The 72089-nt window shown below is 44.0% G+C and overlaps 1 protein-coding gene and 2 long non-coding RNA genes across 4 annotated transcripts; all 3 read left to right on the top strand.

Annotated features, from left to right (window-relative positions):
- Positions 1-9803: 9803 nt before the first annotated feature.
- Positions 9804-11074, top strand: LOC127909252 (uncharacterized). Its single transcript, XR_008070509.1, has 2 exons — positions 9804-10251; positions 10283-11074. It is a non-coding gene; the product is annotated as an uncharacterized LOC127909252 (long non-coding RNA).
- A 24637-nt stretch (positions 11075-35711) lies between these two features.
- LOC118361407 (uncharacterized) lies at positions 35712-45963 on the top strand. The gene is made up of 3 exons (XR_008070508.1): positions 35712-35818; positions 43218-43278; positions 44092-45963. It is a non-coding gene; the product is annotated as an uncharacterized LOC118361407 (long non-coding RNA).
- Positions 45964-46260: 297 nt separating this feature from the next.
- Positions 46261-68237, top strand: LOC118396706 (transmembrane protein 87A-like). Of its 2 annotated transcripts, XM_052470834.1 has the most exons (19): positions 46265-46477; positions 47568-47628; positions 47781-47872; positions 48246-48380; positions 48599-48652; positions 48897-49074; positions 51636-51697; positions 52139-52322; positions 52667-52766; positions 52892-52985; positions 53524-53599; positions 54140-54244; positions 54449-54507; positions 58016-58119; positions 58991-59064; positions 59163-59239; positions 60332-60384; positions 60706-60736; positions 61669-68237. In XM_052470834.1, exons 1-19 carry the CDS (start codon positions 46322-46324, stop codon positions 61708-61710), a joined length of 1737 nt encoding a protein of 578 aa, XP_052326794.1. In that variant the 5' UTR covers positions 46265-46321; the 3' UTR covers positions 61711-68237. The 2 variants fall into 2 exon arrangements, with proteins under 2 accessions (XP_052326790.1, XP_052326794.1); XM_052470830.1 differs by lacking the exons at positions 60332-60384; positions 60706-60736; positions 61669-68237 and adding an exon at positions 59405-60274 and having other exon boundaries at positions 46261-46477.
- The last annotated feature ends 3852 nt before the right edge of the window (positions 68238-72089 follow it).

Below are 72089 nucleotides of genomic sequence, written 5' to 3'. Positions count from 1 at the left end.
TGGTGTCCTTTAGTAGGGGTTTCTTTGCAGCAATTTGACCATGAAGGCCTGATTCACACACTCTCCTCTGAACAGTTGATGTTGAGATGTGTCTGTTACTTGAACTCTGTGAAGCATTTATTTAGGCTCCAATTTCTGAGGCTGGTAACGCTAATGAATGTATCCTCTGCAGCAGAGGTAACTCTGGGTCTTCCATTCCTGTGTCGGTCCTCATGACAGCTAGTTTCATCATAGCGCTTGATGGTTTTTGCGACTGCACTTGAATAAACTTTCAAAGTTCTTGACATTTTCCGTATTGACTGCCTTCGTGTCTTAAAGTAATGATGGACTGTCCTTTCTCTTTGCTTATTTGAGCTGTTCTTTCCATACTATGGACTTGGTCTTTTTCCAAATAGGGCTTCTGTATACCACACCTACCTTGTCACAACGCAACTGATTGTCTCAAACACATTAAGAAGTAAAGAAATTCCACAAATTACTTTTAAGAAGACACACCTGTTAATTTAAATGCATTCCAGGTGACTACCCCATGAAACTGGTTGAGAGAATGCCGATAGTGTGCAATGCTGTCATCAAGGCAAAAGGTGGCTACTTTGAATAAAATATATTTTGATTTGTTTAACACTTTTTTGTTTAGTACATGATTCCATGTGTTATTTCATAGTTTTGATGTCTTCATTATTATTCTACAATGTAGATAATAGTACAAATAAAGAAAAACCCTTTAATGAGTAGGTGTGTTCAAACTTTGACTGGTACTGTAAATATATATAAAATAACATGTAAATGTATGCATTGATAGTAGTGATAAGCATAGGCTTTATGAGGAAAAAGGTGGTGAAGGAACTTTGATGTGCGTTTGTGTGTTAGTGATGCGCAGATTGACTCATACATAACCCGCAGTCCGCCCTATTATTTCCCTGGGGCAGGCGGGTTTAGGGCAGACACGTGCACAGATCGGGCTCTACCTGTAAAGAGCACAGGCTCCTTTGCCCTTCCAGTCTCCAAAGTGCCCTTTTGGGTGGTGGTATAATTTCCCCAAAATGGTTCATTGCTGTTCAGTCGTCGCCAGGTTTTCCACCCCATTCATTGTTTGCACCTGTTGATCTGCGCTGTACGGAGCTCACGCACCCAGTTGCGCCTTTTTCCCAGTCTATCTGAATGGAGATTGCTCGCGCCGGCCAGACCCTGGCGACAGGACTAAGTGACTAAGTGGGCAGTTGAAATCGGCTAGAGGGCACCATTTTTTGGGATCTTGCATTGGAATTATATTGAATGCTTATATAATCACACTATACCCCAATAAACATAATGTTCAAATGCCAAGATCATTGAGTGTTTTTGAAGTGACAGGTAGGCTACAGATTTCGTGCCAATCTCCGCTGTGCTGTTTTGGTAACGAATATAGGCTTCAAGATAGATAGGGTAATTCACCAATTACAAACAGCCTATATGAATGCAGCTGTCTTGCAAACTCAATGCTTGAAGTAGTAGACTAGTTGTTCATGCATGCAAACAAAAATACTGAAGAGCAGTTTGGCCTAGAATACTGACACAACTGCGAATGTGAAGGCATGAACCCGAGCAGGACGAAACAAAACATCAGATATATAAAGGCATGACACCATCTATATGTACGATAGTTACATTAACAGTAAACAAACGCAGCAAACAAAAGGCGAATGGAGATCCAAATAGACTACAGCCTACTAATGTGAGTGAGATGCAGCCATTCACAGCTGTATTGCCAAATAACTATATAGGCCAGCTTCAAACATGGAAAACCATGCCGCTTATGAGTTCAGCAGCACGTTGTGATATGCCGCAATACACTTCTGTGAATCAAAGTATTCTCATTTTTGTCCCCTCAACATTATTCTCATATTTGTCCAGGAAGATGGTTGTGTCCAGCAGCATTGGATAATGTAGTTTTATAAGTTGAATATTTTTGGGGAAACAAAATGGATGGAGGTCGACAAGAGGTTGTTTTTGGACAGCGTCAGTTGGGAACAATGTTGGACGGAATAGAGACACTAGCTAGCTACAACGAGAGGACGAGAAGGATAAAGGTTTTCGGAGTAGAGGAATATGGAATGTGGATGAACTTGAATCTGGCCTGGTGGTGGCAGGTTGTGTAATGACAAAAGGGGATGCAATGTTTGATTCTGTTGGAATGAGTGAAGTTGGTAAGAATGACTGGATGATGGTTATATAGAAGAATGGAGCAAAAATATCCAAAGTTGGAAATCAACAGCAGTTTATGGTTGGAGTACGTTTTATGAATAAGGATGTTTATTTGGGAGACCAGTTTGGTGTTACAAAGGTGGTGAAGGACAAATTGGGAAAAAAAAGGTGGAGTAGGTCAGAGTGACCAGGAGCATATCATGGTCTGTTAAACAGCAACACAGAGATGCTGCTGCCTACATACAAACTTGAAATTGGCCACTCTAAGAAATGGATCACTAGTCATTTTATTAACACAACTTTAATAATGATGTTTACTTATCTAGCATTACTCATCCCATATGTATATACTGTATTTTATACCATCTATTTCATCTTGCCTATGCCGGTCGGTCATTGCTCATCCAGGTACTTATAAGTACATATTCTTATTCCATTCCTTTACTTAGATTTGTGTGTATTAGGTAGTTGTTGTGGAATTGTTAGATTACTTGTGTCACGACGTGGCCCTTTTGGGTGCTCCCTCCTCTCTCACTCTCGCTCCCACCACAGGTTTTACAACCCTTGAATGAGTAGGTGTTCTAAAACGACACACACATCATAAACTCTGTCATGCTGAGTAAATCTTTGCCCAAGGTCAGTAGGTTACCGGGTAAGGGGGGGCTTTGGGACCGACTTTGGGAAACCCTGGTTTAGCAGAAGCTCTTATCCAGAGCAATTTACAGGTGCAGGTAGGGGTAAGTGCCTTGCTCAAGGGCATATCAACAGATTTTTCACCTAGTCGGAAAAGGGATTCGAACCAGAAACTTTTTAGGTTATTGGCCCAACATTCTTAATCACTAGGCTATCTGCTGTACATCACACATAACTTGTAAAAACAGCACATATTTTGTGTTCCCTGTTGACTGAGTCAGTGCTTTATCGTCATGACATGGTGACAAGACATAGAATCACCTCTGTTCCCCTATTGGTGGAGGGAGCGACTGATGATATACAGTATTTAGCTCTATGCATTTGTTTTGTCTTAACCAAGGTCAGTTGGCACCAGCCCTCCGCTGAAGAGATTACAACACCATCATAGACATGTTGTACAGGGACACTTTTAGGACCTGCCATAAGACAACGTTATGGTCAAATTTAGCTTGTAATGATGTTAAACCGGTGTGGAAAAACGATTTGAGGGAATGTTTTTTTCAACAAACTTTAAACCTAAATCCTATGACATACATGGTTGAAGATTTTTTTTGGTTTAACTTTGAATTACCCTCTGTGCCCAGTCGGTAAGCATGGTATCAATCTCACCAAAACATAATATGCGACAATACCATTCCCAACTGCACCTTATCATAAAAACTGATAAATACAGTTGCAGGGTTTACATTGGTGTTTATAGACTAAACAAGATCTATTTCAAGCCTATTTTTAATTCAGATATGCTTCTATATCCCCAGACCTGCAGGCTACTGGAGCAGCGGCTAATCAAGGACCCCATCCAAACGGCTGCTCAGAAGTTCATCCATTCAAACTCATTGTACCTTTGTAGATAGGGGCAGAAAGACAAGGGCAATGCAACAAAATCACAAGAGGTTGTCATGGCCATACCTTGCACAATAGTTTGGAGGGCAATTAATACAGTCAAATGTGGCCTCCCGAGTGGCACAGCGGTCTGAGGTGCGGCATCACTACAGCCTGGGTTCGATTATGCAGGCTGACTTGAGTGTTTTAATGAGTAACTCGTGGATATGAACATGTATGATGATATGAGTGTTTTAATGAGTTACTCATAGTTATGAACATGTACTATGACATGATTGACCAAAGAAAAAACATACCTGACAGTTATTCAATGGAAGTGACACTTCACATTATTTATGCTATATAGCCTACATAGTTTATCTTCATGTAACAGTTTTAACACAATTTGAAATAGTGAGATTGGCATATCGGTTGTTGCCAAATAGTCAGGTTATGACTGCACCATTATTTATTCGACCTATTATTATTATTATTATTATTATTATTATTATTATTATTATTATTAGCTAGTAGACTTATATATAGACAATGATGTGAAGTGTTAAACATCGCCTCTGATAGGACCATCCATATTATATAGTAGCCTTGTCCAAATGACTCATCGTAAGTTCTATGATATACTTGAAAGCACCAAGCTGAAGGCTAGAGCTGCCGCTTTCAAGATGAGGTACACTTATCCGGACGCTTATAAGAAATCTCAAAACCATCAAACAGGCAAAGCATCAATACAGAACTAAGATTGAATCCTACTACACCATCTCTGACACTTGTCGGATGTGGCAGGGTTTGAAAAATGACATACTACAAAGGGAAAACCAGCCGCGAGCTGCCCTGACACTTGTCCGATGTGGCAGGGCTTGAAAAATATTAGACTACAAAGGGAAACACAGCCGTGAGCTGCCCAGTGATGCTAGCCTACCAGATGAGTGAAATGACTTTTATCCTGCTTTGAGGTAAACAACAATGAAGCAAGCATGGGAGCACCAGCTGTTCCGGATGACTGTGTGATTACACTCTCCGTCACTGATGTGAGCAAGATTTTAAACAGGTCAACATTCACAAGGCTGCGGGGCCAGACAGATTACCAGCACGTGTACACAAAGCATGCACGGACCAACTGGCAAGTGACGTCACTTACATTTTCAACCTCTCTCTGACCAAGTCTGTAATACCAACATGTTTCAAACAGACCACCATAGACCCTGTGTCGAAGAAAGTGAAAGTAACCTGCCTAAATGATTACCGCCCCGTAGCACTCACGTCGGTAGCCATGAAGTGCTTTGAAAGGCTGGTCATGGCTCACATCAACACCATCATGCCGGTAACCCTACACCCACTTAAATTTGCTTACTGCCTCAATAGATCCACAGATGATGCAATCTCAATTGCACTCCCCACTGCCTTTTCCCACCTGTACAAAAGGAACACCTATGTGAGAATGCTATTAATTGACTACAGCTCAGCCTTCAACACCATAGTTCCCACGAAGCTCATCACTAAGGTAAGGACCCTGGGACTAAACACCTCCCTCTGCAACTGGATACTGGGATTCCTGACGGCCGCCCCCAGGTGGTAAGTATAGGTAACAACACATCTGCAACGCTGATTCTCAATACGTGGGCCCCTCAGTGTCCTGACCGGTTGCTTCACACCTGGTATGGCAACTGCCTGGCATCTGACCGTAAGGCTCTACAGAGGGTAGTGTGTACGGCCCAGTACGTCACTGGGGCCATGCTTCCTGACATCCAGGACCTATATACTAGGCGCTGTCAGTGGAAGGCCCAAAAAATTGTCAAAGACTCCAGTCACCCAAGTCATAAACTGTTCTCTCTGCTACCGCACGGAAAGCAATACCAGAGCACCAAGTCTAGGACCAAAAGGCTCCGTAACATCTTCCATCCCCAAGCCATAAGACTGCTGAACAGTTAATCAAATGACCTTTGTTTTTACACTGCTGCTACTCACTCTTTATTATTTATACAGTCACTTTACAAATGACCTTTGTTAACCTGTACCCCCACACATTGACTCCCTAGCCTCTTTATTGTTATGTAATTTTATTGTGTTACTTTTTGTATATATATATACATACATATATATTTTACTTTAGTTTATTTAGTAGATATTTTCTTGAACTGCTTTGTTGGTTAAGGGCTTGTGAGTAAACATTTCACAGTTAAGGTCTGATGACAAATACAATTTGATTCGATTTATTTTTGTGGCAGTTTTCGTTTTGTATTAAAATGGCATATATGCGTTAAGGACCTCTCTTCATGTACTTTTTTTTTTACCGTATGACCTCGTGCATATCAAACTGGAGTAAATCAGCTCAGCTCTTCCTGGCAAACGCAAGTGGGTATCACAAATGGAAGCACATAGCTGAGCCGTTTTGTCACCCGCCGCCCGGTAAATCTGACTACACATTTGGCAGGTGTAACGGATGTGAAACGGCTAGCTTAGTTAGCGGTGTGCGCTAAATAGCGTTTCAATCGGTTACGTCACTTGCTCTGAGACCTTGAAGTACTAGTTCCCCTTGCTCTGCAAGGGCCGCGGCTCTTGTGGAGCGATGGGTAACGATGCTTCGTGGATGACTGTTGTTGATGTGTGCAGAGGGTCCCTGGTTCGCACCCGTGTATGGGCGAGTGGACGGTTTAAAATTATACTGTTACATTGATGCTGTTGACCCGGATTACTAGTTGCTGCGGAAAAAGGAGGGTGAGTGGTCCTAGCTGTTAGTGTGCGTGCATTTCAATCGGTTACGTCATTGCTCTGAGACCTTGAAGTACTAGTGCTCTGACGGGCTTTAGCGAATGACTGTTGTTGATGTGTGCAGAGGGTCCCTGGTTATGGGCACACACAGGCATTATGCGATCTCGCCTTATATATGAGGAGAGTGCGAATGATTGAAGGTGTCCAGCAGTTTAGGAATTATTTTCTTACACGCCGCCAATTTTAATTTTTAATTTTACCTTTATTTAACCAGGCAAGTCAGTTAAGAACACATTCTTATTTTCAATGACGGCCTGGGAACAGTGGGTTAACTGCCTGTTCAGGGGCAGAACGACAGATTTGTACCTTGTCAGCTCGGGGGTTTGAACTCGCAACCTTCCGGTTACTAGTCCAACGCTCTAACCACTAGGCTATGCTGAATAGCGTTTCAATCGGCTTTTCAATGGTGACATCAGCGCATGCCAGGCTGGACGATTGACGAGACACCTTGGGTCGTCACTAGTTACCATAGCCACAAAGTAAAAAAAATAAAAAAAAATCTTTCTGCATTTCACTTCTTAAAATCTTATTTTAACCCTAACCTCAACCACATTCCTAACCTTATGCCAAACCCTGGTCTTAAATTAAGACCAAAAAGCTCATTTTCGTTTTCATACATTTTCCCCCAATATAGTGTAGCGACCCGCACAGACAGCTGTGTGTTATGTGTTAGGCTAGGAGGTGGTTGTGTTGTACTGACCAGTACCCGGTGTTCGCGGGGTCCGACATGTCAATCAACCTGCTATCTGCCAATCACGGGAATGCCTGGAATGTTCTGATGCCGGGCATCCTGGTGGTTGGCGGAGTGGCGTGGAGGGGGGTTGGGCAGGGGGGTGGAGCATTGGAAGTTAAGACCAGGTTCAGCCTTTGTTCTCTCTCTCTTACGTCTGGGCTTCACAAGAGAAGGTCACGATTGGCTTGTGGGTTATCTGTCATCTATTTGGCGTGTGCTACGGCCCAAACAGTAGCCTGTGTAAAGTTGGTTTAATAAACCGTCAATTCGCAAACTCAAGCCTCTGTCTGTACAATTGTTCATTTATGATCTAGTCAGGTCATTACAATAGCCTATTTTTACGTTGTTGCTGTGGTAACTAGTGGAAACCGACACCATGTCCCTGGCTGGTAAGGGGCATGCCACTTGAATAGCGGTAAACATGACCTCACTTCTGTTTTTAGAGGTACCAAAATCTCTACCCCCCCCTCTGGGTTCTCTCAGCTGCACAGTATATGGATGCTTTGTGGTCTGACTCTCTACCCCCTCTCTCTGGGTTCTCTCAGCTGCACAGTATATGGATGCTTTGTGGTCTGACTCTCTACCCCCCCTCTCTGGGTTCTCTCAGCTGCACAGTATATGGATGCTTTGTGGTCTGACTCTCTACCCCCTCTCTCTGGGTTCTCTCAGCTGCACAGTATATGGATGCTTTGTGGTCTGACTCTCTACCCCCTCTCTCTGGGTTCTCTCAGCTGCACAGTATATGGATGCTTTGTGGTCTGACTCTCTACCCCCCTCTCTGGGTTCTCTCAGCTGCACAGTATATGGATGCTTTGTGGTCTGACTCTCTACCCCCCTCTCTCTGGGTTCTCTCAGCTGCACAGTATATGGATGCTTTGTGGTCTGACTCTCTACCCCCCCCTCTCTCTGGGTTCTCTCAGCTGCACAGTATATGGATGCTTTGTGGTCTGACTCTCTACCCCCTCTCTCTGGGTTCTCTCAGCTGCACAGTATATGGATGCTTTGTGGTCTGACTCTCTACCCCCTCTCTCTGGGTTCTCTCAGCTGCACAGTATATGGATGCCTTGTGGTCTGACTCCCCCCTCTCTGGTGTCTCTCAGCTGCGGATGCTTTGTGGTCTCTACCCCCCACGTGGCAGTGAGGAGCTGCACAGTATATGGATGCTTTGTGGTCTGACCTCATCCATTGTGGGTTCTGTCAGCTGACAGAGTAAGGATGCAAACCCTGGTCTGACTCTCTACCCCCATCTCTCTGGGTTCTCCCACCATTGCACTTCTTGTAATATGGATGCTTTGTGGTAACTGACTTTTAACCCCCTCTGGGTTCACACCTGCACAGTAATATGGATGTGTTGCTATTAACTATTTTTAACCAGGATGGAGACACACCCATGTAATATGGTTGTGGTTGCTATTAACTATTTTTATCCAGCTGGAGACACACCCATGTAATATGGTTGTGTTGCTCATGCTATTAACCCCTTTCTGGGTTCTCTCAGGATGGAGACACCCCATGTAATATGGTTTTGTTGCTATTAACTATTTTTAACCAGGATGGAGACACTCTCACCCATGTAATATGGTTTTGTGGTCTGCTATTAACTATTTTCCAGGATGGGTTCTCTCAGACTGCACCCATGTAATATGGTTGTGTTGCTATTAACTATTTTTAACCAGGATGGAGACACACCCATGTAATATGGTTGTGTTGCTATTAACTATTTTTAACCAGGATGGAGACACACCCATGTAATATGGTTGTGTTGCTATTAACTATTTTTAACCAGGATGGAGACACACCCATGTAATATGGTTGTGTTGCTATTAACTATTTTTAACCAGGATGGAGACACACCCATGTAATATGGTTGTGTTGCTATTAACTATTTTTAACCAGGATGGAGACACACCCATGTAATATGGTTGTGTTGCTATTAACTATTTTTAACCAGGATGGAGACACACCCATGTAATATGGTTTTGTTGCTATTAACTATTTTTAACCAGGATGGAGACACACCCATGTAATATGGTTTGTTGCTATTAACTATTTTTAACTGGGATGGAGACACACCCATGTAATATGGTTGTGTTGCTATTAACTATTTTTAACCAGGATGGAGACACACCCATGTAATATGGTTGTGTTGCTATTAACTATTTTTAACCAGGATGGAGACACACCCATGTAATATGGTTGTGTTGCTATTAACTATTTTTAACCAGGATGGAGACACACCCATGTAATATGGTTGTGTTGCTATTAACTATTTTTAACCAGGATGGAGACACACCCATGCACGATGCTGTGAGGATAAACCGATTCAAAATTATCAGGCTGCTGATGATGTATGGAGCCAGTCTTAAAACGAAGAACAGCGTTAGTACTTCCTAATCATCCAATTCTCATCTTTTCACATTCATTCAGTATATTCCGGATTGGTTTGATTATTAGTGGCTATTGTATGAGCATACCACCCCCTACAGTGCATTTGAATATTTATGTTTGATACGGTAAGGTGATCTATTTTACAAATGCTTAGTTAATTTGAATGTTTGTGTTTTTTCCCATGCAGGAAGGCAAGTCCCCTAGTGAGAATCTTCTGGCTTGGCAGAGTGGTGCTAAAAACATCCTGTGTAACGTCAACAATGACAAATCTGTCAAGTAGAGCAATGACTGAGGTCTTGGGGAAATCCACCCAATGACTGAGGTCTTGGGGAAATCCACCCAATGACTGAGGTCTTGGGGAAATCCACCCAATGACTGAGGTCTTGGGGAAATCCACCCAATGACTGAGGTCTTGGGGAAATCCACCCAATGACTGAGGTCTTGGGGAAATCCACCCAATGACTGAGGTCTTGGGGAAATCCACCCAATGACTGAGGTCTTGGGGAAATCCACCCAATGACTGAGGTCTTGGGGAAATCCACCCAATGACTGAGGTCTTGGGGAAATCCACCCAATGACTGAGGTCTTGGGGAAATCCACCCAATGACTGAGGTCTTGGGGAAATCCACCCAATGACTGAGGTCTTGGGGATGGATCCACCCAATGACTGAGGTCTTGGGGAAATCCACCCAATGACTGAGGTCTTGGGGAAATCCACCCAATGACTGAGGTCTTGGGGAAATCCACCCAATGACTGAGGTCTTGGGGAAATCCACCCAATGACTGAGGTCTTGGGGAAATCCACCCAATGACTGAGGTCTTGGGGAAATCCACCCAATGACTGAGGTCTTGGGGAAATCCACCCAATGACTGAGGTCTTGGGGAAATCCACCCAATGACTGAGGTCTTGGGGAAATCCACCCAATGACTGAGGTCTTGGGGAAATCCACCCAATGACTGAGGTCTTGGGGAAATCCACCCAATGACTGAGGTCTTGGGGAAATCCACCTAATGACTGAGGTTTTGGGATAATCCACCCAATGACAGGTCTTGGGAATATCCACCCATTCATTCAGATGATCATTAATATGTGATACTGATCGATTTGTTGAATGCTGATATTGCTGGCCAGTATTAGGGCTGTAGCCTCCATCCATTTTGATTTTGTTTACAGTGCTACAGTATATTTAGTTTTAACAATAAACGAGTTTTAACAAAAACTAGTTTCTGGTTACATTCACCTGTTTAAACACACAGACAGAAGTGATAACAGTGAGCTGGTAAGGAAAGTTGTTTTGAACAGGAAATCGTTTGAGTAATATATTTTATGTTTTTTAGAAGAGATTCTAGAATGCAATGCATCAAGAGACCTCACTGAGTTTTGTATGTATTGTAAAGTTCATCGGTATATTTTGCTTGTTATTTATTGTTCAAGTCAATAAAACAATCTTATGTTTTAAAATAGTTTTTTTGTGATCCATTGTAAATATTTTTGTTGTTTGAGTCTCAGTAAATTAATAATGAAGCCTATAACTTACTTCAAAATATTAAACTGGGTGGTCCTTGCATTCATAGCGCCTCTCAGTGGCGACCCGTCAATCAGGGAATGTTGGGCAGAGCCCCATCTGCTTGGAGCCTGTCACGTATACTCCCTCTCCGGCCTCTAGGTCATCAGAATGCTGATTATCCCGCACACCTGTCACCATCGTCAAGCACAGCAGCGCCTTATGACACTCACCTTGACTCTATCACCTACTTGATTATCTGCCACTCGCCTTGGTTCTTTCCCCAGGTGTTATTGACTCTTTTCCATGTCGGTGCGTTGTTTGTGTTTATTTATAATATAATATATGCCATTTAGCAGACGCTTTTATCCAAAGCGACTTACAGTCATGTGTGCATACATTCTACGTATGGGTGGTCCCGGGAATCGAACCCACTACCCTGGCGTTACAAGCGCCATGCTCTACCAACTGAGCAACAGAAGGACCATTATTAAAACACTCCCTGTACTTTCTATCTGACTCTCAGGGCACGCGTTACAGAATAACACCTCACATAAGGGAAGCATCAGTGTTTTTTTTGTGACAGTGTAAATGACGTCGGATCCGGGAGCTGCTACATGCTCTCATGCCTCAGCCAGATCACCAGGTTCCCCCTGCCTCCGCCGGCTTGTCGGGCTTTCATGCCTCAGGCGGATCACCAGGTTCCCCCTGCCTCCGCCGGCTCGCCAGGCTCCCCTGCATCAGCTGGCTTGTCGGGCTTTCATGCCTCAGGCGGATCGCCAGTTTCCCCTGTCTTAGCCGGCTCGTCTGGCTTTCATGCCTCTGCCGGATTTCCAGGCTCCCGCGCCTCAGCCGGTCTGTCAGGTTCCCACGCCCCAGCCGGCTCGACAGGTTCCCGCACTTCAGACGATGAGACCGGTCGGGTTCATCCCCTTTATCGGTGTCGAGGAGGGGGTACTGTCACGTATACTCCCTCTCCGGCCTCTAGGTCGTCAGGCTGCTGATTATCCCGCACACCTGTCACCATCGTCAAGCGCACCAGCGCCTCATGACACTCACCTGGACTCCATCACCTCCTTGATTATCTTCCCTATATCGGTCACTCCCCTTGGTTCTTTCCTCAGGTTATTTTGACTCTGTTTCATGTAGGTGTGTTGTTTGTGTTTATTTTGTTAATTTATTAAAACACTCTCTCTCTATACTCAGTGTACTTGTTACAGGGCCCCACATTTTTTGGGCTTGCCTGTTTTGCATGTTATTTTTTACCATTAATACGTGTCACATCAGTTTGCAAACAATGTAAAAAAGAATAGAAACTCAGCAAAAAAAACACTGTGCAATGAACCATAAACAATTAATGAACATGCACCTGTGGAATGGTCGTTAAGACACTAACAGCTTACAGATGGTTGGCAATTAAGGTCACAGTTATGAAAACTTAGGACACTAAAGAGGCCTTTTTACTGACTCTGAAAAACAACAAAAGAAAGATGCCCAGGGTCCCTGGTCATCTAGATGAACGTGCCTTAGGCATACTGCAAGGAGACATGAGGACTGCAGATGTGGCCAGGGCAATACATTGCAATGTCCGTACTGTGAGATGCCAAAGACAGCGCTACAGGGAGACAGGATGGACAGCTGATAATCCTCGCAGTGGCAGACCACATGTAACAACACCTACACAGGACTGGTACATCCAAACATCACACCTGCGGGACAGGTACAGGATGGCAACAATAACTGCCTGAGTTACACCAGGAATGCACAATCCCTCCATCAGTGCTCATATTGTCCACAATAGGCTGAGAGAGGCTGGACTGAGGGCTTGTAGACCTGTTGTAGTAAGGCAGGTCCTCACCAGACATCACCGGCAACAACGTTGCCTATGGGCACAAATCCACTGTCGCTGGACCAGACAGGACTGGCAAAAAGTGCTCTTCACTGACGAGTTGCGGTTTTGTCTCACCAGGGGTGATGGTCAGATTCACATTCCACGGAGGCTTGTACTCTGGAGTGGGATCGATTTGGAGGTGGAGGATCCGTCATGGTCTGGGGTGGTGTGTCACAGCATCATCGGACTGAGCTTGTTGTCATTGCAGACAATCTCATCACTGTGCGTTACAGGGAAGACATCCTCCTCCCTCATGTGGTACCCTTCCTGCAGGCTCATCCTGACATGACCCTCCAGCATGACAAAGCCACCAGCCGTACTGCTCGTTCTGTGTGTGATTTCCTGCAAGACAGGAATGTCACTGTTCTGCCATGGCCAGCGAAGAGCCCGGATCTCAATCCCATTGAGCACATCTGGGACCTGTTGGTTTGGAGGGTGAGGGCTAGGGACATTCCCCCCAGAAATGTCTGGGAACTTGCAGGTGCCTTGGTGGAAGAGTGGGGTAACATCTCACAGCAAGAACCGGCAAATCTGGTGCAGTCCATGAGGAGGAGATGCACTGCAGTACTTAATGCAGCTGGTGGCCACACCAGATACTGACTGTTACTTTTGATTTTGACCCCCCCTTTCATCAGGGACACATTATTCAATTTCTGTTAGTCACCTGTCTGTGGAACTTGTTCAGTTTATGTCTCCATTGTTGAATCTTATGTTCATACAAATATTTACACGTTATGTTTGATGAAAATTAATGCAGTTGACAGTGAGAGGACAATGAAAGCGCTTACAATATTCAATGATTACATTTCTCTAAAACGTTTAAAAGTTTATAGGCTACAGTAGAACTGAAATGAAGAGCGATCAATGTACCAAATTATTAGGGTGAGGCACATGGGCTACTAACAGCTTACTACACAACATACACTTAGTATTACTTTCTTAGCTACAGGACACATATCTCCCTGGTATATTAAATTATTTATGCTGCATACAATACATTTTTGGGCTCACCTTGTTGGGATGGGCACATTTGAACAGGAAGATGGCACGGCGGTCATTTTTTGACATCAAACTGGGCAAATTTTGGCATCAAACTTCACCATCAAAGTCTGGCATTCTCTGGATTTATGGTGCTTTCAAGACAACTGGGAACTCAAGTAAAAGACAAGGTTGAATCATGATGATGTCAGTGATCTTCAGGTCAGAGCTCTAGAAAGAGGCTAGAGTTCTTGACTTCAAAATGTATTTTCCCAGTCGGAGCTCGGTTGTCTTTCCCAGTTGTCTTGAACTCACTGAAGTCTGAGATTTCCCAGTTTCGAGTTTTTTGTTGTTTTGGACAATTCTCCCCCTTCAGAACATGTGTAATTGCTGTCTCAAAAAAGCAAAGTTTGGAAGAATTGGGGTTGTGGATCATGGTCATACCAACTCTTTAGGGAAATATGTGGGCACAGTTGATTTTTAAAAATTTTATTCAATCAAATAAATGTTTTTGGAAAAGGGCTGTTTTACACCACTATGCCCCCTGAAGATTGGTTTGTTAAAATCCATTTTATGTTTAAATGTTTGAGTAATTGACCCTTAAAAGCCAATGTCTAGGTATCGTATTTTAATTAAATAAATTAAATATCGAAACAAAATGGCATTGCACATCTCACTATTAATGTCGTCAATATGATGAGGTTTTGATGTAAGGTGAGTCTTTTAATTTGAACACTTCCTGGAAGTATCTAAAAAGTATCTAAAAATTGATTGTGTAACTCAATGAAGTCACTTATTGATGATTTGGAAATTATTTGGAAAATGCTAATATAGAGTTGAAGTCGGAAGTTTACATACACCGAGGTTGAAGTCATTAAAACTCATTTTTCAACCACTCCACAAATTTCTTGTTAAGCATCAGCTATCTATGCAGTTTCCCGATTGCTGCAGCTGTACACAACCCATCTGTAAATAGTCCATCCAACTACCTACCTCATCCCCATATTGCTTTTATTTACTTTTTTGCTATTTGCACACTAGTATTTCCAGTATCTCTACTTGCACATCATCATCTGCACATCTATCACTCTCGTGTTCATTTGCTAAATTGTAATTACTTCGCTACTATTGGCCTATTTATGGCCTTACCTTCTTACGGTATTTGCACACACTGTATATAGACTTTTTCTATTGTGTTATTGACTGTACATTTGTTTATTCCATGTGTAACTCTGTGCTGTTGTTTGTGTCACACTGCTTTACTTTATCTTGACCAGGTCACAGTTGTAAATGAGAACTTGTTCTCAACTGGCCTACCTGGTTAAATAAAGGTGAATCAAAAAAAATATACAAAAATTGCGACCAAAGCTTTAACTTCCTGACTGATGTCTTGAGATGTTGCTTCAATATACCCACATAATTTCCCCACCTCATGATGCCATCTATTTTGTGAAGTGCACAAGTCCCTTCTGCAGCAAAGCACCCCCACAACATGATGCTGCCACCCCCGTGCTTCACGGTTGGGATGGTGTTCTTCGGCTTGTAAGCCTCCCCCTTTTTCCTCCAAACGTAACGATGCTCATTACGGCCAAACAGTTACATTTTTGTTTCATCAGACCAGAGGACATTTCTCCAAAAATTACGATCTTTGTCCCCATGTGCAGTTGCAAACCGTAGTCTGCCTTTTTTATGGCAGTTATGGAGCAGTGGCTTCTTTCTTGCTGAGCGGCCGTTCAGGTGATGTCGATATAGGACTCGTTTTACTGTGGATAAACATACATTTGTACCTGTTTCCTCCAGCATCTTCACAAGGTCCTTTGCTGTTCTGGGATTGATTTGCACGTTTTGCACCAAAGTATGTTCATCTCTAGGAGACAGAACGTCTCCTTCCTGAGCGGTATGAGGCTGCGTGGTCCCATGGTGTTTATACTTGCGTACTATTGTTTGTACAGATGAATGTGGTACTTTCAGGCGTTTGGAAATTGCTCCCAAGGATGAACCAGACTTGTGAAGGTCTACAATTTTTTTCAGTTTGAAGGTAGGCCTTGAAATACATCCATAGGTACACCTCCAATTGACTCAAATGATGTCAATTAGCCTAACAGAAGCATCTAAAGCCATGACATCATTTTCTGGAATTTTCCAAGCTGTTTAAAGGCACAGTCAACTTCTGTTTGTAAACATCTGACCCACTGGAATTGTGATACAGTGAATTATAAATTAAGTAATCTGTCTGTAAACAATTGTTGGAAAAATTACCTGTGTCATGCACAAGGTAGATGTCCTGACCGACTTGCCAAAACTATAGTTTGTTAAAGTTAGTGAGGGAAATATATAAGACTCCAATTCTATATAAGACTATATATAAGACTCTAATTTCAGCAATCTTTGCCATTTTGCCATTCGTTCCAGTCATTGGCAACAGAGAACTGGAAGGACAGGAGGCCAATGAGGTCTTGGCTTTGCTACGGGTGGGTGTTATGGTGACCAGTGAGCAGAGATAAGGTGGTGCTTTACCTAGCAGAGACTTATAGATGACCTAGAGCCAGTGGGTCTGGCGACGAATATAAAACGAGGGCCAGCCGACGAGAGCATACATGTCGCAGTGGTGAGTAGTATATGGGGCTTTGGTGACAAAGCAGATGGCACTGTGATAGACTGCATCCAGTTTGCTGAGTAGAGTGTTGGAAGCTATTTTGTAAATGACATCGCTGAAGTCGAGGATCGGTAGGATGGTCAGTTTTACGAGGGTATGTTTGACAGCGTGAGTGAAGGAGGCTTTGTTGCGAAATAGGAAGCTGATTCTAGATTTAATTTTGGATTAGAGATGTTTAATATGAGTCTGGAATGAGAGTTTATAGTCTAGGCAGGTACCTAGGTATTTGTAGTTGTCCACATATTCTAAATTAGAACCGTTCAGAGTAGTGATGCTAGTCGGGTGGGCGGGTGCGGGCAGCGATCGGTTGAAGAGCATGCATTTATTTTTACGAGCTTTAAGAGCAAATGGGTCTTCCAAAGGAACAATGAGATGAGACAAATAAAGTGTTTAGTTCAGCAGGAATAGTCGTAGCCAGGGATAGTGTTGGAAAAATGTGTGACATAAAGGGTCTCTGTGAAAATGACAGGGCATGTTCACATGCGAGCGATAAATTGCCACCTGCCGCCCATTGTGACTCGCTTGTAGGTGTGCTGGCAACATATGGCAGCACGTTCAATTGTGCATTAAGAATTCAGCATAGCAAGTTTGCATGAAGGTCTGGTTATTAAATGGGTAAATAGTTCAATAGTAATATGCTCTAAAATGCTCTGGTGACAATCAAACTTTGCTGCCCTGTTTCCAATTGCCCACATGGCTGGGAGAACATATTCAAGTAAGTGAATGCATTTCAAAAATGTAAATTAAAACAAAAAAAGTATTATTAGCTAACTAGCTACAGTGCAGGCTAACTCAAATGAGCTAACTAGTTGGCTTGCTATCTAGCCAACTTGACATACTGTATAGATAGCTAGCTAAGTTAAGTATCACCAGCTACCTAACTTTAAATTAGCTAGTTAGCTTGATGTATTTATCATTGTAAAAAACAAACTCCAAATGCATTTGTAGGTCACTAGCTAACAACCATGGAAGGGGGTGAAAGGATAGCAGCCCTAACTGTCAAAGTGAGAGAGTAAGCTATTCTGGATAGGGCAGGTACTTGTGTAGTTTCAGTCCCTAGAAGTGAGGACGGAGATGGTTAAGAGGAGCAGCACAGGGGAACCCAAGAGCAGACTCAGATGAGGAAACAGAGATGAATGAACCAAGGTATTTATTGTAACACAGGGAGATATGGAGTGCCGATCTGGGGAAGCTTGGATGAGTTGTAGGAAACCAGATGTGGAGGCTGAGGTTGGAGTGTGATGGGTTGGGACAGGGTAAACAGGTTCGGGGGGAATCCAATGGAGTGGTGGTGTGGTGAGTCCAGAACAGCGTAGCGAGATGTGAAACAGGAGCCAGAGTCAGGGCGGCAAAACTGCAGTGAGAGGATAAACAGAATCAAGCAGGGAAAAGGGTACAGCAGGGTAACAGGATCTTGAATAATAATAATGGCTAGAAGCATAAACTGACTGAGCAGAGATTACGATATGGCAGAGTGGAGGTGGCAGAATTGAGTATTTGTAGAGGTCTTGATAATGGAACGAGTTGCAGCTGGTAGGGATCTGCTCTGACTCCAGCACACCTGTCTCCAACCACACACAAACAGAAAGGGAGGGGAGATGGAGAGAGAGAGAGTGTGCTGGGGGAATGGCTGAGGGTCAAGCAGACACCGGTTGACCACTAGGGGGTGTGGCAGAGGCAGATGTGACAGAGATAATAGTAACATAAGTCTGTTTTTTGTGAGGTTTTCTGTCCTCAGATAGAGCTGTGAAAGCCTTTCTATAGATGAAGAGGTCCCAATGAAGAGCAGTGGCTCTCAGTCCTGGTCCTGGGGACTCAAAGGGGGTGCACATTTTTGTTTTTGCAAACGATTCACTCTTCATCAAGCCTCAAGTTGTATTTATGTATTCATTTGTGATGCTATCCTTGATATGATCCTGTTATTGTCACATGCTACACATGCACATGTGTGCACATGCATCTATCAATCCAATTTGATCATTATTTGTTATAAGGGATATTATACTTTAGTAATCCACAGTTACCTGGTGATGTGAAAGTCAAATAAGGACATTATCTTCCATATTGCTACAGATACCTTGTAACTGGAGATTTTTTCAAAATGATTTCCAACAGTTACCGTGTAGGGCACTGCAAGGTTGGGTGACCAGGGCCATCTGGGACTGCCTCCTGGAGGAATTCAGGCATGTGAAGGCTACCTGTGTCCTTCATATCTTGATGAGGATGGAGACGAGGACCAGGAGGGGATCTGTAGCTCCGGGCGTGTGCCAGAGGAGAAGTCTAGTGCTCTGTAGGATGTTTCAAGGATGGGGTCCAACAACGCAGTAAGACGCAATCTGAGTGTGGGAGATCTTCACCTCCTACTTCTTTGAAGGGGTTCTGTTCCCTAGCAACACCATAGACTACACTATGCACAACCATCCTTTTAAAGAGTCATTCACATTACAATAAGAGTATTCTTCCATTTACTTAGCTATATCAACTGCAGTTATTCAATTCAGTTTCTCTCCCTTTGACTTCTACTTCTCAGGCGAGGTTGCTGTTTAGGTAAGGGTGTAATGTCTGTACAAAAACAAAACAATCTATTTTAAGCCACCCATATTGAAAAAATGTAGAACAATTAGACACCCTGTAACCCACGCCGACAAACTCATGCATCAATCTGATTGATGGATTGTGTTGTGCAGTAAGCAGGTTCAGGTGTATAACTGTGGCTCCTTCCACCTTCAAAGAATAGGCAAGAGGGCCAACCATGGAGAATAGTAAGACACTTCATCATTTCTATAACTACGCTATATTGTTTGTCCTTGTGTGTCCGTTCATGTTTTTCAGCATAGAGTACTCTGCAGCCACTTAGTGTGGACACCAGGTGAGGACACACACACTGATTCCTGTTGAACACTCTTTAACTTCCTTATTTTCTCAATAAATCTCTCTCCTTCACTTCATCCCTCTCTCCCCTTCTCCCTAAATCCTCTAGGTTATATCAGCTGTGTTGGTGAACCCCTCCCGCATCTGAACTGGCTACATAGAGGGCACAGCATGATAAGAGGTGAGAGGTCACTTGGTCAGGTCAACAGGAAGTATTATTAAAGAGATGCTTTACTTTAAAATCGAGATGCAGTAGTCCCAGAGTTAATGATCCAAGGTCAGTTTTGTATTTCACCTCCTGATGATTATGACTGACAGTGTTAGAATAAAAAAACACACACACGGCTTTAACATGCTATCTCTCTCTCTCCATCTGTCTCTCGTCTGCAGGTATGTTTTGATGTGAGAGAGGATGCCAACCCCCAGTCCCATCATCGGCACCTCACCCCCTCTTAATAAGATAACCTTCAGGGCCGACTGGGGGCCCAAGGCTGATAAGGAGACACCTCTACAGACACTATTATGTAATTGTGATGAACTGAGAGAATATTAGGGTCGCACTGATTCATTAATCATATGCTGTCTTCCCTGCTTCTGTGTTCTTACCTCTTTCCCTTTGTCTTTTACACCTCTAGCCACCTCTTTCTTCCTCTGTTTTTATAATGTACAACAGATGTGCATTGAAGTAAAGATTGAACTTGTATTTATAATATAATATACAATTATAATATTTATAATGCATGTATTTATAACACTTGGATAATGAACTTCTTTCAATAAAGTGTTTCACAATTTGTACCGGTTGAAATTAAGTCTCTCATTTGATGAAATACTACACCTATCCTTTATTTATCAGATCAATGCAGATTGATAAGGAAATTAGCTATTGAGATGAAGCAGTTCTAGAGTATTTGAATAATGCATAGGAAGTGTGATGTACTTTAAATTCTATTTCTGTATATATGAATTACAAATCAGCCTTTAACTAGTTAAATACTGGGCTTTCTGCACATTAACACTAGAAGCTTATTACCTAAAATGGATCAATTGAAAGTGGAGGTTAACAGCTCCAATCCAGATGTGTTGGTCATTACTGTGATGTAGTTATGGAAGAGTGTTTTCAATACTGAAGTTAACCTTTCTGGTTAGAACCTTTTTCAGAAATACAGATCTTCCACAGGTGGGGGACTAGCAATATTTACCAAGGATCACCTTCAGTGCTCGGTTGTCTCCACCAAGTCTGTCCCCAAATAATTTGATTTGCTGGTTTTAAGTATTAAACTTTCAAATAGCTCTTTGTTGACTGTTGCTGGGCGCTATCGTCCTCCATCACCACCGGCCTGAAGCCTACCTGCCATAAGCTCTCTCCTGTCCCCTTACACTAAGTCTGAATTTGTCCTGCTATGTGACATAAACTGGGACATGCATAAACCACCTGACCAAGTCCTAAAGCAATGGGACTCCCTAAATCTTTCTCAGATTATTACTAATCCCACAAGGTATGATTCCAAACACCCAGAAAAGGCTACACTCCTCGATGTTATCCTCACAAATAATCCTGATAGGTACTGTATCAGTCTGGTGTAATGACCTTTGTGATCCCTGTTTTACAGCCTGTGTTCGTAATGGCTGCTCAGTGAACAACCTATCCTATTTTGTCATAGACGCTTGCTAAAACCTTTTAATGAGCAAGCCTTCCTTCATGAACTGGCCTCTGTAAAATGGTATGCAATCAGCTTGACCTCTGTCGAAGATGCTTGGACTTTCTTTTTTTATATTTTCAGTGGTATTGTTAACAAACACACTCCCATAAAGAAAATGAGAATTAAAAACAGGTTCAGCCCCTGGTTGGACAGTAATCTTGCAGAGTTACTCCACCTCAAGAACTGCATTTGGCTAAAGGCTCAGGAAACACGCATACTCAGGCCGACTGGCTCTCCTTCAGGCAAATGATAAATACTGCACTCAGGCTATCCGGAAAGGCCAAAGTTAGTTACTTTAAGGAGAAGTTCTCTCTCTGTGGGTTTAACCCCAAGAAGTTCTGGAAAATGGTTAAAGAACCTGGAGAATAAACCCTCCTCCTCACAGCTGCCCATGTCCCTTAAAGTTGCTGACAAGAAGCACATGGCTGAGCTCTTTAATCACCACTTCATTAAGTCAGGATTCCTATATGACTCAGCCATGCCTCCTTGCCCATCCAACTGTTCCTCATCTCGCACCCCTTCTAATGTGACTATCCCCGATGCTTCTCCCTCTTTTTCCACTGCTCTGCAACGTTTCTCCCTGCAGGCAGTCACTGAGTCCGAGGTGCTAAAGGAGCTCCTCAAACTTGACCCGCAAAAAACATCTGGGCCAGATGATCTTTAAGGTTGCTGCCCCTATCATCGCCAAGCCTATCTTCAACTTTTTTAACCTGTCTCTCCTTTCTGGGGAGGTTCCCATTGCTTGGAAGGCAGCCACAGTTCGTCCTTTATTTAAAGTGGGAGATCAAGCTGATTCTAACTGTTATAGACCGATTTCTATTTTTCCCTGTTTATCAAAAGTATTTGAAAAACTTGTCAATAATCAACTGACTGGCTTTCTTGATGTCTATAGTATTCTCTCTGATATGCAATCTGGTTTCCGCTCAGATTATGGATGTGTCACTGCAACCTTAAATGTCCTCAATGATGTCACCATCAACCCTTGATTCTAAGCAATGTTGTGCTGATATTTTTATTGACTTGGCCAAAGCTTTTGATACGGTAGACCATTCCATTCTTGTGGGCAGGTGTCACGACTTCCGCCGAAGTTGGTCCCACTCCTTGTTTGGGCGGCTTTCAGCGGTCGAAGTCGCCGACCTTCTAGCCATCGCTGATCGACTACTCACTTTTCAGTTTTGTCTTGTCTTCCATCACACCTGGTTCCAATTCCATCAATTACATGTTGTGTATTTAACCCTCTGTTCCCCCTCATGTCCTTGTCGGTAATTGTTTCTTGAAGTGCTTTTGCACGGTATGCTGGTATTTACCAGGTTCTGTTTGACCCATTTATTGTATTGTTCTGTTGACGGTGGTTTATGGGTATTAAACGACACCGTTGTAAATCAGATTTCGCTCTCCTGCGCCTGACTCCTCTGCCGCCAGTATGCACCTCACTACAGCAGGCTAAGGAGCATTGGTGTCTCTGAGGGGTCTTTGGCCTGGTTTGCTAACTACCTCTCTAAAAGAGTGCAGTGTATAAAGTCAGAAAATCTGCTGTCTCAGCCACTGCCTGTCACCAAGGGAGTACACCAAGGCTCAATCCTAGGGCCCATGCTCTTCTCAATTTACAACATAGCTCAGGCAGTAGGAAGCTCTCATCCATTTATATGCAGATTATACAGTCTTATCCTCAGCTGGTCCCTCTCCGGATTTTGTGTTAAATGCTCTACAACAAAGCTTTCTTAGTGTCCAAAAGGCTTTCTCTAACCTTACCCTTGTACAGAACACCTCCAAAACAAAGTTAATGTGGTTTGGTAAGAAGAATGCCCCTCTTCCCACAGGTGTTATTACTACCTCTGAGGGATTAGAGCTTAAGGTAGTCACCTCATACAAGTACTTGGGAGTATGGCTAGACAGTACACTGTCCTTCTCTCAGCACATATCAAATCTGCATGCTAAATCTATATCTAGACTTGGTTTCCTCTATCGTAATCGCTCCTCTTTCACCCCAGCTGCCAAACTAGCCCTGATTCAGATGACCGTCCTACCCATGCTAGATTACAGAGCCATCATTTATAGATCGGCAGGTAAACGTGCACTCGAACGGCTAGATGTTCTTTACCATTCGGCCATCAGATTTGCCACCAATGCTCCGTATAGGACACATCACTGCACTCTATACTCCTCTGTAAACTGGTCATCTCTGTATACCCATCGCTTGACCCACTGGTTGATGCTTATTTAGAGTATAGAGATCATCTCTTGCAGTCAAGTTTCCATTCATGGGATAGTTCACTTATCTGAAGTTTAGCTTAGCATTGCTACATTACGCAAAAAAATGTTCGCCAGATTATTCTTGAAATTGCTAAATAACCAGCTAATGGATTGACATTTTTTGGGGAGGACACAACACTCCATAGAGAAGTAGAAAATAAGCTGAACATCAAAGGGGAACTGTCTGTCTGTCTGTCTGTCTGAAAGACATATTTGGCAGACAGACTGTTTATAAAACCTCTAAGTCTTTTTTTAACCGATACCATGCCATTAGGTCTTGTTTTGACTATAAGTACAACATTGTCATTTGTGAAGACCGCATGGACAGGATTCAGTAAGCATTTTTCATACTTCAACTGTTTTAATGTTTCTGCCCCTTACAGTGTGTGTGTGATCATGAACAGGGTATGAGCCACACAAACCTTTTTCATGACAAATGTAGCTGTGAGGAAGGGTAACAAAAACATTGTTTATCACACTCACACCTTATACCTTGAACTTCAATGTTATTTTTTTTCAAGGCTCAGATGCCACTCATTCTCCAAGGTAACAGGAGATCAAGCAATGTCTTTTTTGTTGTGCATTGTTGCTTTTTCTTATATAACAAAAATGACTCCAATTACCTCACAGTTTCTACCACACAACCTCAATCAGCTTCCTACAGTCCAGAATCATCCATTTGAAATTAATCACATTCTGCAGATGGAAAAAGTAACATTACCATCATACCACAGAAGCAGCAGCATTCTACGAAAGACGTAAGGAAAAATTAAATGAGTTTTCCCTGGTCTTTTGTATTACACACATTGGAAATGAGTTTTCCCTTGTCTTTTGTATTGCACCCATTGGAAATGAGTTTTCCCTGGTCTTTTGTATTGCACCCATTGGAAATGAGTTTTCCCTGGTCTTTTGTATTGCACCCATTGGAAATGAGTTTTCCCTGGTCTTTTGTATTGCACCCATTGGAAATGAGTTTTCCCTGGTCCTTTTTCTATTGCACCCATTGGAAATGAGTTTTCCCTGGTCTTTTGTATTGCACCCATTGGAAATGAGTTTTCCCTTGTCTTTTGTATTGCACCCATTGGAAATGAGTTTTCCCTGGTCTTTTGTATTGCACCCATTGGAAATGAGTTTTCCCTGGTCCTTTTTCTATTGCACCCATTGGAAATGAGTTTTCCCTGGTCTTTTGTATTGCACCCATTGGAAATGAGTTTTCCCTGGTCTTTTGTATTGCACCCATTGGAAATGAGTTTTCCCTGGTCTTTTGTATTGCACCCATTGGAAATGAGTTTTCCCTGGTCCTTTGTATTGCACCCATTGGAAATGAGTTTTCCCTTGTCCTTTGTATTGCACGCATTGGAAATGAGTTTTCCCTGGTCTTTTGTATTGCATCCATTGGAAATTAGTTTTCCCTGGTCCTTTGTATTGCACCCATTGGAAATGAGTTTTCCCTGGTCTTTTGTATTGCACCCATTGGAAATTAGTTTTCCCTGGTCCTTTGTATTGCACGCATTGGAAATGAGTTTTCCCTGGTCTTTTGTATTGTCCACATTGTGATTGTGTGTGTGCTTTGCAGATAATTTACTACAAGAAGCAGATCTGACCACAGGTGGGCCCCCGCAGGTAGTCGTAATCTTGTTGGCAGGCATCAGCGCAAAACCTGTTTGCGTAGCATAGATTGCCATTTATCATTCTACATGAGTTTTACTAGTAGTGTGTGTGTGTGCAGGCTTTGTACATAATGTTGCTGCTACCGTCTCTTATGACCGAAAAGAGCTTCTGGACATCAGAACTACTCACCTCATATTAGATGAACAGTTTTTCTTCAATGAGTCGGAGGGGAGGGATATACTACAGACACCCGACCAGGCTCAGAACCCCGTCATTCGCTGGAGAAGGAAACTGAGATTTTGCGGAAAAAGATCAGGGTGCCTTGTGAGGATCAGGTGACGAGTGGCTAATCTGCTTTTGCCTTCCATCCTGCTAGCTAATGTTCAGTCGCTGGAAAATACATGGGACGAAGTGAAAGCACGTATATCCTACCAACGGCACATTAAAAACTGTAATATCTTATGTTTCACAGAGTCATATCTGAACGACAACATTAAGGACATAAAGCTGGCTTTACAGCCAGAACAACAGCCTCTGGTAAGACACGGGGCGTGGACCTATGCATATATGTAAACAACAGCTGGTGCATGATATCTAAGGAAGTCTCGAGGATTTGCTCGCTTGAGGTAGAGTATCTCATGATAAGTTGTAGACCACAGTATCTACCTAGAGTGTTTCATCTGTATTTTTCATAGCTGTCTACATACCAACCCAGACCGATGCTGGCACTAAAACCTCAAATCAATGAGCTGTATATCGCCATAAGCAAACAAGAAAACGCTCATCCAGAGGGGGCTTTCCTAGTGGCCGGGGACATTAATGCAGGGAAACTTAAATCAGTTTTCCCTCTTTTCTATCAGCATGTTAAATGTGTAACCAGTGGGGAAATATTCTAGACCACCTTAACTCCACACACAGAGACACGTACAAAGCTCTCCCTCGCCCTCCATTTGGTAAATCTGACTATAATTCGATCCTCCTGATTCCTGATTACTAGCAAAAATTTAAGTAGGAAGCACCAGTGAGCACAAGCACGAGCAAAAGGGATCAGATAAAGCAGATGCTAAACTACAGGACTGTTTTGATAGCACAGACTGGAATATGTTCCGGGATTCTACTGATGGCATTGAGGAGTACACCACATCAGTCACTGGCTTTATCAATAAGTGCATCGAGGACATCGTCCCCACAGTGAATGTACAAACATACCCATACCAGAAGACATGGATTACAGGGAACATTCACACTGAGCTAAAGGGTAGAGCTGCCGCTTTCAAGGAGCTGTACGCTAACCCGGAAGCTTATAAGAAATCCCGCTATGCCCTCCGACGAACCATCAAACAGGCAAAGCGTCAATACGGGACTACGATCGAATTGTACTACACCGGCTCCGACGCTCTTTGGATGTGGCAGGGCTTGCAAACTACTACAGACAACAAAGGGAAGCACAGCTGAGAGCTGCCCAGTGACACGAGCCTACCAGACGAGCTAAATAACTTCTATGCTCGCATCGAGGCAAGGAAATGGAGATGATTGTGGACTACAGGAAAAGGAGGACCGAGCACACCCCCATTCTCGACGGGGCTGTAGTGGAGCAGGTTGAGAGCTTCAAGTTCCTTAGCGTCCACATCACAAACAAACTAACATGGTCCAAGCACACCAAGACAGTCGTGAAGAGGGCACGACAAACCCTATTCCCCCTCAGGAGACTGGAAAGATTTGGCATGGGTCAGATCCTTTTCAGAAAACAAGCCTGGATCAATGTCTAAAGACTGTTGACATCTAGTGGAAGCCATAGGAACTGCAATCTGGGTCCTAACCCATTACATACTTAATGGGCATCCAATTGAAAACCACCCACATCAAAAAAGTCCCACATCCTGGATGGATTTTCCTCCGGTTTTCGCCTGCCATATCAGTTCTCACAGACATTATTTTAACAGTTTTGGCAACTTTAGAGTGTTTTCTATCCAAATCTACAAATTATATGCATATCCTTTTTTTTTTAAAATATATATTTCACCTTTATTTAACCAGGTAGGCTAGTTGAGAACAAGTTCTCATTTGCAACTGCGACCTGGCCAAGATAAAGCATAGCAGTGTGAACAGACAACACAGAGTTACACATGGAGTAAACAATTAACAAGTCAATAACACAGTAGAAAAAAAGGGGAGTCTATATACAATGTGTGCAAAAGGCATGAGGAGGTAGGCGAATAATTACAATATTGCAGATTAACACTGGAGTGATAAATGATCAGATGATCATGTACAGGTAGAGATATTGGTGTGCAAAAGAGCAGAAAAGTAAATAAATAAAAACTGTGGGGATGAGGTAGGTGAAAATGGGTGGGCTATTTACCAATAGATTATATACAGCTGCAGCGATCTGTTAGCTGCTCAGATAGCTGATGTTTGAAGTTGGTGAGGGAGATAAAAGTCTCCAACTTCAGCGATTTTGCAATTCGTTCCAGTCACAGGCAGCAGAGTACTGGAACGAAAGGCGGCCGAATGAGGTGTTGGCTTTAGGGATGATCAGTGAGATACACCTGCTGGAGCGCGTGCTACGGATGGGTGTTGCCATCGTGACCAGTGAACTGAGATAAGGCGGAGCTTTACCTAGCATGGCCTTGTAGATGACCTGGAGCCAGTGGGTCTGGCGACGAATATGTAGCGAGGGCCAGCTGACTAGAGCATACAAGTCGCAGTGGTGGGTAGTATAAGGTGCTTTAGTGACAAAACGGATGGCACTGTGATAAACTTTGGGCACTCTTTTCTTCCAGACGTCTAAATACTGCCCCCAAGCCCAAATAAGATTGACCCTAGCCCCCCAACACATAAACTACTGCAGCATAAATACTGTAGGCTGAGACAGGAGGGGTGGGGAGACACTGTGGCCCTGTCCATCGATGCCCACGGACAGGGCCAAACAGGCAGGATATAACCCCACCCACTTTGCAAAGCAAAGCCCCCACACCACTAGAATGATATCTTCAACCACCAACTTACCATCCTGAGACAAGGCAGAGTATAGCCCACGGGTTGCGCCACGGCACAACCCAAGGGGAGGGAGACGCCAACCCGGACAGGAAGATCACGTCAGTGACTCAACCCAATCAAGTGACGCACCCCTCCTAGGGATGGCATGGAAGAGCACCAGTAAGCCAGTGACTCAGCCCCTGTAATAGGGTTTGAGGCAGAGAATCCCAGTGGAAAGAGGGGAACCGGACAGGCAGAGACAGCAAGGGTGGTTCATTGCTCCAGAGCCTTTCCATTCACCTTCACACTCCTGGGCCAGACTACAGTCTATCATAGTACCTGTTTTTAGGGGAGCGACTGCATGTAGGGTATTTCGCACGGTTAAATTGAGTTCCTCAGTTAGATGGTTAACTGATTTTTTTACTCTGACGTCCTTGGGTAGGCGGAGGGAGTCTGGAAGGGCATCAAGGAATCTTTGGGTTGTCCAATAATTTATAGCACATCTTTTGATGATCCTTGGTTGGGGTCTGAGCAGATTATTTGCTGCGATTGCAAACGTAATAAAATGGTGATCCGTTAGTCCAGGATTATGAGGAAAAACAGTAAGATCCACAACATTTATTCCACGGGACAAAACTACGTCCAGAGTATGACTGTGGCAGTGAGTAGGTCCGGAGACATTTTGGACAAAACCCACTGAGTCGATGATGGCTCCGAAAGCCTTTTGGAGTGGGTCAATGGACTTTTCTGTGTGAATATTAAAGTCACCAAAAATGTGAATATTATCTGCCATGACTACAAGGTTTGATAGGAATTCTGGGAACTCAGTGAGGAATGCTGTAAATGGCCCAGGAGGCCTGAAAACAGTAGCTATAAAAAGTGATTGAGTAGGCTGCATAGATTTCATGACGAGAAGCTCAAAAGACAAACATGTCTGGGTTTTTTTTTTTATTGAAATTTGCTATCATAAATGTTAGCAACACCTCCGCCTTTGCGGGATGTGCTGGGTATATGGTCACTAGTGTAACCAGGTGGTGAGGCCTCATTTAACACAGTAAATTCATCAGGCTTAAGCCATGTTTCAGTCAGGCCAATCACATCAAGATTATGATCCGATCAGTAATTAGTTCATTGACTATAACTGCCTTGGAAGTGTGGGATCTAACATTAAGTAGCCCTATTTTGAGATGTGAGATATCACAATCTCTTTCAATAATGGCAGAAATGGAGGAGGTCTTTATTCCAGTGAGATTGCTAAGGTAAACACCGCCATGTTTAGTTTTGCCCAACCTAGGTCGTGGCACAGACACGGTCTCAATGGGGATAGCTGAGCTGACTACACTGACTGTGCTAGTGGCAGACTCCACTAAGGTGGCAGGCTGGCTAACTGCTGCCTGGCCTGCACCCAATCTCATTGTGGACTTCGGGGAGTTAGAGCCCTGTCTATGTTCGTAGATAAGATGAGAGCACCCCTCCAGCTAGGATGGAGTCTGTCACTCCTCAACAGGCCAGGCCTCTACCCTTCTCTGCTCTGCTCTTCCCTACTCTGCTCTACTCTGCACTGCTCTTCCCTACTCTGCTCTGCTCTTCCCTACTCGGCTCTACTCTGCTCTGCTCTTCCCTACTCTGCTCTACTCTGCTCTGCTCTTCCCTACTCGACTCTACTCTGCTCTGCTCTTCCCTACTCTGCTCTGCTCTTCCCTACTCTGCTCTGCTCTTCCCTACTCTGCTCTACTCTGCTCTGCTCTGCTCTACTCTGCTCTTCCCTACTCTGCTCTTCCCTACTCTGCTCTACTCTGCTCTGCTCTTCCCTACTCTGCTCTACTCTTTCCTACTCTGCTCTACTCTGCTCTGCTCTTCCCTACTCTGCTCTGCTCTTCCCTACTCTACTCTTCCCTACTCTGCTCTACTCTTCCCTACTCTACTCTGCTCTACTCTTTCCTACTCCGCTCTACGCTTCCCTACTCTGCTCTTCCCTACTCTGCTCTACTCTGCTCTGCTCTTCCCTACTCTGCTCTGCTCTTCCCTACTCTACTCTTTCCTACTCTGCTCTACTCTTTCCTACTCTTCCCTACTCTGCTCTACTCTACTCTCTCTTCCCTACTCTGCTATACTCTTCCCTACTCTACTCTTCCCTACTCTGCTCTACTCTACTTTTCCCTACTCTACTCTACTCTTCCCTACTCTACTCTTCCCTACTCTGCTCTACTCTTCCCTGCTCTACTCTTCCTTACTCTGCTCTACTCTACTCTACTCTTCCCTACTCTACTCTTCCCTACTCTGCTCTTCCCTACTCTGCTCTACTCTGCTCTGCTCTTCCCTACTCTGCTCTACTCTGCTCTGCTCTTCCCTACTCTGCTCTGCTCTTCCCTACTCGGCTCTACTCTGCTCTGCTCTTCCCTACTCTGCTCTACTCTGCTCTGCTCTTCCCTACTCTGCTCTACTCTGCTCTGCTCTTCCCTACTCGGCTCTACTCTGCTCTGCTCTTCCCTACTCTGCTCTGCTCTTCCCTACTCTGCTCTGCTCTTCCCTACTCTGCTCTACTCTGCTCTGCTCTGCTCTACTCTGCTCTGCTCTTCCCTACTCTGCTCTTCCCTACTCTGCTCTACTCTGCTCCGCTCTTCCCTACTCTGCTCTACTCTTCCCTACTCTACTCTTTCCTACTCTGCTCTACTCTGCTCTGCTCTACTCTGCTCTGCTCTTCCCTACTCTACTCTTCCCTACTCTGCTCTACTCTTCCCTACTCTACTCTGCTCTACTCTTTCCTACTCTGCTCTACGCTTCCCTACTCTGCTCTTCCCTACTCTGCTCTACTCTGCTCTGCTCTTCCCTACTCTGCTCTACTCTACTCTACTCTTCCCTACTCTGCTCTACTCTTCCCTACTCTACTCTTCCCTACTCTGCTCTACTCTACTTTTCCCTACTCTACTCTACTCCTCCCTACTCTACTCTTCCCTACTCTGCTCTACTCTACTTTTCCCTACTCTACTCTACTCTTCCCTACTCTACTCTTCCCTACTCTGCTCTACTCTTCCCTGCTCTACTCTTCCTTACTCTGCTCTACTCTACTCTACTCTTCCCTACTCTACTCTACTCTTCCCTACTCTACTCTTCCCTACTCTGCTCTACTCTACTCTACTCTACTCTTCCCTACTCTACTCTTCCCTACTCTACTCTTCCCTACTCTGCTCTCCTCTACCCTGCTCTACTGTTCCCTACTCTACACTTCTCTGCTCTACTCTACCCTACTCTACTCTTTCCTACACTGCTCTACTCTACCCTGCTCTACTCTACTCTACTCTGCTCTGCTCTACTCTACACTTTTCTACTCTGCTCTACTCTACACTTCTCTACTCTCCTCTGCTCTACTCTTCCCTACTCTGCTCATGCTCTGCTCATGCTCTGCTCTACTCTGCTCTACTCTGCCCATACTCTGCTCTACTCTTCCCTACTCTGCTCTACTCTTCCCTACTCTGCTCTACTCTGCTCTGCTCTACTCTTCCCTGCTCTGCTCTGCTCTACTCTTCCCTGCTCTGCTCTACTCTGCTCCACTCTTCCCTGATATTCTCTACTCTTCCCTATTCTGCTCTACTATATTCTACTCTTCCCTACTCTATCAACAAGATACATTTTAATTGCTTTGATGCAATACATGTTCTTGGTCAGAGATATACAGTACAATGTGTTTCTGACTGTGACTCGTCATGCTGTTTCCAAAATAAAAGTTCTGGTATGAAACGTTGTCATAGAGAGATAGTACATCGTGTTACTGTGTGTCTTCTGTGTTTCCGAGTTTTTCTGGGCCTCCAGTCCCACTGTCAGCACTTTGGCTAGTGGGAGAGGAACCCCATATGTTGCCATGTGGCAGTGTTGTGCAACCAAGGGCTTTATCTACTGTCACATGTTCCCCAACAATCCCCCTCTCAGCTCTCTGTAAACACCATTCAGATCACTGATGACAGAGGTAGTCCAGCTGTGTTGAAAATAAAAGCCAAGACAACACTCTACCCCTCTCCCCTTTTTTCCAGTCCTCTACACTCCTTCCCTCTATTCTCCACTCTTGTCCACTCCACGCCTCTCATCTCCCCGCTTTTCCACTCCTCTCCTCTACTCTCCCCTCTTGTCCACTTCACTCCCCTCCACTCATCTCCCTTCTTTTCCTCTCCTCTCCCCTCTTGTCCACTCCACCCCCCACTCCACTCCACTCTTGTCTGCTCCTCTCCTCAACACCAAATCATTCCACTCCACAACACCAAAACAACTCTCTCCATTCCACTCTTTTCCTTTCCTCTCCACTCCACCAAAACGACCCACTCCAATCAACATCAAAATAACCCACTCCTCTCCTTTTCTCAACATCAAAACAACTCAATATCCTGTCATTTCTGCTGTCTCTGTTCTGGAATGTATGAAGTTAGAGGTGACTCAGTGTTGCCATTCAGGAAATACAGATAAGAATGTGTTACACGCCAAAACTAGCAAACAACGTCTCATCCCTCAGAGGGAGGAAAACATCAGGTCATAGAGCTAGCTTCCTGCTTCTAGATGAATTCTCCATCTAACCTTAACCTAAACTAACTCGGAGGCAAGCTCTTGTTAACCTTAGTGAGTTCGTGACTCACTCTGTCTGCATTCCAAATGGCACCCTATTCCCTATATAGTACACTACTTTTGACCAAAGCAATTCTGGACATACAAAGTAAGAGAGTAACAGGTTTTGAGAAGGAGACAATGCGAGGAATCAAGGAAATGCAATTGAGATTCTCCCTTAATGTTTTTTCTACTTCATGTTAGTAACTTGTGTCTCTCTGGCGCCCACTCCAGTCAGATGTTTGGAAGGGCAGAGAAGCTTCCACCCATCGTCCAGTACAGGCCCCAGAGGTCCTACAACCGATCAGCCATTGAAATCACACGTATGTTAATACATGTTCTACTCTGCTCTATACATTATCTTCCTCATAATTTAAAGTGGATAATTGTTTTATATCTATATCCACAGCCCAATAATACCAATATGAGCTATATTTTCCTTTATAGTTGGTAACCTGGGTGTGAGTGGAGAGCTCCAAGCCAAACTACAGGACTTCATGATTATGAGAAATCTGCTTTCCATCGGGAAGGTTCTGGGAGAGGGTGAGGATGGCATTAATTTGATATCTTATTACACAAAATTATTATTATTATTACAAAATGATTAGCCTCTTTATATTATAAAATGTATATTATAAAGTAGGTAAAATAAAACATTTTCTCAATCATATGCCATTTCTTTGTTACTACTTGAAATTTAGAGGTATTTCTGACGGGTTACCTCTATAGTAGCACATTTTAAAAAAAAATGATTGAACAGGTGGAGACTCTGTGGTGGAGGGACGTCTGAAACAACCTGACGGAGCATCTGAGAAAGTGGCTGTGAAGACGATGAAACGTGAGTTTCTTCAATCACTATCAGTTTATTTTAATTTGACGATGTCATTTAGGTCAGATTGAGATTTTTTCTCCTTCTTTATCCTAGATGGTTGATTAATTCCACAGCCTGGTCCCAGATCTGTTGGGCTGTATAACTATGTAGTTCATGAAGTGTTTGCCAAGAGTTGGCAAGCCCGCGCAAACAGATCTAAGACCAGAGTAAATAGCAAGTACAATTTGTATTAATTTCCTCTTTATTTTCTAGTGGATAGCTTCTCCCAGAGGGAGATAGAAGAGTTCCTGAATGAGGCTGCCTTCATAATGTCATCAGGCTGCAAGGTACTGTAGGTCTTCTCTGCTGTCATCATTGGCCATCCAGCTCATTCCTGGTCAGTTGAAGACAAATTACTCGTATCAAATCAAATCAAAGTTTATTTGTCACATGTGCCAAATACAACAGCTGTAGACCTTAAAGTGAAATGCTTACTTACAGGCTAAATCATAGTTATTAGGTGAATAATAGATAAAGAAATAAAAACAACAGTAAAAAGACAGTGAAAAATAACAGTACTGAGGCTATATACAGTACCGAGGCTATATACAGTACCGAGGCTATATACAGTACCGAGGCTATATACAGTAGCGAGGCTATATACAGTAGCGAGGCTACATACAGGCACCGGTTAGTCTGACTAAATTGAGGTAGTATGTATATGTACAGTAGATATGGTTAAAGTGACTATGCATATATGATAAATAGAGGTCATGTATCGCAGGCAGCTTAGTCCCAGTGATGTACTGGGCCGTACGCACTACCCTCTGTAGTGCCTTGCGGTCAGAGGCCGAGCAGTTGCCGTACCAGGCAGTGATGCAACCAGTCAGGATGTTCTCGATGTTACAGATGTAGAACCTTTTGAGGATCTGAGGAAATAGGGGGAATAGGCTTTGTCGTGCCCTCTTCACGACTGTCTTGGTATGTTTGGAGCATTCTAGTTTGTTAGTGATGTGGACACCAAGGAACTTGAAGCTCTCAACCTGCTCCACTACAGCCCTGTCGATGAGAATGGGGGTGGCTCGGTCCTCCTTTTCCTGTAGTCCACAATCATCTCCTTAGTCTTGGTTACGTTGAGGGATAGGTTGTCATTCTGGCACCTCCCGGCCAGGTCTCTGACCTCCTCCCTATAGGCTGTCTCGTCGTTGTCGGTGATCAGGCCACTGTTGTGTCGTCTGCAAACTTAATAATGTTGATGGAGTCGTGCCTGGCCAGCAGTCATGGGTGAACAGGGAGTACAGGAGGGGACTGAGCACGCACTCCTGTTGAGGATCAGCGTGGCAGATGTGTTGCTACCTACACTCACCAGCTGGGGGCGGCCCGTCAGGAAGTTTCCTATTTCCTGTGCGTCCTGCATGTTGAAGAAAAAATATTTGTCTAGTCCGAGGTAAGTGATCGCTGTCCTGATATCCAGAAGCTCTTTGTCTAGTCCGAGGTAAGTGATCGCTGTCCTGATATCCAGAAGCTCTTTGTCTAGTCCGAGGTAAGTGATCGCTGTCCTGATATCCAGAAGCTCTTTGTCTAGTCCGAGGTAAGTGATCGCTGTCCTGATATCCAGAAGCTCTTTGTCTATTCCGAGGTAAGTGATCGCTGTCCTGATATCCAGAAGCTCTTTGTCTAATCCGAGGTTAGTGATCGCTGTCCTGATATCCAGAAGCTCTTTGTCTAATCCGAGGTGAGTGATCGCTGTCCTGATATCCAGAAGCTCTTTGTCTAATCAGAGGTGAGTGATCGCTGTCCTGATATCCAGAAGCTCTTTGTCTAACCCGAGGTAAGTGATCGCTGTCCTGATATCCAGAAACTCTTTGTCTAACCCGAGGTAAGTGATCGCTGTCCTGATATCCAGAAACTATTTTTTGCCATAAGATGGTGGCAGAAACATGATGTACAAAATAAGTTACAAATAGCGCAAAAAACCTGTAAACATGTTATTATTAGGTATAAACCTGCTATTCCATTAACCTGCTCCTGCCAGGTGTTTGTCTGGAGCCGAGGTCTGGTCACTTCCCCAAGCCCATGGTTATCCTGCCCTTCATGAGATATGGAGACCTCCACAGCTTCCTGCTGCGCTCACGCCTCGGAGACAGTCCATTGGTGAGCTGTCCGATGCTTTCTGAGGACCACATTGGAAAGAAATGCTGTGTTTACTGGATATGGTTAATGACATTGTAATGACTTCTTCTTCTTCTCTCAGTTCCTGCCCACTCAGACGCTCCTGAAGTTTATGATTGACATCGCCATGGGGATGGAATACCTCAGTGGACAGAACTTCCTCCACCACGACTTAGCTGCACGCAACTGTATGTCAGTTTAAATTTCCCATGAACCATATATACTACCGTTCTAAAGTTACTTAGAAATGTCCTTGTTTTTGAAGTCAACAGTGAAGAGGCGACTCCAGAATGCTGGTCTTCTAGGCAGAGTTACAAAGAAAAAAGCCATATCTCAGACTGGCCAATAAAATGAAAAGATTAAGATGGGCAAAAGAACACAGACACTGGACAGAGGAACTCTGCCTAGAAGGCCAGCATCCTGGAGTCGCCTCTTAATTGTTGACGTTGAGACTGTTGTTTTGCGGGTACTACAGTATTTAATGAAGCTGCCAGTTGAGGACCTGTGAGGCGTCTGTTTCTCAAACTAGACACTCTAATGTACTTGCCATCTTGCTCAGGTGTGCAGTGGGGCCTCCCACTCCTCTTTCTATTCTAGTTAGAGACAGTTTGCGCTGTTCTGTGAAGGGAGTAGTACAAAGCGTTGTATGAGATCTTCAGTTTCTTGGCAATTTCTTGCATGGAATAGCCTTCATTTCTCAGAACAAGAATAGACTGATGTGTTTCAGAAGAAAGTTATTTGTTTCTGGTCAATTGAGACTGTGATCGAACCCACAAATGCTGATGCTCCAGATACTCAACTAGTCTAAAGAAGGCCAGTTTTATTGCTTTTGTAATCAGGACAACAGTTTTCAGCTGTGGTAAGATTTTCTAATAATCAATTAGCCTTTTAAAATGATAAACTTGGATAAGCTAACACAACGTGCCATTGGAACACAGGAGTGATGGTTGCTGATAATGGGCCTCTGTAAACCTATGTAGACATTCCATAAAAAATCTGCCATTTCCAGCTACAATAGTAATTTACGACATTAAAAAGGTCTACATTGTATTTCTGATCAATTTGATGTTATTTTAATGGACAAGAAAAGTATCAGTCAAAAGTTTGAACACACCTACTCATTCAAGGGATAACAGTGAAGACATCAAAACTATGAAATTACACATGGAATCATGTAAACTCAGCAAAAAAAGAAACGTCCTCTCACTGTCAACTGCGTTTATTTTCAGCAAACCTAACGGGTAAATATTTGTATGAACATAAGATTCAACAACTGAGACATAAACTGAACAGGTGCCACAGACATGTGACGAACAGAAATGGAATAATCTATCCTTGAACCAAGGGGGGGTCAAAATCAAAAGTCACAGTCAGTATCTGGTGTGGCCACCAGCTGCATTAAGTACTGCATTTTATCTCCTTCTCATGGACTGAACCAGATTTGCCAGTTCTTGCTGTGAGATGTTACCACACTCTTCCACCAAGGCACCTGCAAGTTCCCGGACATTTCTGGGGGGAATGGCCCTAGCCCTCACCCTCCAATCCAACAGATCCCAAACTTGCTCAATGGGATTGAGATCCAGGCGCTTCGCTGGCCATGGCAGAACACTGACATTCCTGTCTTGTAGGAAATCACGCACAGAACGAGCAGTATGGCTGGTGGCATTGTCATGCTGGAGGGTCATGTCAGGATGAGCCTGCAGGAAGGGTACCACATGAGGGAGGAGGATGTTTTTCCTGTAACGCACAGTGTTGAGATTGCCTGCAATGACAACAGGCTCAGTCCAATGATGCTGGGACACACCACCCCAGACCATGACGGACCCTCCACCTCCAAATCGATCCCGCTCCAGAGTACAGGCCTCGGTGTAACGCTCATTCCTTCGGCGATAAACGCGAATCCGACCATCACCCATGGTGAGACAAAACGTCAACTCATCAGTGAAGAGCACTTTTTGCCAGTCCTGTCTGGTCCAGCGACGGTTGGTTTGTGCCTATAGGCAACGTTGTGGCCGGTGATGTCTGGTGAGGACCTGCCTTACAACAGGTCTACAAGCCCTCAGTCCAGCCTCTCTCAGCCTATTGTGGACAATATGAGCACTGATGGAGGGATTGTGCGCTCTCTGTAGCGCTGTCTTAGGCATCTCACAGTATGGCCATTTCAATTTTTACTCTGGCCACATCTGCAGTCCTCATGCCTCCTTGCACCATGCCTAAGGCACATTCATGCAGATCAGTAGGGACCCTGGACATCTTCCTTTTGGTGTTTTTCAGACTCAGTAGAAAGTCCTCTTTAGTGTCCTAAGTTTTCATAACTGTGACCTTAATTGCCTACCGTCTATAAGATGTTAGTGTCTTAAAGACCGTTTCACCGGTGCATGTTCATTGCACAAGCATGGGAAACAGTGTTTAAACCCTTTACAATGAAGATCTGTCAAGTTATTTAGATTTTTACGAATTATCTTTGAGAGGGTCCTGAAAAGGGACGTTTCTTGTTTTTGCTAAGTTTAGTAACCAAAAAGTGTTAAACACATCAAAATATATTTACATTTTAGATTCTTTGAAGTAGCCACCCTTTCCCTTGATGACAGCTTTGCACACTCTTGACATTCTCTCAACCAGCTTCACCTGGAATGCTTTTCCAACAGTCTTGAAGGAATTCCAACATATGCTGATCACTTGTTGGCTGCTTTTCCTTCACTCTGTGGTCCAACTCATCCCAAACCATCTCAATTGGGTTGAGGTCGGGTGATTGTGGAGGCCAGGTCACTCTGGGTCTTCCTTTCCTGTGGCAGTCCTCATGAGAGAGTTTCGTCATCGCACTTGATTGTTTTTGCGTCTGCACTTGAAGAAACTTTTTTCAGTTCTGCCCACAAATTTTCTATGGGATTGAGGTCAGGGCTTTGTGATGGTCACTCCAATACCTTGACGTTGTTGTCCGCAAGCTATTTTGCCACAACTTTGGAAGTATGCTTGGGGTCATTGTCCATTTGGAAGACCATTTGCATCCAAGCTTTAACTTCGTGACAGCTTCAATATATCCACATCATTTTCCTCCTCATGATGCCAACTATTTTTTTTAAGTGCACCAGCCCCCCCTGCAGCAAATCACCCCCACAACATGATGCTGCCACCCCCGTGTTACTGTGGATATAGATCATTTTGTACCTGTTTTCTCCAGCATCTTCACAAGGTCCTTTGTTGTTGTTCTGGGATTGATTTGCACTTTTCGCACCAAAGTATGTTCATCTCTAGGAGACAGAACACGTCTCCTTCCTGAGGGGTATGACGGCTGTCTGGTCCCATAGTACTTATACTTGCGTACTATTGTTTGTACAGATGAACGTGGTACCTTCAGGCGTTTGGAAATTGATCCCGAGGATGAACCAGACTTGTGGAGGTCTACAATTGTTTTTTCTTATGTCTTGGCTGATTTCTTTTGATTTTCCAATGATGTCAAGCAAAGAGAAACTGAGTTTGAAGGTAGGCCTTGAAATATGCTGCGTAGTGGTTACTCATGACTTTAATGAAAAAAGTGACACATGAAATAACTATACAAATTCAAAACAACAAACGGAACGTGAAACCTAATTACAGCCTATCTGGTGAAACTACACAGAGACAGGAACAATCACCCACGAAATACAAAGCGAAACTCAGGCTACCTAAATACGGTTCCCAATCAGAGACAACGAGAATCACCTGATTCTGATTGAGAACGCCTCAGGCAGCCAAGCCTATACAACACCCCTAATCAGCCGCGATCCCAAATACTACAAACCCCAATACGAAAATACGGTAACATAAACCCATGTCACACCCTGGCCTGACCAAATAATATAACGAAACACAAAATACAATGACCAAGGCGTGATAGTGGGAGATATCGACGCGGGGCATGACGCCGTACCCTGGCATCCAGAACCATGAGATTTATGACTACCTACTGGAGGGCCACAGGCTGAAGCAGCCAAGTGACTGCCTAGATGAACTGTGAGGGTTTATTCTTCTGTCTACATGGTTTGGGCTTTCGTGGATAGGAACATGTAGCCTGGTCCCAGAGCTGTTTGTGCTGTGTTGTCAACATATAAGGTCATTGTCAATTAATATTGAGTATACAGCACAAACAGATCTAGGACCAGGCTAAGGAACACTATGATACAGCCAGAACAATATAGACCAACTGAAGAAGTCATGTCTGCAACTCTCCCCAGTGGTTTATTAAGACATAAAACAGACAACGTTTGAATGATTTACATATTTACATTTGAGTCATTTAGCAGGTGCTCTTATCCCAAGCGACTGACAGTTTGTGCATTCATCTTAAGACCACCTAAGGATGATGTCCATGCGCACGTGGAAATCTAATAGCATAATACAAAAATCCCTAAAAAATCCATCTGTTTATACTACAGATTTCTGTTTTCTTTTGCATTGGATGCGTCTCAATCTACCGCCTCCGCCTTTGTAGCATTTCCACATCTGCGGTGAAAGGTGTTGGCGCTACAGCTGTGTTTGTCAGACCATGAAACATCCCGAAAATCTGTTTTCTAACAAAATCAGCTGTAGCGTTGGAACGGTTTGGTGATTTGCTCTACGACCCCCCACACGCGTCTTGGGACTCGTCTGAAGTCGGTACAGCCGATCTGCCAACTTCTGTCTGTAGCATCCAAACAGTTTGGGCTACACACTAAATCAAATCAAATCAAATCAAAGCAAATCAAATTGTATTTGTCACATACACATGGTTAGCAGATGTTAATGCGAGTGTAGCGAAATGCTTGTGCTTCTAGTTCCGACAATGCAGTGATAACCAACAAGTAATCTAACTAACAATTCCAAAACTACTGTCTTATACACAGTGTAAGGGGATAAAGAATATGTACATAAGGATATATGAATGAGTGAGGGTACAGGGCAGCATACAGTAGATGGTATCGAGTACAGTATATACATATGAGATGAGTATGTAGACAAAGTAAACAAAGTGGCATAGTTAAAGTGGCTAGTGATACATGTATTACATAAGGATGCAGTCGATGATATAGAGTACAGTATATACGTATGCATATGAGATGAATAATGTAGGGTAAGTAACATTATATAAGGTAGCATTGTTTAAAGTGGCTAGTGATATATTTACATCATTTCCCATCAATTCCCATTATTAAAGTGGCTGGAGTTGGGTCAGTGTCAATGTCAGTGTGTTGGCAGCAGCCACTCAATGTTAGTGGTGGCTGTTTAACAGTCTGATGGCCTTGAGATAGAAGCTGTTTTTCAGTCTCTCGGTCCCAGCTTTGATGCACCTGTACTGACCTCGCCTTCTGCATGATAGCGGGGTGAACAGGCAGTGGCTCGGGTGGTTGATGTCCTTGATGATCTTTATGGCCTTCCTGTAACATCGGGTGGTGTAGGTGTCCTGGAGGGCAGGTAGTTTGCCCCTGGTGATGCGTTGTGCAGACCTCACTACCCTCTGGAGAGCCTTACGGTTGAGGGCGGAGCAGTTGCCGTACCAGGCGGTGATACAGCCCGCCAGGATGCTCTCAATTGTGCATCTGTAGAAGTTTGTGAGTGCTTTTGGTGACAAGTCAAATTTCTTCAGCCTCCTGAGGTTGAAGAGGCGCTGCTGCGCCTTCTTCACGACGCTGTCAGTGTGAGTGGACCAATTCAGTTTGTCTGTGATGTGTATGCCGAGGAACTTAAAACTTGCTACCCTCTCCACTACTGTTCCATCGATGTGGATAGGGGGGTGTTCCCTCTGCTGTTTCCTGAAGTCCACAATCACCTCCTTAGTTTTGTTGACGTTGAGTGTGAGGTTATTTTCCTGACACCACACTCTGAGGGCCCTCACCTCCTCCCCCCTGTAGGCCGTCTCATCGTTGTTGGTAATCAAGCCTACCACTGTTGTGTCGTCCGCAAACTTGATGATTGAGTTGGAGGCGTGCGTGGCCACGCGGTCGTGGGTGAACAGGGAGTACAGGAGAGGGCTCAGAACGCACCGTTGTGGGGCCCCATTGTTGAGGATCAGCGGGGTGGAGATGTTGTTGCCTACCCTCACCACCTGGGGGCGGCCCGTCAGGAAGTCCAGTACCCAGTTGCACAGGGCGGGGTCGAGACCCAGCGTCTCGAGCTTGATGACGAGCTTGGAGGGTACTATGGTGTTGAATGCCGAGCTGTAGTCGATGAACCGCATTCTCACATAGGTATTCCTATTGTCCTCTTGAATTTCAACTACCTCCGAAGATTTTCTATGGGGTTGAAATCTGGAGACTGGCTAGGCCACTCCAGGACCTTGAAATGCTTCTTACGAAGCCACTCCTTCGTTGCCTGGGCGGTGTGTTTGGGATCATTGTCATGCTGAAAGACCCAGCCACGTTTCATCTTCAATGCCCTTGCTGATGGAAGGAGGTTTTCACTCAAAATCTCACGATACATGGCCCCATTCATTCTTTCCTTTACACGGATCAGTCGTCCTGGTCCCTTTGCAGAAAAACAGCCCCAAAGCATGATGTTTCCACCCCCATGCTTCAAAGTAGGTATGGTGTTCTTTGGATGCAACTCAGCATTCTTTGTCCTCCAAACACGACGAGTTGAGTTTTTACCAAAAAGTTCTATTTTGGTTTCATCTGACCATATGACATTCTCCCAATCTTCTTCTGGATCATCCAAATACTCTCTAGCAAACTTCAGACGGGCCTGGAGATGTACTGGCTTAAGCAGGGGGACATGTCTGGCACTGCAGGAGTGACTGGCGACGTAGTGTGATACTGATGGTAGGCTTTGTTACTTTGGTCCCAGCTCTCTGCAGGTTATTCACTTGGTCCCCCCGTGTGGTTCTGGGATTTTTGCTCACCGTCATTTTGACCCCACAGGGTGAGATCTTGCTTGGAGCCCCAGATCGAGGGAGATTATCAGTGGTCTTGTATGTCTTCCATTTCCTAATAATTGCTCCCACAGTTGATTTCTTCAAACCAAGCTTCTTACCTATTGCAGATTTAGTCTTCCCAGCCTGGTGCAGGTCTACAATTTTGGTTCTGGTGTCCTTTGACAGCTCTTTGGTCTTGGCCATAGTGGAGTTTGGAGTGTGACTGTTTGAGGTTGTGGACAGGTGTCTTTTATACTGATAACAAGTTCAAACAGGTGCCATTAATACAGGTAACAAGTGGAGGACAGAGGAGCCTCTTGAAGAAGAAGTTACAGGTCTGTGAGAGCCAGAAATCTTGCTTGTTTGTAGGTGACCAAATACTTATTTTCCACCATAATTTGCAAATAAATTCATTAAAAAGCCTACAATGTGATTTTCTGGATTTTTTTTTCTAATTTTGTCTGTCATAGTTGAAGTGTACCTATGATGAAAAGTACAGGCCTCTCATCTTTTTAAGTGGGAGAACTTGCACAATTGGTGGCTGACTAAATACTTTTTTTGCCCCACTCTATGCCTTAATTTCAACAACAAAAATATAGACTCTTAGCTTTCCTTTGACACCCAATTTGACATGCTCCTATGAACTTCACATGTTGGTGCTCATGTAACCTTTTACATAGAAATGGCCTTAATCCTTTCCTGTCCCACTGTCTGCCCACCAGGTATGAGATCATGTACAGCTGTTGGCGTACTGACCCCCTGGACCGCCCCATCTTCACTCAGGTGACAAAGAGTGCGCGAGACAAATGTGTGTCCCAAATGGCACCCTATTACCCAAGGGGCTCTGGTCAAAAGTAGTGCGCTATATAGGGATGGGGTGCCATTGTGATGCAGCCATAGACAACCTGGTCAAAAGTAGTGCTCTTTGGGGGGGGGGGGGTAGGTATGTTTTATTGTTACATACACCAGAAAGGTTTGAAAAATGTTTCTTTTACAGCAGGGGTGTCAAACTCATTCCACCAAGCGTCTGCAGGTTTTTGTTTTTTCCTTTCTATTAAGACCTAGACAACAGGTGAGGGGAGTGTCATACTAATTAGTGACCTTAATTCATCAATCAAGTACAACGGTGGAGTGAAAACCCACAGACACTTTGTCCACGGTGGAATGAGTTTGAGGCGTGTCTTACAGGGTCAGCCATGGTAGTATGGCACCCCTGGAACAAATTATGGGCCTTGCTTAAGGTCACATCAACAGATTTTTCACCATGTCAGCTCGAGTATTAGAACCAGCGATCTTTCGGTTACTGGTCCAACAGCTCCAACCGCTAGGCTCCCTGCCACCCCTATCTAGAACCTATAAGGGTTCTTTGGCTATCCTTATAGAATAACCCTTTTCGGTTCCAGGTAGAACCCTTTCCACAGAAGGTTGTACTGGGAACCCAAAAGGGTTCTAACTGGAACCAAAAAGGGTTCTCCTATTGGGACAGCCGAAGAACCATTTTCTTAATCTGAGTGTGTATATAACGAATAGGGTGTAATTTGGTACGCAGACATAAACAAAGACTGCGTAAACATGAATCTTCCCATCTTCCCTTAGGTAAGAGAACTGTTGGAGAAGCTGACAGAGAAACTTCCAGAAGTTTCTACCAGCAAAGAGAACATCATCTACATCAACACCAGTTTCGCCGAGGAGGAGCATGGGGTTTGTGCAGACCCCCACCTAGATTTGCCGCTTTTTAGCACCTCCCCTTCCTGCAGTCATAGCAACCAATTCAGCTCCCCCCTTCCTGTTGCCACCCATTTAGCTCCTCCCCTTCCTGCAGCCAGGTGAGACCGGACCTCCCCCTTTTCAGTTCCTTCTCTTCCTGCAGTCAAAGTCAGAGACCAAATAACAGAGATCTGGTGACAGCAGACATCCACGAGAGTAAGGAAGAAGATCGTTACGTTGTTGTCATCTCTAATGCCAATCGGAGTGGAGACCCCGCTGTCGCCAAGACCGCAGCAACAGCAGCAGCTGTGGACAGTGACACTCCCCCGTTCTCGAGGGAGGGCTTGGGTGGGGCTGTGCGTGGAGCTACCCGTGACTCAGTGGGTGATGTCACTGGAATGGAGCAGCACGTGAGTGACACCACGCTGTTACTCTGAAGGGCATGGAACATTGGAACTAAAAATCCAGGGATTTGAAAGCAGAAAAGAAAAGCTCTCTCTCAGGTGTCATATCTGATGATAATACACATCCTTCTTGTCTGCACTCTGATCTGTTGAGGATATTATAGGTATGGTAATTACCTGGCCGGTGATAAGCACGATTACCGCATGATTACCGCCGGTAACGTGTCCGGCTCTGGACTCTATGCTACTGGGTTCGAATCATGCCTCGGAATATCATGCTACTCCTTCATTTTATTACAGTATGAAGAGATGTTACTGTGGATCATGAGCACATAGGCTTCCTGCTTGGTGCAGCATGTGCAGTCTTGAGTTGCCACCCTTCCAAGTCCTGTTTCACCAAGGATCTGCCCAGTTCCCATAGAAATTGAATACCTATCTATGATTCTGTCTTCTGGCATTATTAAAACAGTATTACAGGCTTGTCTATTCCCTAATGCTTTGCATTGAAGTTATTCTGACCAGTTTTTCAGTGGATATTTATACCTCAAATAGTTACCACTAGCTATCCGTGTGCAAGAGATGTACATAAGATATTCTACATTTGCACATCTCTCTTATAGTATACAGCATTTCCAATGAGATAAGCTTTGCTCAACAAATTAAATCAGTCTATCCCTAGCAAATATTTTCCCTCCTGCAGCAAAGCACCCCCACAACATGGTGCTGCCACCCCTGTGCTTCACGGTTGGGATGGTGTTCTTCGGCTTGCAAGCATCCCCAAAAAGTATGATCTTTGTCCCCATGTGCAGTTGCAAACCGTAGTCTGGCTTTTTTATGGTGGTTTTGGAGCAGTGGCTTCTTCCTTGCTGAGCAGCCTTTGAGGTTAAGTTGATATAGGACTTGTTTTACTGTGGATATAGATACTTTTGTACCTGTTTCCTCCAGCATCTTCACAAGGTCCTTTGCTGTTGTTCTGGGATTCATTTGCACTTTTCCCACCAAAGTACGTTCATCTCTTGATATTGAAAGCTGTGAACAAGACATAAATACGGCCAACCACTGTTCTAAATCAGTGTACTACACTCCCAACTAAATGCTTACATTCAAACTGTATGTAAATTTAATTTTTATATATTGAAGTATTTTTAAGTGGCATTGTGTATATGAACTTTACCTACTAAGTGTATAGAGAGTATTGTGTACATATGTTTTATAGTCTGAAGAAAAAAATCTGTTTTGGATCTCTGAGGACCCTGTGCAGCCTTGAGGTACTCCACCAAGTTCAGGCTGTAGACCATGGAATGTGCACAATATCTAACAGTTTAAATTAAGAATTTTAAAACAAGTACAACTTTTGTCAAATATAGTCAATGTTGATATTGACTTGTTAGTGATTTGCATTATTTTTGACATAACGTAATAAACGATTGCAAATACAAAAAGGTGTTATTTTGTTTATCCTTCTGAAAATAAATCCATCCTGAAATGAATAAAATACACACACAATATGATGATGATCATTGAAAGGTAAATGAATAACAGATTTCAAGTTGCTATCGTTTTTATAAAGTATATGGTAACTGGCACTGCTTTACATGGTGTATGGTGCAATGCATCTAATGCCAAAACGTCAACTCAAAGATACCCAGGTGTGTGACATTTTCCACTCAGGTGAGTTGGCCAGCCAGCCACGCAACACGAGAGCTACTGAAAACATGGCTGCTTCTGTACGGGTGAGGACGTGGAACAACAAGGCTAGCTCAGTCAAACCCTGGATACTTCTTTTGACAGGGATCATTTTATTGGGCGATGTAAATAGCGGGGTCATGGCAGCACCAGAACCGGGACAATGGAGTATTACAGTTGTCAATGTGAGTATTAAAATATTCAATTGATCTAGTTGTCAAGCTAAAGTTAGGTTTCGAGTTAACTAGCAAGAACAGCAGTGCGATTCATCCGTCCTAGCAATCTAGCGAGCCAGATTTTCTGTTCATTAAAATTGAACATTAACAGTATTGATTGATAATGCATTTTCCTGAACATATTCCGGCTATCGATTTGCACAAGCCATTGTACTGTCTATGCACCGTTAGCTAACGTTAGCTATCTGGTTAGTGAGCTAACTAGTTAGCTAACGTTAGTTGGTTTGGGAATATTCTTTGAATACCATGCTACCTCGGACAATTAGGCAAACTGTTTTAGTTTAGACCATAGTTATAACGTTACCCCAAATGTTTTCTTAATGTATTGCCCAAACATAGCCGAGCTAGGTTAGGCAGCTACCTAACTTAACATACAACGTAGGCGGTATGTAAACAAATATCAGAGAGACCACTGTCCTGTACTGGGCTAGATCATTGCCTGCAATTTAGCCCCGATATAAGAAGTCTAACAACCATTTAGCTAGCTAATGTCCAGATTATAACATATAGCTAACGAGGCTATGCCAGAAGTCTATTGCTATAGTAACTATATAGCTAACGTTACAATGTCGATTGAATTGAAGGGGTAAGACAAACATCGTGTCTACCAATCATTTGCTTTCAAGTCAGTGAAGTGAACAAGTGCACACTTTAGGAGGAAGGTTAGGTAGGCTAATTGGGACGTAGACCCAATTTTCCATGGAGCTGGTCAGATGTCTGTCCACCACCATATCCTGTTGCAGAGTAATGTGAGAGCTGCCATTGCCTGCCTAGGGACTTCCAATAATGGTCACCAGGGCCCATATAAAGTGTCTGAGTAGGAATCAGTGCTGATCTAGGATCAGGTCCCCCGTCCTTTTAATCTCATTCATTGTGATCTGATCTTAAATCATCACTGTTACTCTGAGAGGATGGAGACATAGGTCACCAGACCAGTGCCTGTGTTTTGTTCCAGTGCTGGCATTAATCAGACCTGACTCTAGTGTAGGCCTATCACTCAGTTTATCTAACTAATGTAAACGCTGTTTCCTCTTCTCAGACCTCAAGACCATTACTTTTGAGGAAATCCATGTATAAAGACACTGATATCAAATTGAAAGGTAAGATTAGCAGGTCCAGGATTTGTTTCAGACAGACTACCAAGCACTCCCAGGATCTGGATCACAGAAGGGATATGAAAGCGCCCAAAGAACTACCTCTGTAACACCAATGTATTGTTTCTCTTTACACCAATTTATTGTTTCTCTTTTAGTTGTGTCCTTTGGTTGTCCAGAGGAGATGACTTTTACCATTCGATGGTACTTGAAATACTATCCCTGCCACAATGAGTTCAATAATATTGAGGTAAGTAAAGTACAGGTAGTAATTACAGTAAGTGACTAGTATACTAACTGTATAGGCTATTTAATGTCTATAGGCTGACATATATGGGTGTGGAGCAGAAAGTGAGTTTGCCGTAGTCATCTTTCATTATCAATACCTTGAACATTTTCGTAATGCCTCATTTGTTTAGAATTCCTATGGTAGTGCCACATTTTGACAGTTGGTGTGAATTACCAGTTGACTATACTAACTGTAAGAGTTATTTTTAAATCCCGTCATTCCTCATAGGAAATGTATGTCTCCCTACATTCAACTACTAATAAATATGCTTGAATATTTGATATATTAAATAGATGTGAAACATTGAATATGAATATAAATCATTACTTTAAAGGAAATGTATGAGAGGACGCCACTGAGTCGAGGACAGGGTATGGATCCGAACCCTCTAGGACAAGGAGAATGCATTGAGCACAAGCACAAGCCCTTGAGCTGCAACAATGACCTGCGATACTTCCCAATGCTAAATGTAAGGGCTTATAGGTTACATACATGAGTTCCATTACATTACAGTGCTTTTCACACTCCTTTTCCATAGTAGCTGAAACTGTGCTGAAAGGGAAAGTGTGAAGACGAAATATTCTGGTTGCCTCAATAGTTTGAAAATTATATATTGGGAAGAATAATTTGTTTTGGAACTTTGCGTTTGACTTACTGACAACTTACTGTATGACAACTTTGTTTCAGAAAGCCAAGGCAGAACCACGGCCAGTTGTCCCTCCCATGGAAGGAGCAGCACCGGTGAGATGCTACGATGAGGTCATGATGTTTCACTGATGATGCATATAACAAAAAGTTTTACACACACACTTACTTTCGGCTACATTGCAAGTTGCTAAGGTTGTTGTCAATGACCGTTGGAGTTCTGGAAAAAGAGATCTGGAACCAGACTATCACTTTTCACATTCTCATTACTTCCTGCGTTCTTCATTGCATAATGCATATAACCCCCTCTCAAAACAAATGTTGGTTCAATCCTACCCAGGGCTCAGATGAAAACTACACGAAGTGGACGATGGAGGAGTACGACAAAGTCGGCGGTCTGAAGAATGGCAGTGTGTCGCTTAAACATGACGTCATCGCCACCACGTGGAAGGACGGCCCCTATCTGCTGGTGGTGGTGATTAAGTCTAACAAACAGGAAGCCAACTGGAATCTAACAGGTGGGTTCACTGCATTAACCCCAATTTCACTTCAACTGGGTTGTGTTCACCAGGCACCAGACGGAAGAATGCAGACTGAAACGGGGAGGGACCACCAGAACTAACAGGAGAATTGACTGTAACGGGAAGGTACTAGCTGGACTCTGCAACATTTTTACGGTGATCTACCCTAATGAACATGACCCAGTTATTGAATACTTGGAATGTTAAACTTGCTTGTGAGACTTACTAAGAAGAAAATTACGTTTCTTTAGGCAGCCTAAATACTAATTCAAATGATATAAAGGACATTGGCCATTTTGATCACATTGCTCCATGTTGTATTTTTAAAATATTATTTCACCTTTATTTAACCAGGTAGGCCAGTTGAGAACAAGTTCTCACTTACAACTGCGACCTGGCCAAGATAAAGCAAAGCAGTGCGACACAAACAACAGCACAGAGTTACACATGGAATAAACAAACATAGTCAATAACACAATAGGAAAAAAAGTATATATACAGTGTGTGCAAATGGCGTGAGGAGTTAAGGTAATAAACAGGTCATAGTAGCAAAGTAATTACAATTGAGCAAATTAACACAGGAGTGGCAGATGATGTGCATGTAGAAATACTGGTGTGCAAAAAAAGTAAATTTAAAACAATATGGAGATGAGGTAGGTAGATTAGATGGGCTGTGTACAGCTGCAGCGATCGGTTAGCTGCCCAGATAGCTGATGTTTAAGTTAGTGAGGGAGTTATAAGTCTCCAACTTCAGCGATTTACATTTTTATATTAAATTTGTATTTTTTTTGCAATTCGTTCCAGTCATTGGCAGAAAAGAACTGGAAGAAAAGGGGGCCAAAGGAGGTGTTGGCTTTGGGGATGACCAGTGAGATATACCTGCTGGAGCGCGTGCTACGTGTGGGTGTTATCGTGACTAATGAGCTGAGATAAGGCGGAGCTTTACCTAGCAAAGACTTACAGATGACCTGGAGCCAGTGGGTCTCGCGACGAATATGTAGCGAGGGCCAGCCGACGAGAGCATACAGGCCGCAGTGGTGGGTGGTATATGGCATATGGCACTGTGATTGACTGCATCCAGTTTGCTGAGTAGAGTGTTGGAGGCTTATTTGTAAATGACATCGCCGATGTCAAGGATCGGTAGAATAGTCAGTTTTACGAGGGTATGTATGGCAGCGTGAGTGAAGGAGGCTTTGTTGTGAAATAGGATGCCCGTTCCAGCTTTAATTTTGGATTGGAGATGTTTAATATGAGTCTGGAAGGAGAGTTTACAGTCTAGCCAGACATATAGGTATTTGTAGTTGTCCACATATTCTAAGTCAGAACCGTCCAGAGTAGTGATGTCGGGCGGGCGGGCAGCGATCGGTTGAAAATAATGCATTTAAAGCTTGTTTTGGAGGTTTAAGTGTCCAAAGAAGGGCCAGATGTATACAGAATGGTGTCGTCTGCGTAGAGGTGGATCAGGGAATCACCCGCAGCAAGAGCGACATTGTTGATATGTACAGAGAAAAGAGTTGGCCCGAGAATTGAACCCTGGGGTACCCCCATAGAGACTGCCAGAGGTCTAGACAGAAGGTCCTCCGATTTGACACACTGAACTCTGAGAAGTAGTTGGTGAGGCAGTCATTTGAGAAACCAAGGCTATTGAGTCTGCCGATAAGAATGCGGTGATTGACCGAGTTGAATGCCTTGGCCAGGTCGATGAAGACGGCTGCACAGTGCTGTCTTTTATCGGCTATGATATCGTTTAGTACCTTGAGCGTGGCTGAGGTGCACCTGTGACCAGCTCGAAAACCGGATTGCACAGCGGAGAAGGTACGGTGGGATTTGAAATGGTCAGGTATCTGTTTATTAACTTGGCTTTCGAAGACTTTAGAAAGGCAGGGCAGGATGGATCTAGGTCTGTAACAGTTTGGGTCTAGAGTGTCAGCCCTTTGAAGAAGGGGATGACCGCGGCAGCTTTCCAATATTTAGGGATCTCGGACGATACGAGAGATTGAACAGACTGGTAATAGGGGTTGCAACATTGGCGGCGGATAATTTTAGAAAGAGAGGGTCTAGATTGTCTAGCCCAGCTGATTTGTATGGGTCCAGGTTTTGCAGCTCTTTCAGAACATCTGCTATCTGGATTTGGGTGAAGGAGAAGCTGGGGAGGCTTGGGCAAGTAGCTACGGGGGGTGCGGAGCTGTTGGCCAGGGTTGGGGTAGCCAGGAGGAAGGCATGGCCAGCCGTAGAGAAATGCTTATTGAAATTATCGGTGGTGACAGTGTTTCCTAGCCTCAGTGCAGTGGGTAGCTGGGAGGAGGTGCTGTTATTCTCCATTGACTTTGGTGTCCCAAAACTTTTGGGATTTAGAGCTACAAGGATGCAAATTTCTGTTTGAAAAAGTTAGTCTTTGCGTTCCTAACTGACTGCGTGTATTGGTTTCTGACTTCCCTGAAAAGTTGCAAATGGCTGGGACTATTCGATTCTAGTGCAGAACGCCACAGGAAGTTTATTGTATATTGTAACCCTAATTATTGTGTTATGGATAGCTGATTGAGTCTTTATATTTCCAGTCAACGTCGTAATGAAAGGAACTCACGGCTACATCTCCATCACGGAATGGCCTCTCATGATCGTGAGTATACATACAATTAAACATAGTCAGTGACACATTGAATAAACAACAGTGGGATGCATTGCACCATGACATTTTAGCTCACGCTAATTTCCAGTGCTTGTCCCTAGCCACATATACATTGTAGGGTTAATCATTGTCATAGATATCAGACGCCTGTTTTGTGTTGTCTTCATGTAATAATATATTAGCTGACTTTCATCCAAAGCATTCAAGCACACAATCCTGCCGTTGCTTGTGCCATGCTCTACTAACTGAACCGTACAGGACCTTGTGGTTTGTTCAGAAAAATACCTTGTCTGTTATTTTGTTTGAACACGCATCTCAGTTCTACATGTGTACATCCTGTACGGTGTGCGTGTTACTCTGGTTTATGTCTTCAGCCTGCTACTGGAAGAACCAATATTTTTCTCTCACTCTCACCCTTTGTCTCTGTTTCAGTTCTACATGGTGATGTGTACAGTGTACATCCTTTATGCGTTACTCTGGTTCCTGTGGGCTGCCTGCTACTGGAAGGACTTACTGAGGATCCAGTTCTGGATAGCTGGAGTCATCTTTCTGGGCATGGTGGAGAAGGCTGTGTTCTGTGCTGAGTACGAGAACACCAACGGTGTCGGGGCAGCTTGTAAGTCTACACTACAGTTACACCTAACTCTGTTGTCTGACTGGTTTAAATAAAGTACTAAGATCCTCTGTATAGTAGCATGGTGGAACGGATCACATTGATCTGGTCCCAATTCCCTCCCTGCCCCTTGGCCCTAACCTTTCAATGTTGGCAGATCTGAAGGGTCTGGATAGGTATCAGCAGTATAGTGGTGGAGAGTCCACCATATTAATTCTACCTTACAGATTTTCAAACATCGCAGGCTTGGGGCCAAGGGGGAGGTTTAGGGAGTGTTATTATTCTGAGCAAGAGTTTTTCTGTCTCGTGTGAGAGAGAATTAATTCCAATGTGGATGTTGTTTTTAGCTCCAGGCCTGTTGATCTTTGCTGAGCTCATCTCTGCCCTGAAGAGAACCCTGGCACGGCTGCTGGTCATTATCGTCAGTCTGGGATATGGTATAGTCAAGTAAGTTGAGAAAATAAAGGTCGTCACACACTCTTACTCCCTGTCCTTTGATAGGTGACCCCAGTGACGTTATCGTGCTGTATGTATTTAGTCATTTTTCCTGCATTGTGTGCGTTTCCCATCAGACCTCGACTGGGTACAGTGATGCACAGAGTGGTGGGACTAGGTGTGCTGTACTTTGCCTTTGCTGCCATCGAAGGTGTGCTTAGGATCACTGGGGTAAGGCGTATTCCTGAGCTTGTTTACCTCCAGTGAGCTTGCATTTTGAATGTGAACCTTCATTTCTCGATGGCGTGCTGTTTTGCTAATGTGTGGGTTATGGGAATTCTGTTCAATACGTGTGTATGCATTCACTAAAGGTTTGTGACAATGGCCCCGCCCTCATCACATCCATTGTTCTAGCATTGATGGACTTCTGTATCATCTGGTTCATATCCTTCCTTATCTAGAATATTTACCCCATACTGTACCTCTAGTGGTCTATCATACTTGGCTGTATGACACCTTATTGTGTTGCATACTAAATATTTTCACTGAAAATCATGGTGCTGGGGTTATAATGTATCTTCTACAGTTTGGATTTTAAACTTATATTGTATATTAAATCATGTTTCACTAGGTAATTTTCTTTGGTTACTGCTGTTATTTTTCTCTCCCCCACTCACTCTCCATCACTTTCACCTTCTGTCTTCTCTCTTTCTTCCCCCCATTATTCCCACCTGTCTCTCTCAATCCCTTTCTTATTTCTTCCTCTCAGGCGAAAGACTCTGACCTGGCTCTGTTGGCCAACATTCCTCTGGCTCTGATTGACTCTTCTCTCTGCTGGTGGATATCCTTTGGTGTGCTGATAGCCCTGTTTGAGGCTACTCTCTCCCCTGGGGGCCCCCTTATCCCTACCGGGGCTTCTCTGGTCCTCAGCCTGAGCCTTGGGCTACTCTGTCCACTAGAGGTCCCTCCCTGTGCCAATCCAAAGGGTTCTCTGCATGAGGGAAAACAATTTATTCTTGCACGCTATAGCACAGCTAGCTAACGCACAGCTAGCTAACCTGGAGGTCTTATAGTAGAGATCTAGTGGTCTGGGCCGAGCCCTTGGCCCCTATCTCTGCCCGGGGCATCATCTGTACACCTTGCATGTTATCATCCCTGCTGATTTTTGCTAGGTTCTTCCATGATTCAAACCCCCGAGCTGACAAGGTACAAATCTGTCTTTCTGCCCCTGAACAGGCATTTAACCCACTGTTCCTATCCCGTCATTGAAAACAAGAATTTGTTCTTAACTGACTTGCCTAGTTAAATAAAGATAAAATAAAAAGGTCTGTTAGTTACATACTGTGAAGCCCAGCTGCTGTTTCCTTGACTGCCCCCTAACATATTTGTGAGCCTGGCTCACACTATAAAGACACTGAAGCTGAGGAGAAACCCAGTGAAGCTGTCTCTCTACAGACATTTCACAAACACACTCATCTTTGCCATTATAGGTGAGTACAGCCAGGAAGACAATTGTCATGTTTTTATAGTTCATGAGTATCATAACACATTACTACTGTATAAGGCATTATGAACAACGTTATAAAGCAGTATATGTATGTAGCCTACTTCATACTTCATTCAGAATTAGTCTCACAATTGAATGGAACTGGTCTGATGCAGTTTTGGTTGTATTTTTTTTCCCCCACCTTCAGCTTCAATCATTTTCATGGTGTGGACGACGAAAAAATTCAGACTAGCCGACTGTCAATCTGTGAGTATGTCTTCTTGTAATGGCAGCAAATGGTCCAGTTGTGTGATATCAAGTTTGACTGCTCTGTGCATTTCTTAAAGGTTCCAGGCAATGCAAATAGTCTGGGTTGCCATTTGATAGATGTTCAGGAGTCTTATGGCTTGGGGGTAGAAGCTGTTTAGAAGCTTCTTGGACCTAGACTTGGCGCTCCGGTACCACTTGCCATGCGGTAGCAGAGAGCACAGTCTATGACTAGGGTGGCCGGAGTTTTTGACAATATTTAGGGCCTTCCTCTGACACCACCTGGTATAGAGGTCCTGGATGGTAGGAAGCTTGGCCCCAGTGATGTACTGGGTCATTCGCACTACCCTCTGGTGCCTTGCAGCTCAGCATACAACTGCTGAGCAGTTGCTGTACCAGGCAGTTATGCAACCATGCTCTCAATGGTGACTCTGAGGAACCATGCCAAATCTTTTCAGTCTCCTGAGGGGGAATAGGTTTTGTCGTGCCGTCTTCGACTGTCTTGATGTGCTTGGACAATCTTTGATGATGTGGACATCAAGGAACTTGAAGCGCTCAACCTGTTCCACTACAGCACCGTCGATGAGATTGGGGGTGTGCTCGGTCCTCTTTCCTGTAGTCCACAATCATCTCCTTTGTTTCGATTATGTTGAGGGAGAGGTTGTCCTGGCACCGCACGTCCAGGTCTTTGACCAGCTCCTTAAAGTGTTGTCTGTGATCAGGCATACCACTGTTGTGTCATCGGCAAAATGAATGATGGTGTTGGACTCGCGCCTGGCCGTGCAGTCATGAGTGAACAGGGAGTACAGGAGGGGACTGAGCACGCACCCCTGAGGGGCACCTGTGTTGAGGATCAGCATGACAGATGTGTTGTTACTACCTTTACCACCTGGGGGTGGCCTGTCAGGAAGTCTGGGATCCAGTTGCAGAGGGAGGTGTTTAGTCCCAGGGTCCTTAGCTTAGTGAGGAGCTTTGAGGGCACTATGGTGTTCAATGCTGAGCTGTTGTCAATGAATATCATTCTCACATAGGTGTTACTTTTGTCCAGGTGGGAAAGGGCAGTTTGGAGTGCAGTAGAGATTGCATCATCTGTGAATCCGTTGGGGCGGTATGCAAATTAGAGTGGGTCTAGGGTTTCTGGGATAGTGGTGTTGTGAGCCATGACCGGCCTTTTGAAGCACTTCATGGCTACAGATGTGAGTGCTATGGGTCGGTAGTCATTAAGGCAGGTTAGGTTACCTTTGTGTTCTTTGGCACAGGAACTATGGTGGTCTGCTTGAAACATGTTGTTATTATAGACTCAGAGATGTTTAAAATGTCAGTGAAGACACTTGTCAGCGCATGCTCGCAGTACACGTCCTGGTAATCTTTCTGGACCTGCGACCTTGTGAATGTTGACCTGTATAAAGGTCTTACTCACATCGGCTGCGTAGAGCGTGATCACACAGTCACCCGGAACAGCTGGTGCTCTCATATGCATGTTTCAGTGTTATTTGCCTCGATGCAAGCTGTAGCTTGACCAGCTGTAACTATCAGTCGCACCACAGATTTACATTTACATTTAAGTCATTTAGCAGACGCTCTTATCCAGAGCGACTTACAAATTGGTGCATTCACCTTATAACATCCAGTGGAACAGCCACTTTACAATAGTGCATCTAAATCTTTTAGGGGGGCGAGAAGGATTACTTATCCTATCCTAGGTATTCCTTAAAGAGGTGGGGTTTCAGGTGTCTCCGGAAGGTGGTGATTGACTCCGCTGTCCTGGCGTCGTGAGGGAGTTTGTTCCACCATTGGGGGGCCAGAGCAGCGAACAGTTTTGACTGGGCTGAGTGGGAACTGTACTTCCTCAGTGGTAGGGAGGCGAGCAGGCCAGAGGTGGATGAACGCAGTGCTCTTGTTTGGGTGTAGGGCCTGATCAGAGCCTGGAGGTACTGAGGTGCCGTTCCCCTCACAGCTCCGTAGGCAAGCACCATGGTCTTGTAGCGGATGCGAGCTTCAACTGGAAGCCAGTGGAGAGAGCGGAGGAGCGGGGTGACGTGAGAGAACTTGGGAAGGTTGAACACCAGACGGGCTGCGGCGTTCTGGATGAGTTGTAGGGGTTTAATGGCACAGGCAGGGAGCCCAGCCAACAGCGAGTTGCAGTAATCCAGACGGGAGATGACAAGTGCCTGGATTAGGACCTGCGCCGCTTCCTGTGTGAGGCAGGGTCGTACTCTGCGGATGTTGTAGAGCATGAACCTACAGGAACGGGCCACCGCCTTGATGTTAGTTGAGAACGACAGGGTGTTGTCCAGGATCACGCCAAGGTTCTTAGCGCTCTGGGAGGAGGACACAATGGAGTTGTCAACCGTGATGGCGAGATCATGGAACGGGCAGTCCTTCCCGGGAGGAAGAGCAGCTCCGTCTTGCCGAGGTTCAGCTTGAGGTGGTGATCCGTCATCCACACTGATATGTCTGCCAGACATGCAGAGATGCGATTCGCCACCTGGTCATCAGAAGGGGGAAAGGAGAAGATTAATTGTGTGTCGTCTGCATAGCAATGATAGGAGAGACCATGTGAGGTTATGACAGAGCCAAGTGACTTGGTGTATAGCGAGAACAGGAGAGGGCCTAGAACAGAGCCCTGGGGGACACCAGTGGTGAGAGCGCGTGGTGAGGAGACAGATTCTCGCCACCCCACCTGGTAGGAGCGACCTGTCAGGTAGGACGCAATCCAAGCGTGGGCCGCGCCGGAGATGCCCAACTCGGAGAGGGTGGAGAGGAGGATCTGATGGTTCACAGTATCGAAGGCAGCCGATAGGTCTAGAAGGATGAGAGCAGATGAAAGGTTAGAAGTATTCTGCTTGAGATTGACATTGACATTTGTAATTTAGCAGACTCTCTTATCCAGAGCCACTTACAGTAGTGAGTGCATACATTTTCCCCCGTGGGAATGGAACCCACAACCCACTGGTTTATAAACAAAGCAAGGTGTAGATTCATGTGATGCCGGTTTTATATAACGTTGCATAAAGCTACAAGTAAATCCTTGGTATTGCCTGCCTCCTGAATCCAGGGACTTGACACAGCTCGAGGGGACCAGTAACTTTATGATATATATATATATATGCCATTTAGCAGACGCTTTTATCCAAAGCGACTTACAGTCATGTGTGCATACATTCTACGTATGGGTGGTCCCGGGAATCGAACCCACTACCCTGGCGTTACAAGCACCATGCTCTACCAACTGTGCTACAGAAGGACCACAATGATCAACCTTATCAGTGTACCAGCTACAGTCATTTTTCATACTTGGGTCACATTTCTTTGAACTGATACTGGTTTCATCCAAATATCATTTAAATTTAATGAAAACATAATTTTCACTGTTCAGGACTTAAGACATTGAATCAACAGCATTGAATCAACGTATTGTTAAAAAATGCCAGCTCAAGACTGCCGTATTGGGTCATGTATTGAACAGTATCATGGATGACATTGTTTGTATTATTCCATATAACAGGACTGGGTGGAGCTGTGGGTAGATGATGCCTTCTGGAGGTTCCTGTTCTCCATCATACTGCTGGTTATCATGTTCTTATGGAGACCCTCTGCTAACAACCAAAGGTGAGGTTACATGGTGTGTGTGGCTATCCTCGTGGGTACCTTTTATTAAACCTTTATTTAACTGGGCAAGTCAGTTAAGAAGAAATTCTTATTTTCAATGACGGCCTAGGAACAGTGGGTTAACTGCCTGTTCAGGGGCAGAATTCCCCACAAGGAGAGTAAAAAAAATGGCAGCCTATTTTCAGGGTCAGGGAAAATTAGGATTTTGAATGGAAGTACTTTTGAGGTCCCCACTAGGATAGTAATATCAAATGTGTGTGTGTGTCCTCCTATATGTAGACAGTGTTGTATTGGAGAACGCCTAATCACATTTTATTTGGGGGGGGGTAGCCATTTCATTAGTTGTTCAGGAGTCTTACGGATTGGGGATAGAAGCTGTTGAGAAGCCTTTTGGACCTAGACTTGGCACTCCGGTACCGCTTGCCTTGCGGTAGCAGAGAACATTCTGACTAGTCTGCCTGGAGTCTGACCATTTTTAGGGCCTTCCTCTGACACCGCCTGGTTGACAGGTCCTGGATGGCAGGAAGCTTGGCCCTAGTCATGTACTGGGCTGGACGCACTACCCTCTGGTGCCTTTCAGTCAGCTAACAACCAGCAGTGATGATTGACCTGCCTATTATATTAGTGAAATGTGCTTTGATCTAAGTGTGCGGAGACCATTGTCTACAACCTGCACCTTCGCTACCTTGTTGAGTGTGCTGTAGATTTATCAATGGCAATAGGTTGACATATCAAACTACCAACAGTCAGTCAGGGAGAAAGTGCCTCACCTTACCACTCACACTTACACAGCCTTTAAATGTTCTGTAGCTTTAGAACCATTAAGGCTTTCTAACTGTTCATAATTGAACTGTTCCTTTGTTCTCCTCAGATATGCGTTCACTCCACTGATGGATGACTCTGACGATGAGGAGATTGAGGAGTTCCTGGTGTCAGCTAATTTAGGTATTGTACATGTACTTCTGTTTTTCTTTAACTTCTTTAGTGATAATGTGTTTGAACCTTGGTGATCTTTCTCTCCGTGTTTCTCTAAACACACACAGCTGATGGCATGAAGCTGAGAGCCTCCAACTTTAAGAGTGAGACGAACGGCTCAGCCAAGCCTTCAGGATCTAACCCGGTTAGTATCAAACCTTCAATTCAATTAATACAACTTGATTTGTTCCCTCAGGGAATTAAGTCCATTTCCAATTATCCAATCAATATGAACACAATATCTCCACATATAAATACAGCATACCAACAAGCGAACCTTTTCTGTCAGTCAATAAAGTTTCACTTTCAGGTAACTGACACTCAAATGTTTGCTCTGACCTGTGATGCAATTCAAGCACAAAAATTACCTTCAAGAACAAATGACCATCTACTGTATATACTGAACACAAATATAAATGCAACATGTAAAGTGTTGGTTTCATGAGATGAAATAAAAGCACAAAAAGCTTCTCTCAAATGTTGTGCACAAATTTGTTTACATCCCTTTTTGTGAGCATTTCTCCTTTGACAAGAAAATACATCCACCTGACAGGTTAGGCATATCAAGAAGCTGATTAAACGACATCATTACACAGGTGCACCTTGTGCTGGGGACAATAAAAGGCCACTAAAATGTGCAGTTTTGTCACAACGCAATGCCACAGATGTCTCAAGTTTTGAGGAAGCGTGCAATTGGTATGCTGACTGCAGGAATGACCACCAGAGCTATTGGCAGAGAATTACATGTTCATTTCTCTACCATAAACTGCATCCAATGTAATTTTAGAGAATTTGGTAGTATGTCCATCCGGCCTCACAACCGCAGACCATGTGTAACCACACCAGCCCAGGGCCTCCAAATCCGGCTTTTTCACCTGCGGCATCGACTGAGACAAACCACCCGGACAGCTGATAAACTGAGGAGTATTTCTGTCTGTAATAAAGCCCTTTTGTGGGGGAAAAACTCATTCTGATTGGCTGTGCCATACTCCCCAGTGAGTAGGCCTGGCTCCCAATTGGATGGGCTTATGCCTTCCCAGGCATGTGAAAATCCATTGATTAGAGCCTAATGAATTTATTTAAATTGACTGATTTCCTTATATGACCTGTAACTCAGGAACATTGTTGTGTTTTATGTTTTTGTTCAGTATTTTTAGTCTAGTGAATGACATCCGAGTTCAAACAACAGAGGGCAGCGTTGAGTAGTTCTCTCTTTTATTTTCACCCTCCTGTCCAGGATGAAGACTTGAAGTGGGTGGAAGAGAACATTCCTACCTCTCTAACAGACGTGTAAGCATCACTTATCAAGAAATAGTTCTATCAACACCAAAATAGCAGGTGTGTTTATAGCAGCGTTTTCCAAACTCTGTCCTCGGGACCCCAAAGGGTGCACGTTTTTACCCCAGCACTACACAGATGATTCAAATAACCAACTAAACATCAGGCTTTGATCATTTTAATCAGCTGTGTAGTGTTAGGGTAAAAACCAAAACCTGCACCACTTGGGGTCCCCAGGACCGAGTTTGGGAAATCCTGGTTTAATGTGGTCACCATTATTAGGTGGTGGTTTCATAAAAACAAATGTTTTCTCCTTATTTTCCTCCATTGTAGAGCGTTGCCTGTCCTTCTTGATTCAGATGAGGTGTGTATATTTTTAACACTGGGTCATTTCTGTCAATGGCAAAATACACTGAGGATACAAAATATTAAGGACACCTGCTCTTTCCATGGCATGTGCTATCAGGTGAAAGATATGAGCCCTTATTGATGTCACTTGTTAAATCCACTTCAGTCAGTGTAGATGAAGGGTTGGAGATTGGTTAAAGAAGGATTTTTAAGCCTTGAGAAAATTGAGATGTATGTGTGCCATTCAGAGGGTGAATGGGCAAGGCAGACAGATTTAAGTGCCTTTGAACAGTAGGTGTCAGGCTCACCGGTGTGTCAAGAACTTCAATGCTGCTGGGGTTTTCACGTTCAAGTTTCCTGTGTGTTTCAATTTTGGGTCCAACACCCAAAGTATATCCAGCCAACCGTGGGAAGCATTGGAGTCAGCATGGGCCAGCATCCCTGTAGAACGCTTGAGACACCTTGTAGAGTCCATGCCCTCGGCGAATTGAGGCTTTTCTGAGGGCAAAAGGAGGAGGCAACTAAATATTAGGAAGACTTTCCTAATAAGGGTAGCAGGTAGCCTAGTGGTTAGAGTGTTGGGCCAGTAACTGAAAGGTTGCTGGATCGAATCCCCTAGCTGACATGGTAAAAATCTGTTGTTTTGCCCCTGAGCAAGGCAGTCAACCCACTGTTTCCCGGGCGCCGTGGATGTTGATTATGACAGCCTCCCGCACCTCTCTGAGGGGTTGGGTTAAATGCAGAAGACACATTTCAGTTGAATGCATTCAGTTGTACAACTGACTAGGTTTCCCCTAATGTTTTGTAACTCAGTATATATGGTTTATTTCACTGTGCATTTCCTATAATGTTATTAAATTCCCAGTAGGCAATTTTATATGTACAGCCACTATGGTATTCGAGAGAGAGAGAGCTATATATATATTTTCCACTGTATTCCTTACCTAGGAAATCATGACTACAAAATATGAAATGTCCAAGATGGAGTAACATGGGGAAATCTTCCTACTACCCACGATGGATGCAGAGCATCTCTTCCTTCTGAGATTGGTTCCTCCTGCATGGCATGGAAGAGACAGATCACCAGGAGCGCGACACCTCTCCCGTCCTAGGCCTGTTTAGGCTGAGAGTCAGACCTCTGTCTACAACACTACTGGGGCTTAACACCTCTGACTTGGCGATCAGCAGGGTCCATTCATTGGGTATCAAATGGAAGAAAACTGATTTAAACAGGAGGTACTACCTGAACTTGTCCAATAAGAAATGCTGGTTATAGTTTTCCATTGCAAAACATTTTTGCTGCGGTGTTCCCTAATGTGTGCACCCTCTCCACAAACCAAGACATAACAATTGTGTGTGACCCAAAGTGCACCCTATTCCCTATTCAGTGCCTTCGGAAAATATTCAGACTCCTTTACTTTTTTTAACATTTTGTTACGTTACAGCTATGTTCTAAAATTGATTAAATGTTAGTTTTTTTCCCTCATCAAACTACACTCAATAACCCATAATGACTGAATGAAAATAGGTTTTTAGAATGTTTTGCAAAATAAAAGAACTGAAATATCACATTTCCATAAGAATTCAGACCCTTTACTCAGAACTTTGTTCAAGCATTTTTGGCAGAGATTACAGCCTCGAGTCTTCTTGGGTTTGACACTATAAGCCTGCCACTCCTGTATTTAGGGAGTTTCTCCCATTCTTCTCTGCAGATCCTCTCGAGCTCTGTCAGGTTGGAAGAGGAGTGTCGCTGCACCGTTTTTTTTTACGGTCTCAAGTGATGTTAGCTCGGGTTCAAGTCCATGCTCTGGCTGGGTCCCTCAAGGACATTCAGAGACTTGTCCTGAAGCCACTCCTGCATTGTCTTGGCTGTGTGCTTAGGGTCATTGTCCTGTTAGAAGGTGAACCTTTGCCCCAGTCTGAAGTCCTGAGCGCTCTGGAGCAGGTTTTCATCAAGTATCTCTCTGTACTTTGCTCTGTTCATCTTTCTGTCGATCCTGTCTAGTCTCCAACTCCCTACCGCTGAAAAACATCCCCACAGCATGATGCTGCCACCACCATGCTTCACCGTAGGGGATGGTGCCAGGTTTCCTCCAAATGTGACGCTTGACATTCAGGCTAACAAGTTCTATCTTGGTTTCATCAGACCAGAGAATCTTGTTTCTCATGGTCTGAGAGTCCTTTAGGTACCTTTTGGGAAACTCCAAGAGGGCTGTTATGTACTTTTTACTGAGGAGTGGCTTCTGTCTGGCCACTACCCTAAAGGCCTGATTGGTGGAGTGCTGCAGAAATCGTTATTCTTCTGGAAGGTTCTCCCATCGCCACAGAGGAACTCTGGAGCTGTGTGAGTCACCATCGGGTACTTGGTCACCTCTCTGACCAAGGTCCTTCTCCCTTGATTGCTCTAGAAAGTTCTTCCATTTAAGAATGATGGAGGGCAGTGTATTTGGGGACTTTCAATGCTGCAGACATTTTTTGGTACCCTTTCCCCAGATCTGTGCCTTGGCACAATCCTATATCAACCCCTAAGGACAATTCCTTCGACAACATGGCTTGGTTTTTGCTCTGACTTGCATTGTCAACTGTGGGACCTTCTATAGACTAGGGTGTGCCTTTCCAAATCATGTCCAATCAATTGAATCTACCACAGGTGGACTCCAATCAAGTTGTAGAAACATCTCAAGGATGATCAATGGAAACAGGATGCACCGGAGTTCAATTTCAAGTCTGATAGCAAAGGGTCAGAATACTTATGTAAATTAGGTATTTCTGTTTGTTTCATACATTTTCAAACATTTCTGAAATCCTCTTTTCACTTCGTCATTATGGGGTAATGGTCAAAAGTAGGGAACTATGGACCCGTGTGGCTCAGTTGGTACACCATGGCGATTGCAACGCCAGGGTTGTGGGTTTGATTCCCACTGGGTGTCCAGTACAATAAAGTATGAAGATATATGCACTCACTTCTGTAAGTTGCTCTGGATAAGAGCATCTGCTAAATGACTAATGTGTATAGGGAATAGGATGCCATTTGGGACAGTTTTTGTGATAACTTGACTTTATACTGTATCTTGGAGAGGGGAACAAGCTGGTATATTATTTCTACACCAATTGGATACATTATGTAATATAAGACCAATGTGATATTTTGATGGATGATAATTCAGAGGTGTGTGTGTGTGTGTGTGTGTATATATTGTTTATCTCACTGAGCGAAAGCTTTATTGCTTCCTAACCAAAGTATAATGTGATGTGTTGTGTGGGGGAGAGTTGTCTGCATTGTGTTTTCTATGCTGGGACACAGGATTAATTCGTTTAGTGTGAGTTACGCAGTACTAAACAGAAGTGTTGATGTAAGTGTAGGATCACAGGGCTTGGCTCTGTTCAGATAGAAATGTCTTGTGTAGATTGTCTGTCAGAAGAATAATGCTAGAGCCAACACAATTCCGTTCTATCTGCTATTGATGTTCAGAAAGTTTCACATCACTGATGCACCCCTGAGGTTGGTTAGTAGAGGCAGTACTTTAGTTGAGGCCCATGGCATTGAAGTTATAATGAATAATAATTTATTCAGCTTCTATAGTGCTTTTCATTGGACAGAATCTCAAAGTGCTTGTTAAGCAAAATAACCAACAAGCATGTATTTAGAGATATAGGCTACAACAGTAGATGGGTCAAGTCTGAGTGTTTCCTGAAACCTCCAGATGGACAGCTGCTCTCATGAGAGGATCTGGAAGCTCATAGCTAGATGGTCAGCAGCGGTGGTGGTCTGGTCAGCATGTCCAAGGGCAGGCAGGTAGGCTGGCAGATCCATGTCATCAGGGCGTCTCCGCCGTCTGCAGATCCTCTGTATTGGGACTGTGATGAGCTTTGAGATCCCCACAGAGTACAGTCATCACTTCAGAAGTATCCTCCAAAGTAATGAAAAGCTGTCCCACTGCCTCTTGGATCACCGTTGGTGAAAAGCAACCCTGAGTCATTGGTGTAATTCAAATGAAAACACACCGGCTAGCTAGCATTACCTAGCTTGTTGACAATGCTGATTTTCATACATTTCCTAGTGGTAGAAAAAGTAAAAATCCTCCAGTAAAATACTACATAAGTATATTTAGAACTAAATACTTTTCCTCAAGTATCAACATTAAATGTAATTGCTAACATATACTTAAGTATCAAAAGTATAAATCATGTCAAATTCCTTATATTAAGCAAATCAGATGGCACCATTTTATTTTAATATACAGATAGCCAGGGGCACATTCTAACACTTATTTTACAAATGAAGCATGTGTGTTTAGTGAGTCTGCCAGATCAGAGGCAGTAGGGTTCTTTAAGAATGTAGTGGAGTAAATGTAAAAGTTGTCAGAAATATAAATAGTAAAGTACAGATACCCCAAAAAACTACGTAAGCAATACTTTAAAGTATTTTTTACTTAAGTACTTTACACCACTACAATTTATGGGCATGACTGCAGATGATGATGTGCAAATAGAGAGTCTGTTTTCACCCCAGTATATGGTTACCAGTGAACGAGAGCATACAGGTCGCAGTGGTGGGTAGTATATGGATGGCACTGTGATAGACTGCATCCAATTTGCTGAGTAGAGTGTTGGAGGCTATCTTGTAAAGGACATCACCGAAGGCAAGGATCGGTAGGATAGTCAGTTTTACGAGGGTATGTTTGGCAGCACGAGGCTTTGTTGCGAAATAGGAAGCCGGTTCTATATTTTGGATTGAAGATGCTTAATGTGAGTCTGGAAGGAGAGTTTACAGTCTAACCAGACACCTAGGTATTTGTAGTTGTCCACATATTCTAAAGTCAGAACTGTCCAGAGTAGTGATGCTGAACGGGTGGGCAGGTGCGGCAGCGATCGGTTGAAGAGCATGCATTTAGTTTTACTAGCATTTAAGAGCAGTTGGAGGCCATGGAAGGAGTGTTGTATGGCATTGAAGTTCATTTGTTAACAGTGTCCAAAGAAGGGCCAGATGTATACAAAATGGTGCCGTCCGCGTAGAGGTGGATCAGGGAATCACCAGCAGCAAGAGCGACATCATTGATATATACAGAGAAAAGAGTCGGCCTGAGAATTGAACTGTGTGGCAAACCATAGAGACTGCCAGAGGTCCGGACAACAAGCTCTCCGATTTTGACACACTGAACTCTATCTGAAAAGTAGTTGGTGAACCATATCCCTATGTTGACACCTATGGAAACGAGAAGTGGTGAGTGACAGCCACAGCCCGTCCCAATTCATTCCCTCCCTCTTGGCCCCAGAAGTTTGCTGATCTAAAGGGTATTGGGGAAGTATGCTGTGTAGAGGTGGAGCTTACACCTTACAGATCTGCCAACATCGAAGGGTTGCTTAGAGGTTTGTCACTAGTTAACACATCCACAACACCATTTAAAAGTTATGACTATGTGGCTGTGTTAACTAGTGAAGACCTACTCAGGGCCAAGAGGGACGTAAAGTTTGGCAGGGAATGAATTGGGATCAACAGACATTGTGGAGCCCAGGGCCCATTTTCACAAAGCGTTTCAGAGTATGAGTGCTGATCTAGGATAAGTTTTGCCTTTAAGATTATAATAAATAAGGTTAGAGGGGCAGCAGGTAGCCTAGTGGTTAGAGTGTTGGGCCCGTAACCGAAAGGTTGCTGGATCGAATCCCTAAGCTGACAAGGTAAAAAGCTATGGCAGCCCCCCGCACCTCTCTGATTGAGGGTTTGGGTTAAATGCAAAAGACACATTTCAGTTGAATGCATTCAGTTGTACAACTGACTAGGTATCCCCCTTACATGGACAGGGGAGATCTGATCCTAAATCAGCACTGGGCCCTGACTGTAAGTAACCTGCAGAGGCCCCTGTGTTTGACATTTTTACGTCAGGGTACCCCTATGTACCATCACCTTCCACCCTGTGACCCCTTTTCTAGTTATCAGGCACTTTTTAGAACCTCCTTTAGTGGCTAATGTAAACCTCTAAGAGATACTTGTCAATGATGGCCTCACAAGTGACGATCATGAGGTCTGTTTCTTCGTGTTCCCATAATGCGGCATTTGTTGTTGTTTCTCTGATGCTGGCTGGAGTTGAGTGTTAGCTTTGTTGCTGATATGCTGGAGGTTTTGAGGTAGAGAGATAGAGACTAGAGTTCTACCTGAAAAAAAAGATCCTCATTGTCTTCTCTACTGTTGGACTACCTCCAGACATTTATCCCACATCGATCCACAGCCGACCTCACCGTCCTCCAAATTGTTTTCTGAAATAGCCCACTGACAAAAATCTCACTGCTTTTCTGTTTTCATGAAGTGACTCACGCCCCGGGGATAGAAGAATTGAACCCTGTGAGCACCCCCATAGAGACTGCCAGAGGTCCGGACAACAGGCCCTCCGATTTGACACACTGAACTCTATCTGAAAAGTAGTTGGTGAACCAGGCGAGGCAGTCATTTGAGAAACCAAGGCTATTGAGTCTGCCAATAAGAATGCGGTGATTGACAGAGTCGAAAGCCTTGGCCGGGTCGATGAAGACGGCTGCACAGTGCTGTCTTTTATCGATGGCGGTTATATCGCTTTGGACCTTGGATAGGCACAAGGGGTTTATGTTGGATTGGTTCATGATGTTGTCCTCTGCAGCCTAGGCACAAGGTTAGGGGGTTGTCCATTTACTCGTTCTCAACTCCAACTATTTCCTAGGGCCTGTCCAGAAACAACCCCTACCCCCTAGATTTTCCAATCTTTCCCCTCCGATCTCGTGTGTAGGCAGTAGGGTCTAGGGATGCGTTTGGGAATCAGACCTAGTGTATTTGGAGCTTTTCCTAACTTGTAGAAAATCAGAATTAGATGCTTCTTCTTACTCAGACCCTGGCTGCCTTCATGCTCAGTCTTTCCTTGTCATGTAGCCTACGACTGTATTCACTTGTCTGTTATTTTCATAGAACAGTCTGGTTTGGGCTGACTGTTAGTCCTGTTGTTTCCTAAGTCACCAGGTGACTGAATATTTATTGCCTTGTACCTATTTTTGGAAGTTTTTGTCTTCAGAACTATGCTTGAACATTTCATTCCAGGGCTGCTTCTGAAATGGCACACTATTCCCTATAGAGTGCACTACTTTCGACCAGAGCTCTATTCCCTATATAGTGCACTACTTTTGACCAGAGCCCTATTCCCTATAGAGTGCACTACTTTTGACCAGAGCCCTATTCCCTATAGAGTGCACTACTTTTGACCAGAGCCCTATTCCCTATAGAGTGCACTACTTTTGACCAGAGCCCTATTCCCTATAGAGTGCACTACTTTTGACCAGAGCCCTATTCCCTATAGAGTGCACTACTTTTGACCAGAGTTCTATTCACCCTGGTCAAAAGTAACTCACTAGATAGGTGCCATTTGGGAAGTACATATTCATTTGCCTGTATGTCTATTTATTTCTGTTGACTTGGAGAGAAAGAGAATCTGTATTTCTGATTGTTATTGTAATACAATGGTTAATTTAATTGTAAATAAAACATGTTTATTTGACCAATATGTTTTTGTATTATTGCAGTCACAGGAAAATATTCTAACCACTGATCATTATAAGATCTTGGTTATTTCAGCGTCCTGAACCCAGCCATGATCTAGTCAGGCAGATGTGCTATCATCATATGACGTCATATTGGTGCTCTCACGAGGTGGTATACTGTCCCATCTGGCAGGACTGTTCCCTCAGTCAGATTTCTTACCAAACCAATGTGTTCCTGTGTTGACTGGGTGACGTTCTCTAGGAACTCAGTCCGGCTTTAAACTTACTCTTGAATGTTGTAATAGTAGAATTCAGTTCCTCTTGTCATGTCAGTCATTGCATACCTTAGAGAGCTATTTGTAACTTGTCAGAAGTGTCCAGATCAAGTAGCCCGTGTCAGCTGTAAAACAATAATATTTCCCATAGATATTGTATTTTTTTTTGTCACGTATCACATGAATACACGGCAGAATGTATAGAATTGCAAGACAATTAGCTTTAAACCTGCAAAATTCTCTTCACCGATGAGGGGTGTGAACAGTTTGTTTCATGAACAGTGCTTGTGCGCACAGGGGGGGGGGGCGCTGGATGTTGCCCAATGCTGGAAAGGGAACCCCTGTTTTAGTCTAGTGGAATGAGATGTTCCATTTTTACAGCTCTTCGTGTGCCGCAGATAGCAAAGACTAACTAATTTTCATCCGAAGTCAGAGAAACCGCTCAGAACCTTTACATATACTGTATTTACCATGAGGGGGTTTTAAAACATCCTTTTGATAACCAGACTAAGCCGTTTGTTTAATGGTATTTAAAGTGATATGTCTTTTTCTTGACTGTTCAGTAAGGTAATGGGGTGTATGGACTACTATACAGAATCAACGTGTTCCTGACTTGCGTGAATAAACCCAATCTGTTCTACAGAGGGCTATAGGCTGTGAATTTTGTGAAGGCACTTATGTATGAACACCTCGTGAACTCTACAATCGCATGCACCTGCAGTGTGTGTCCTGTCACAATGAAAGCTTGTTTTTCACTAACATGTTTTTAAAGAAAGCTTTCTTTCTTCAAAGGATCAAGTAAGGAACGTTTGTTAAATGACACAGAGTTTGTTAGAAAGCTGACTGCTACAGGCCAGGGTGAATGTAGGGTTATGAAATCCCTCAGCCAACCATATCCCTATGTTGACACCTACGGAAACGAGAAGTGGTGAGCGACAGCCACAGCCCGTCCCAATTCATTCCCTCCCTATTGGCCCCAGAAGTTTGCTGATCTAAAGGGTATTGGGGAAGTATGCTGTGTAGAGGAGGAGCTTACACCTTACACCTTACAGATCTGCCAACATCGAAGGGTTGCTTAGAGGTTTGTCACTAGTTAACACAGCCACAGCACCATTTCACAATTATGACTTTGTGGCTGTGTTAACTAGTGAAGACCTACTCAGGGCTAAGAGGGACGTAAAGTTTGGCAGGGAATGAATTGGGATCAACAGACATTGTGGAGCCCAGGGCCCATTTTCACAAAGTGTTTCAGAGTATGAGTGCTGATCTAGGATCAGTTTTGCCTTTAAGATTATAATGAATAAGATTAGAGGGGCAGCAGGTAGCCTAGTGGTTAGAGTGTTGGGCCCGTAACCGAAAGGTTGCTGGATCGAATCCCTAAGCTGACAAGGTAAAATGCTATGGCAGCCCCCCGCACCTCTCTGATTGAGGGGTTGGGTTAAATGCAAAAGACACATTTCAGTTGAATGCATTCAGTTGTACAACTGACTAGGTATCCCCCTTACATGGACAGGGGAGATCTGATCCTAAATCAGCACTGGGCCTTGACTGTAAGTAACCTGCAGAGGCCCCTGTGTTTGACATTTTTACGTCAGGGTACCCCTATGTACCATCACCTTCCACCCTGTGACCCCTTTTCTAGTGATCAGGCACTTTTTAGAACCTCTTTTAGTGGCTAATGTAAACCTCTAAGAGATATTTGTCAATGATGGCCTCACAAGTGACGATCATGAGGTCTGTTTCTTCGTGTTCCCATAATGCGGCATTTGTTGTTGTTTCTCTGATGCTGGCTGGAGTTGAGTGTTAGCTTTGTTGCTGATATGCTGGAGGTTTTGAGGTAGAGAGAGTGATAGAGAGAGAGACTAGAGTTCTACCTGAAAAAAAAGATCCTCATTGTCTTCTCTACTGTTGGACTACCTCCAGACATTTATCCCACATCGATCCACAGCCGACCTCACCGTCCTCCAAATTGTTTTCTGAAATAGCCCACTGACAAAAATCTCACTGCTTTTCTGTTTTCATGAAGTGACTCACGCTCCGGGGGAAAGAAGGTTCTACTGTTGGCCTTTCAGAATCACTTTCTGGTTTTCCATAGAGTTTCATACTTTTGGTTATTACTGGGCCATTTTGAAATGGGTACAAAAGTAAAGAGGAGAAGAAGGAAGGAGGGATGCTGTTTCAGGAGGATGGAGAGCCCATGGTCGACGTCCATGCCGTCGGAATCTGGACAATTTGGAATGTTGGAGATGATAATTTCTTCATTTTGTGTGTAAAGGGAACACAAGCTGGGAATGCTATATGTGACAGCTTTATATGACAACTTTCCATTCTGATAATGTTCATGTCTCTCTTTTGACATTGTGACAGACAACAGAAAAATGTTGCATGCTACCCTACACATAACTTGGTAGGAAACCCCTGTGCTTGGGTTTCTCCTGGAGGCCTTGACTCCAAGAAATGCATATTAGCAGGGTTCCCCAATAGGTGGCCGGCAGGTGATTTTATTTGGCCCCCGTACTTTGAGTATTTATTTTCATATATGTCTTTCTTGTATTTATTTTCATATATATAAATGAAAATAAATACTCAAAGTACGGGGGTCAAATATATACACTGCTCAAAAAAATAAAGGGAACACTAAAATAACACATCCTAGATCTGAATGAATTAAATATTCTTATTAAATACTTTTTTCTTTACAAAGTTGAATGTGCTGACAACAAAATCACACAATTATCAATGTAAATCAAATTTATGGATTTGGAGTCACACTCAAAATTAAAGTGGAAAACCACACTACAGGCTGATCCAACTTTGAATGTAATGTCCTTAAAACAAGTCAAAATGGGGCTCAGTAGTGTGTGTGGCCTCCACGTGCCTGTATGACCTCCGTACAACTCCTGAACAGTCTGTGGTGCAACGTGGCGTTGGTGGATGGAGCGAGACATGATGTCCCAGATGTGCTCAATTGGATTCAAGTCTGGGGAATGGGCGGGCCAGTCCATAGCATCAATGCCTTCCTCTTGCAGGAACTGCTGACACACTCCAGCCACATGAGGTCTAGCAGTGTCTTGCATTAGGAGGAACCCAGGGCCAACCACACCAGCATATGGTCTCACAAGGGGTCTGAGGATCTCATCTCGGTACCTACTGGCAGTCAGGCTACCTCTGGCGAGCACATGGAGGGCTGTGCGGCCCCCAAAGAAATGCCACCCCACACCATGACTGACCCACCACCAAACCGGTCATGCTGGAGGATGTTGCAGGCAGCAGAATGTTCTCCACAGCGTCTTCAGACTCTGTCACGTCTGTCACATGTGCTCAGTGTGAACCTGCTTTCATCTGTGAAGAGCACAGGGTGCCAGTGGCGAATTTGCCAATCTTGGTGTTCTCTGGCAAATGCCAAACGTCCTGCACGGTGTTGGGCTGTAAGCACAACCCCCACCTGTGGACGTCGGGCCCTCATACCACCCTCATGGAGTCTGTTTCTGACCATTTGAGCAGACACATGCACATTTGTGGCCTGCTGGAGGTCATTTTGCAGGGCTCTGGCAGTGCTCCTCCTGCTCCTTCTTGCACAAAGGCGGAGGTAGT

This window comes from Oncorhynchus keta, chromosome 2, assembly GCF_023373465.1.
Source record: "Oncorhynchus keta strain PuntledgeMale-10-30-2019 chromosome 2, Oket_V2, whole genome shotgun sequence".
NCBI lineage: Eukaryota > Metazoa > Chordata > Actinopteri > Salmoniformes > Salmonidae > Oncorhynchus > Oncorhynchus keta.
This window is presented reverse-complemented; position numbering and strand designations above follow the sequence as displayed.

Bases quoted from the DNA above. Each gene is read 5' to 3' on its own strand.
- LOC118396706 (XM_052470830.1), top strand. From the start codon at position 46,322: ATGGCTGCTTCTGTACGGGTGAGGACGTGGAACAACAAGGCTAGCTCA. The intron at 48,653-48,896 runs GTGAGATGCTAC...AATCCTACCCAG, and splicing joins CCATGGAAGGAGCAGCACCG to GGCTCAGATGAAAACTACAC. The intron at 54,508-58,015 runs GTGAGTATGTCT...TCCATATAACAG, and splicing joins GACTAGCCGACTGTCAATCT to GACTGGGTGGAGCTGTGGGT.